General features: G+C 50.0%; 2 protein-coding genes across 2 annotated transcripts; both read left to right on the top strand.

Annotated features, from left to right (window-relative positions):
- The first annotated feature begins 23,405 nt into the window (after positions 1 to 23,405).
- LOC133346682 (ammonium transporter Rh type C-like) lies at positions 23,406 to 44,774 on the top strand. Its single transcript, XM_061558470.1, has 10 exons — positions 23,406 to 24,355; positions 28,328 to 28,517; positions 31,179 to 31,329; positions 32,267 to 32,414; positions 33,386 to 33,552; positions 34,035 to 34,172; positions 34,694 to 34,830; positions 38,569 to 38,684; positions 39,443 to 39,516; positions 40,319 to 44,774. Exons 1-10 carry the CDS (start codon positions 24,169 to 24,171, stop codon positions 40,430 to 40,432), a joined length of 1,422 nt encoding a protein of 473 aa, XP_061414454.1. The 5' UTR covers positions 23,406 to 24,168; the 3' UTR covers positions 40,433 to 44,774.
- Positions 44,775 to 52,592: 7,818 nt separating this feature from the next.
- Positions 52,593 to 71,435, top strand: LOC133346683 (ammonium transporter Rh type C-like). The gene is made up of 10 exons (XM_061558471.1): positions 52,593 to 53,467; positions 58,955 to 59,144; positions 60,623 to 60,773; positions 61,878 to 62,025; positions 64,208 to 64,374; positions 65,137 to 65,274; positions 65,520 to 65,656; positions 66,170 to 66,285; positions 66,502 to 66,575; positions 68,670 to 71,435. Exons 1-10 carry the CDS (start codon positions 53,281 to 53,283, stop codon positions 68,766 to 68,768), a joined length of 1,407 nt encoding a protein of 468 aa, XP_061414455.1. The 5' UTR covers positions 52,593 to 53,280; the 3' UTR covers positions 68,769 to 71,435.
- The last annotated feature ends 654 nt before the right edge of the window (positions 71,436 to 72,089 follow it).

Below are 72,089 nucleotides of genomic sequence, written 5' to 3'. Positions count from 1 at the left end.
TGTTATCTTTCAGATATATAGTGGATCCCTATGTACCCCTACACCCACCCCCTCGTTCGTACGTTATACCCGGGTGGTTTATGCATGTTGAACTCTCTTTCACACCGTACGTAGTCAACCGTGCTAATCCGGGGTGCGGTGTTCAAGTTCACGGCTGCACTGTTAGTTGTAGTTCAAGTTGGGGGTAGCGTGCGTCCCTACGTCCCACTCTCGTTCGTACGTTAAACCGGGGGGGTGGTGTCAAGTTCAAAGGCTGCTCTTTGTGATCTTGATACCGGCGAAAGAACGACAATATAGATAAGCAAACAATACATCTCCTTCACACACATATATATGTCTGTCTCTAAAAGTATGTCTTACACAACCCAATGGGCCTACGGTCTTCCGCGAGGGTATCATTTTATCAGCATTGATTCAGTGCAAGCAAAACACTGCACCGGCTTCAACAGGCGGTCTCTCATCGGCGGAGTCCAGCTCGCTGGAATCGATGCTGGTGAACTGCCCAGATGTTTACGGGCAAAGGCTGTCGTCTCTTTAACACGTGGGGTCAGGGTGCCACTCAAAATGTAACTTACTTTTGTTTTCAAAATAACGCCTGGTTTTATTTTATTTTACGCAGTCGCCCTCCTTCCACCCACCCTCTGAACCTCCTCAAGTCTCTCTCTTCAAGCCTCACCTCTTCTCCAGTGCCCATTCTCATCTGCTTCCGTCCCTTCGCCCTCCACTCCTTCCCGTCCCTCCCCTGTAGCCCTTTCGTGATCCACCAAGTACGCCTCCATCACCCGTCGCTCATTCCTCTGTCCTCGTAGTACGCTCCTGAACATCTAGACAATTCATCTCTGTGGCACCGTTTTGTAAGCGATGTCGAGCGCCTCGTTGCGAAGGCGCTCGACGTAAATACGTCTAAAATTCGATTACATTTGTCCGGTTCCGCTGAAGCAGTGGGAGTTTCAGGACAATCCGCCAACATTTGCCGTGTTGGATCGGCCACTGAACGGCACGGAGGAGCGAGCTCGTCTGGTCTCAGCCTGCGAACGGCGAGGCTCCTCTTCAAGATCGTTGACCCATAATTCCGATAAAATCTCGCCGGGGCACATACTGAGGCATGTTTTTTTTTCTTGCCGCAAAAAGCACCGGACGAGATTAATAAACCTGACAGGCAACTCGAAATATGACTCAAAAATAAAACCCATAAGCATCTCGCCTTATCATCGCGAGCCAGGTTAACGTGACAAACTTTTGAACCGACGATGAACACGACGATAAATGCCAATGGGGGTGTGTGTGTGGGGGGGGGGGTCAGTCTTGGGTCACGACATTCCGGAGAGGCACGGAATTCCGATAAGAGACGAACATTCACGTTGTGTTCTTTTCTCTCCGGCCCCGGCGCACGGGCGCGCAATTCGCCGTTTTCGCCCTCGCAAAAGTTTCCGCAGTCTGGCCCGGCCGCATTCTCGCCACGACCCTGACGCCACCCGCACATTGTCGGCGACTTCGAATGCGCATTAAAACCCAACAGCCACAAAAAAAAAAGAAAATCCACACCTCTCACATTCTGATGACGTTCAAGAATAAAAAAAAACAGAACTGCAGAGAGATGCGCCCGGCGATAGCCCGAGACAGCCTCGTGTCAGGGTCAGGCCGCGTGGTGGAACAACCCCATTGAAGTTCTGCACGCAAGCATCGATCGTTCGTCGGCCAAGGTCTATCCAATGCTGGATGAAGGCTCCCGCCTACCCCCCCCCCGTGCCCCCCCCTCCACCTGCCGCCTTGAACCAAAATAATATATATAAAAAAATTAAATCGGATTCATCTCGTTAGAAACAGAGACTACTCGACGAAAAGTTGGGCCGGATTTGAGATAAGAATTATAATGATTATATTGTGTATTATATAATTATGCGTCGATCCAGGATCCCATATTTTCAAGAGAGGGCCTCCTTTGCCTATAACATCTGTTCAAGTACACCAGCATGCGTTTGAAACAAGTCCGGCTGCTGATGCGACACTTTACGTCGAAATCTGTCCCAGAGTGTTGCTTGTCCTTAATATAAGTTTTTTTTGGGGGGGGGGTTAGATCGCGTAAACCTAAATGTGTCGTTAAACCCACCACCACCCGACGCAGCCACTTAGTGAGGTTTGTCACGTAAACAAAACATGCCAATTAATGTGTACGCGACAAACCTCACTAATTGGCTGTGTCAGGTTGTGGCGGGTTTAGCGATACATTTATATTTACGCGATATAACCCAAAAAAACCCTCTATTATGGAAAATATTTATCGCGAAAACCTACTGGGTGTTACACTGAGTGTTGCTTGTATTGAACCTACTGGGTGTTACACTGAGTGTTGCTTGTATTGAACCAACGCTGCTAAAATTGTCCATGTGGTTGATGGTTAAAGGGAGGTGTAAAAAATGCGTTTATTTAGTTTGTTCATGTTCACCTTTGCGTGAAGGAGATCTATACAATGCCTGCGTATTCATTGCTCCTGATATTATTCAACACAGTCGCACGCGCAACGACTACAGGATAAATTCAAAGATCCCCCGCGTATTTTTATATTTTTTAAAACGGATTGTTGGGGCAAGAGCTCAAAGCGAGCAGCACCTATGAACGCCGGAACGTCACATGACAGGGTGTTGGTGGCCAGCGCCCCTCCCGGCCACCTTTGTTTCCCCAGTGTTGACTTCGACACGTGGCACCAGGTGCAGTGCTCACGTGGCCTCCGGGACAAGTTCGCATCGTTGTCTTTGGGGCCGTCCATAAATGACGTCACGCGATTTCGGACGTTTTTTGACCTCCCCCCCGCCGCCTCGTCACACGGCGTCACAAAAAGTCAGACCCCCCCTCCCCCCCAAAAAAAAATATTAAACATGCTTCAAATCGCTTTAAACTATTGTCATTGTAGTGCATATTTAATGTTGTAGGAGAAAACATGTATTAAAAAGAACGTGTTGTCTATATTTATTTAAAGTTGCGCATTTTGATGTGACGCCACATTTCTCACCCCCCCCCCCCCCCCCTCGTCACACATCGTCGCAAATGTCTAACCTCCCCCTCTACCCTAGGTGCGTGACGTCATTTATGGACGGCCCCTTTCTAGGCACAGTAGGGAGAACACGGTGGGTGTGGCCCGTGACCTCACGCCAACAGCGATTCTTCCACACTTCACGCGGACGACCTCAAAGTGCACCTAGCAGAGGCCCGGGACCGGTTCGGATAACCGCCGCAGGTATTGGCCGTGGGCTGGAATCGATCTCGTTGTCGCCGGGGCTCGTAGCGCTGGCGCGCTAACCGCTGCGCCACCGCTCCCCACGCGCACGCGCGAGTCGCCTGAGTACGGGGAGGGGGGACATCACACGCGGAGCCCCGGGTCTAGGGGAACAAATAATGTTCCACACTCGGCTGTCAGCCTTTGACTCATTCATTCATCATTCACTGTCCGCCAACACGGCTCACGACGAAGCCGTCCGTAGGGTACGGCGAATCGGGGAGACCGCCCCTGGGCCCCGCGATTTGGGTGGGGGGGGGGGTCGCTTTGACGTCACCGTGTTAGATTAATACTTCCTGCTTAGTGTGTAGGGGGGGGGCACAGCTGGGGTTTGCCCCGGACCCCCCCCCCCCCAATGGTCGGCACTGCGCCCCGAACACACAACAAAGACAAATATCCCCCGTATAGCCTTAAGCGACTGTTGGGGCAAGTGCTGTTAGCGAGCACCTATGAAGGCCGGCAGGGCAGACGAGGGGGTGCGTGGACAACACCACGCCTCGTCGCCTTTGTCCCAGTGGCGATGTTTACACATCGCACCAGGCACTCATTTGAGGCCGAGTCGACCTAGGAGAGGCCCAGGATCGGGTCAGATAATCGTCACTGGTGTTGGCCGTGAGCAGGAATCGAACTCGGGTAATCAGGTTCGTAACGCAGCGCTAACCGCTGCGCCACCGCTCCCCACAGACGTGCGCGCACACACACACACACCTCTACACACACCCATACACACAACAACAACAACCGCCATTCGCCACTAAGTGGCGGTGACGTCCCCACGACGCTTGTGCCAGGCCAAGTGCACCTTGAGGCCACGTGAAGTGTCGAACGCCCGCTGGCAGGAGGTCACGGGGCAGACCCAGCAGGTGCCACGGGTCGACTGACCGAGATGACCGAGATGACTGGCTGATGCACCACCTGTGCCCCCTACTGTACCAACTTGCTGTGCTTTAGCTACCCGGCGCTCCGCTCGTTGCTGTGAGCGTCGCTCCTCCGCCCTCCGTTGTTGTTGGAGGGCGACTGCCTCCAACTGCCCAGCGTCCTTCACGAGCCTACTCCACTGAGGGCGATCTTGACACCGCTGGTACCAGTCATCGGCAAGTCCACTCAGCTCCACTTCCTCCTGTACCACATCACTCCATCTCTTCTCTAGACCGTGCCGCGCCCGTTTATCCCCCTCTATCTGGCCGAACAAAAGCTGTTAAGGCATGCGGTGGCTGGGCATGCGGGCTACATGACCCAGCCAACGCAGCCTTGCCTACCGGAGGAGCTCACCGATGGGACTTTGTCCAGATCTTTCAAAGATTTGTGAGCTCCTCACACAATCCAGCCTGGTTAAACCCAGGATGGATCGTAGGCAGGCCAGCCTAAATGTTTCCAACCGGCGAAGATGCTCCATTAGCGGGGTCAATGTTTCGCAAGCGTAGAGAAGGGAGGGAATGACCGTGGCCGAGAAGACTTGAAGCTTCGTGCGGAGCGACAGACCAGGTAGCTTCCACACAGCGTTACGCAACCGATGAAAAGATATTGCCGCTCGGTTGATTCGGAGTGAGACATCTGCTGTTAAACCTACACGCACACACCCCCCCTACACACACCCCTGACGACACATAGGACACACCTCCAACAACCCCCCCCCCAGAAACACTATCTGATCACCGACACAACAACACGGCCGCAACAACATCCCACCCGGTGACACCCTAAAAACACACCACCAACAACAACAACACCCTTCCAAACACACGCAACCCCCCAATAACAGCCTCACGAGACAGCCAGAATAATATGACTGTATAAATCCTGATATGTACACCGCGAAAATCACACACACAACCACCACACTACGCTAATCCACATCAGAACCATCATACTACAGTAACACACACACACCACCACCACAACCACTAACACTGCATTAACACACACACACACCACCACCACTAACACTGCACTAACACACACACACACCACCACTAACACTGGACTTACACACACACACACCAGCACCACCACTAACACTGGACTTACACACACACACCAGCACCACCACTAACACTGGACTTACACACACACACCAGCACCACCACTAACACTGCACTAACACACACACACCAGCACCACCACTAACACTGCACGACCACACACACACACACCACCACCACCACCACTAACACTGCACTAACACACATACACCGGCACCACCACTAACACTGCATTAACACACACAACACACCACCACTAACACTGGACTTACATACACACACCAGCACCACCACTAACACTGCATTAACACACACACACACACCACCACCACTAACACTGCATTAACACACACACACACCACCACCACCACTAACACTGGCACTAACACACATACACCGCACCACCACTAACACTGCATTAACACACACACACCACCACCACCACTAACACTGCACTAACACACACACACACCATACCACCTACCACTAACACTGCATTAACACACACACACACCACCACCACCACTAACACTGCATTAACACACCACACACACCCACCACCACTAACACTGCACTAACACACACACACACACCCACCACCACTAACACTGCACTAACACACACACACCCACCACCACCACTAACACTGCACTAACACACATCACATCACACCCCCACCACCACACACTGCACTAACACACACACACCACCACCACACTAACACTGCACTAACACACACACACACCACCACCACCACTAACACTACATTAACACACACACACACCACCACCACCACTAACACTGCACTAACACACACACACACCCCACACCACTAACACTGCACAACACACACACACCACCACCACCACCTAACACCCACTAACACACACACACACCACCACCACACTAACACTGCATTAACACACACACACACCACCACCACCACTAACACTGCACTAACACACACACCACCACCACCACTAACACTGCACTAACACACACACACCACCACCACCACTAACACTGCACTAACACACACACACCACCCACCACCACCACTAACACTGCACTAACACACCACACACCACCACAACCACTAACCTGCACTAACACACACACACCACACCACCACTAACACTGCACTAAACACACCACACACCACCACCACCACTAAACACTTCACTAACACACACACACACCAGCACCACCACTAACACTGCACTAACATACACACACACCACCACCACCACTAACACTGTCCTAACACACACACACACCACCACAACCACTACACTGCATTACCACACACACCACACCACCACCACTAACACTGCACTAAACAACCACACACACCAGCACCACCACTAAACACTGCCTAACACACACAACACAGACCACCACCACCACTAACACTGCACTAACACACACACACCACCCCCACCACTAAACACTGCATTAACACACAACACACACACCACCACCACTAACCACTGGCATTAACACACACACACACACCACCACCACTAACACTGCACTACACACACACACACCACCACCACCACTACACTGCACTACACACACAACACACACCACCACCACTAACACTGCACTATCACACACACACACACCAGCACCACCACTACACCACTGCACTAACACCACACACCACCAGCACCACCACTAACACTGCACTAACCACACACACACCACCACCACCACTAACCACTGCACTAACACACACACACACACACCAGCACCACCACTAACACTGCACTAACCACACACACACACCAGCACCACCACTAACACTGCACTAACACACACGACAACACAACCCACCACCACCACTAGACACTGCACTAACACACACACACCAGCACCCACCACTAACACATTGCACTAACACACACCACACCAGCACCACTACTAACACTGCACTAACACACACACACACACCACCACCACCACTAACATGCACTAACACACACACACACACCACACCCAGCCACCACTAACCTGCACTAACACACACACACACCAGCACCACCACCACTAACACTGCATTAACACACACACACAACCACCACCACCACTAACACTGCTACTAACACACACACACACCAGCCACCACCACCACTACACTGCACTACACACACACACACCACCACCACCACTAACACTGCACTAACACACACACACCAGCACCACCACTAACACTGCACTAACACACACACACACACACACCACCACCACTAACACTGCAATTAACACACACAACACACCACCACCACCACTAACACTGCACTAACACACACACACACAACCACCAACCACTAACACTGCACTAACACACACACACACCACCACCACCACTAACACTGCACTAACACACACACACCACCACCACCACTAACACTGCATTAACACACACACACCACCACTAACACTGCACTAACACACACACCACCAGCCACCACCACTAACCTGCACTAACACACACACAACCACCACCACCACTAACACTACATTAACACACACACACACCACCACCACACTAACACTGCACTAACACACACACACACCACCACCACCACTAACAACTGCACTAACACCACACACACCACCCCCCCACCACCACCACTAACACTTGCACTAACACCACACACACCACCACCACCACTAACACTGCATTACCACACACACACCAACCACCACCACCACTAACCACTGCACTAACACACACACCCACCACCACCACTAACCACCCCCACCCATAACACTGCCTAACACCACACCACACCACCACCACCACTAACACTGCCCTAACACACACACACCACCACCACCACGCACTAACACTAACACCGTAAGCACTACACACACACACACCACCACAACCACTAACACTGCACTAACACACATCCACACACCAAGCACCACACTAACACTGCACTAACACACACACACACCACCACCACCACTAACACTGCACTAACACACACACACACCAGCACCACCACTAACACTGCACTAACACACACACACACCAACCACCACCACTAACACTGCACTACACACACACACACCACCACAACCACTAACACTGCATTACCACACACACACACACCACCACCACTAACACTGCACTAACACACACACACACCAGCACCACCACTAACACTGCACTAACACACACACACACACCACCACCACAACTAACACTGCACTAACACACACACACCACCACCACCACTAACACTGCATTAACACACACACACACACCACCACCACTAACACTGCATTAACACACACACACACACCACCACCACCACTACACTGCACTAACACACACACACACCACCACCACCACTAACACTGCACTAACACACACACACACCACCACCACCACTAACACTGCACTAACACACACACACACCAGCACCACCACTAACACTGCACTACACACACACACACACCAGCACCACCACTAACACTGCACTAACACACACACACACACCACCACCACTAACACTGCACTAACACACACACACCAGCACCACCACTAACACTGCACTAACACACACACCAGCACCACCACTAACACTGCACTAACACACACACACACACCACCACCACCACTAACACTGCACTAACACACACACACCAGCACCACCACTAACACTGCACTAACACACACACACCAGCACCACTACTAACACTGCACTAACACAACACACACCACCACCACCACTAACACTGCACTAACACACACACACACCACCACCACCACTAACACTGCACTAACACACACCACACCAGCACCACCACCACTAACACTGCATTAACACACACACACCACCACCACCACCACTAACACTGCACTAACACACACACACCAGCACCACCACCACTAACACTGCACTAACACACACACACACCACCACCACCACTAACACTGCACTAACACACACACACCAGCACCACCACTAACACTGCACTAACACACACACACACACCACCACCACTAACACTGCATTAACACACACACACACCACCACCACCACTAACACTGCACTAACACACACACACCACCACAACCACTAACACTGCACTAACACACACACACACCACCACCACCACTAACACTGCACTAACACACACACACCACCACCACCCACTAACACTGCATTAACAACACACACACCACCACCACCACTAACACTGCACTAACACACACACACCAGCACCACCACCAACACTGCACTAACACACACACACACCACCACCACCACTAACACTGCACTAACACACACACACACACACCACCACCACTAACACTGCACTAACACACACACACCAGCACCACCACTAACACTGCACTAACACACACACACACACACCAGCACCACCACTAACACTGCACTAACACACACACACACACCAGCACCACCACTAACACTGCACTAACACACACACACACCAGCACCACCACTAACACTGCACTAACACACACACACCAGCACCACCACTAACACTGCACTAACACACACCAGCACCACCACCACCACTAACACTGCACTAACATACACACACCACCACCACCACTAACACTGCACTAACACACACACACCAGCACCACCACTAACACTGCACTACACACACCACCACCACCACTAACACTGGCACTAACACACACACACCAGCACCACCACTAACACTGCACTAACACACACACACACACACACCAGCACCACCACTAACACTGCACTAACACACCCACACACCAGCACACCACTAACACTGCACTAACAAAACACACACACCACCACTGGGCACTAACACACACCCACACCACCACCACCACTAACACTGCACTAACACACACACACACCACACCACCCACTAACACTGCACTAACACACACACACACCAGCACCACCACTAACACTGCACTAACACACACCAGCACCACCACCACCACTAACACTGCACTAACACACACACACCATCACCACCACTAACACTGCACTAACACACACACACCAGCACCACCACTAACACTGCACTAACACACACCACCACCACCACTAACACTGCACTAACACACACACACAGCACCACCACTAACACTGCACTAACACACACACACACCAGCACCACCACTAACACTGCACTAACACACACACACCAGCACCACCACTAACACTGCACTAACACACACCAGCACCACCACCACCACTAACACTGCACTAACACACACAACACACACCAGCACCACCACTAACACTGCACTAACACACACACACACCACACCACACTAACACTGCACTAACACACACCCACACCAGTACCACCACCACTAACACTGCACTAACACACACACACACACACCAGCACCACCACTAACACTGCACTAACACACACACACCAGCACCACCACACCCAATCGGCACGTGGAAGACATTCACCTCTTGGCAAAAACAGCCGAGACGCGTCGCCGAAGCGATCGGGGGCTCAATGTTGGCTGTGTGTGGATAGGGGAGGGGGGGCAGTGGTGGGGGGTGGGGAGGGGGGGCAGTGGAGGGGCAGTGGGGGGGGGGCAGTGGTGTGGGTGGGAGGGGGGCAGTGGGGGGGCAGTGGTGTGGGTGGGAGAGGGGGGGGGGTAGCATTGGGGGGTGGGTTGGGGGGAGTTTTTAGCGCAGTTTCAAAGCGCGATAAGCCCACTGCAGGTTTCTAAGTCACCGGTGGCGAGCAGAACAGATAAGAGCCGGGCCCGTGGCTGGAATTGAGCGGGGCTGACTTGAGTGCACGTGGGAGTAGACTGGACATCGGGGCTGGAGCGAGGCGACGATTTGGGGGGTTGTGGGTTGGGGGGGGAGAGTTTCTAAGCCGGCAACTCACAGCACGAATTACGATGGCGCACAGCTGATGAAGCAGTGAGTCCCGGTGTCTTTCTGATTCCCGCAGGGGGTCATCGCCACTCGCCTGGGCCGCGTTCGGCGGGGGTTGTGCGGCGTAATGTCAGACATCGTTTTCATCCAGCAGTGGATTTGACAACGGGCTGTGTTCGGATCGGCGCGTGGTGGCTGAACACGGTGTTTATTTGTGCATTCATGGGCGAGAGAAAATTATTTTAGATCATTTATTTTTAAAGGACGAGACGCGTCACATTGAAATTGGTCTTGCGTTGAATTTGACTAAACTCCGGCTTTCACAATGGAATACGTGGATGTGACCTTTCGTGCGGCGAACTGTCCCCTCATATTCGGCAGAGCAGACGAGAAAGTGCTGCCCTCAGCTCTGTGAGCCAGAGGTGCCTTGAAGAAGGAGGTTGGGGGGGGGGGGGGTCTCAGATGTAGCTCTGTGACATCTGCTTCCGCGAGCCGTTCTCGAACACGAGGGGGTTTGCTGACACTCGAGAATTATTTTTTTTGGGTGGGGGGTGCGTTAAATAAAAATGTTAAACTTAAAAATATATATTTAAGTTAAAATAGGGCCCACAAGTGTCTCCTCCATTCTCAAACTACATTTGTAAAAATATAGCTATTTGTTTAAGGCACCAAGTAATGCCCACTAAGCGATGAGCTCTTTTTCAGAGGCGACCTGTCCACAAGCGTGGTGATAGCTTATCTTCGAAGTGGCTGATATCATCATCATCATCACACGTGGTCATTTATAGTGGCAGCCAAATAATCGGGACGCTAGATTATTTCGATTCTAAATGTGAAGTGGGAGGGGGGGCAAATCCGGAGGAACCCGGATAAATAAAAACTCCACGCGACCACCACGGGAATTGGGAGACCACGCGAACTCAAAATATTCACCAATAAAAGGGCATCGTCGTGGTCCGGGATCGAACCCGCGATCTCCTGCTGCACACCAGGCGAGAGCGAGCGAGGGACACACACGCACACACGCACAAACATCTCCTCGGCACGGGCGGCGGCGCTTCAACTTGGCACTTAAACCTCAGGAAAAGCAATGAAAACAACGGCCCCGCTCTGCTCGAGATTACCCGCTTGTTTGTGAACGGGCCACCGAGGCACTCCACTCGTTCAACCGCGCGGGCGATTTACGCGTAAGTGCACAAGCGAACGTAATTAAGTAACGCGAGCACGTGCACACGCTCACATGCCCGCGGTCAGAGCACCCGGATTGCACCGGTTCTTGGCACAGCTCGGAAGCGAAGCATTGCCCAGTGCTTGCATGGGCGATCACAAACAGCCTGTGACAGACCGTCGGGGTCAAAGTTGCCGTTCGCGGCTGCCTCTGTGTCCCGAGTGGCGATGTTTTGCACATCGCACCGGGTTACTCATTTGAGGCTGTAGTCGACCTAAGGGAGGCCCAGGACCGGTTGAGATAATCGTCGCCGGTGTTGGCCGTGGGCGGGAATCGAACTCGGGTCGCCGGCTTCGTAGCGCGAGCGCGGCGCTAACCGCCGCGCTCCCGCTACCACCGCAAATCGACGATTAACAAACGCGCGAATCGTAAAAACAAAAATAACCGCAGGTTCATCGCGAGGGCGCAACTGTGACGTTGGGCCCGTATCGTCGAGTCGCATCACTGCCCGCGTCCTCCTGTTGCTGCTGCTGCCGCTGCTGCCGCTGCTGCTGTAAAACTGCCAAATTCGGTGCCGTGTAACCTCTCCTAGGGTAAAGATTAAATCAACAATAATTGTGCTTATTTATCCACAGAGAGAGCCGCACTAAAGCATCCTGCTGGTGCTGCTGCTGCTGCATCGTTTTTTTTTATTTTGAGATGTTTTCAACTCATTCATTAATTGTGTTTACTATGCAAGCAGTGGGGAGGAGAGCGGGGCACCCGGCGAAAACGCACGCGTGCGAGGGGGCAGCGCTCGATCCCCCGTACAGATTGAAACAGATGGCGACTATTCTACGTGCTGTACCTACTTCTCCCGTCAAGCCAAGGGTTATGTGACTCCTCCTCGACCACCATGGAAAGGGGATCCCGCACATTGCTGTGTGCGGTGATCCACCAATCCCTCGCTGCCTCTGCAGTGCTGGGTTATCTCGTGATGCTATCTCGTTTTATATTCATAGCTTGGAAGCGGTAGCAAAAAATAGAGGGCACGTGGGGGTCACGAACGGGGCAGAGAGAGGGAAAGAGAATGGGTAACGGGGAGGTGGTGCGGCTTTAAGAGGAACGGAATGAGGTGAAGGAGTGGGGGGGGGGGGAGTTTATTTCCGGTGGAAGGGTGCAAAGGGAGGGAGAAAGATCGAAAACGATGCAACGTGCTTGCTCTGCGCGTCCATTAAAAACGAGCCGTCTAAATTGCCGCAACTATTTACACAGATTTGAAGCTTTCGTGACTGCAGGAATCTATACTCTTTGGTTCTTTCGGTAAAGTCACGTAGGTATAAAATAAAATACAATATTTTATACCTACGTGACTTTACCGAAAGAACCAAATAGTATTTACACATATTCAATGGGACAAAGACACGTGTGTATCATCTACCCCCCCCCCCCCCTCATGGCGTAGGCGGCTTGCTGGCACGTGGAGCGCGCGAGCGGAAAGCGGTCGGGAGAAGCGAGTCCGAGACCGGCACTTTCTGCTTCTCAAGCAACCAGTAGCAGGACATCTTAAATAAAAAAAAAAAACGGACACACCAAACACTACATATAGTTTATCTAAAGCAGGCGAGAAGTCGCCGAGACGAAAACATGTTCTTTTTGTTGTTAAGATGATACCTGGCGCACAAAGCAATGCTGCGCAGAGCACACGTGTCGTGTCAACGATTCAGAGGCAGCGTTTCTAGGAGGCACTTTCTTAATTAAAAACTTTCACGGTCTCGTCCGCACAATCTCCACACTAGCTCAGCCCAGCCTAGACACAACACCAGCCGTCTAACACTGACGGCGCTGACTGAGATCGACAACTACTATCCTTGGTAGCGCAATATCTAGCAGAGATGTTTAGCGACGACGGCGACGAGACGACAGCGACGCCGAGGCGAGTCCACTCCCAGAACCGGCAGCCCCGATCCCCCCGCCCCGCTCTCGGCTACTTTTATGCTCCCAGCGCGGCCTGGCTCCACCCTGACCGCGCCTCCCTTCTCGAACCCTTTAGCAGCTTCCAGATGCCTTCAGACGGGGTCCTCTGTGACCCTTGCCCAAGTTCCTCCGCTCTGCCAACACACCCCGTCCTCACGCGCCCTCACCGGCGTGTGCGCCGTCTGTCCACCACAGTTGCCGCTGCTGTCCACCAGGCGGCGCTGTTACACTACACGTGTAGAAACAGCACGGACAACGGGAGTCGAAAGAACATGAACACAATCCTTAAATCGAATTAATTATCAATAACGATAATCATTAGCCATGAGGACAGGCAGAGGAGGACATTACGACATTGCCATCGTATCACGTACTAACCAACGCCGTCATCATTATCATCATCAGCCATGATCGATCCACTGCTGGATGAAGGCTTCCCCAAACCTTCACCATCTCCCCACGGTACGGTTCGGCGATGCCCCTATACCGATTGACCTAGCACCGTTCAGAGTATTTGCCTGCCATAAATGTTCACACGATAACACACCACTCCATTGAGCGATCCATTTTTTTGTCAAGTCGCTTCTGAAAAAAAAAGAGCTATATAGCTCAGTAGGGGATCATACTTTGTAAAATAAACAAAAAATAGTTCATAGTTTAGTGTACCTTGCAAACGAGCTTGATTACATCATCGCCCCGTCGCCTTCCCCGGTGGGTGTCCTCACGCGAGCCGCGTTCCCTGCCTTGGCCGTCACTCTTCTATGACCGTCGAAACTCAACCTCTCGAGCGAAGTGTCCTGGTTCTCGACCGCGCAATGGACAACAACAACAACAACAACATAGCAGATTCATTAATTAGGAATTCGTGTCCAGTATTTAGCGGCGCCAAAGTGCCGCTACGCTTCTTTATAACTGGCATTCAATCCTCTTCCGAATATACCAAGAAACAGATCTGATTGGTCATTTGAACTCAAACGAATCCGGTGACCAGAGTTCGATTCGCACTCACGGTCATGCCAAAGAAGTTGGGAACAGCTCCTCTATTGCCAATTTAAGCTAGTGCGGGGCCTGTAGCAGATGTTATAAATGGAAACAAAAAAACCCACAAACATTCAAACACAATTAATTGTTTAACTTGCACAGTAAAGTAAGTGTATTTTTTTAATTTGCCATACAGCCAGATAATACGACAAATCGCTAACCTTAAACACCCAGTCGTTCATAAAAGCTGAAGGCAGTATAGTACTATAGAGCAAGTGCAGAATCACTGAACCGGAATTGATAGCTTGAAAGCATTTAGCGCTGGGCCCTTTATAGTGCGGGACCCGTAGCCTATGGACAGAGCCGGCCCAGCCACTAAGCGACCCTTGCAATTGCAAAGAGCCCCGTGGCCAGCAGAGGGCCCCCTAGAGTCACTGCTAGCTCGTGGGTGAAAAAAATCATACATCAAAGGGGCCTCCAACCAAATTTTGCTTAGGGCCCCCAAAGGTCGAGGGCCGGTTCTGCCTATGGAGCTACTTTTGCTACGAGGATAATCCGGCACTGCGTTTATCGCCACGAACTATGAATTCATCCTGCATCTGCTACCGCTGCTGTTGCTACGACGACTTTTGCTTGTGCGTGGGTAGTAGGGAGGCTGGCCGGGGGGGGGGGGGGGAGAGGGAGACACTCGATTCAGGATGCAAGCGATTTCTGGTGCCGTCATACGGCCCCAGAGTTTGTCAGCAGCGCCAAGCCGCGTCTCGGCTTAGTCGAGTGCCGATTCTCATGGCACAACCCGCGGATTCCTCACCGTCGCTCACCCCGATTAAACAAAAACATAAAATTATAGATTTGAAGCTTTCGTGACTGCAAGGATTCATATTCTTAGGTTTTTTTCGGTAAAGTCACGTAGGTAAAAAAATTAAAATTAATAAAATAAAAATAAAAATAATTAAATTAATAAAAGTAAAATTAAAAATAAAATAACAAATATTTTATTTTTATTTTACTTTTATTAATTTTTATTTTTTTACCTACGTGACTTTACCGAAAAAACCTAAGAATATAAAAACATAAAATCCCATTCGACTGGTCCGGCCCGCAGGGTCAAGGTGCAGCCCTGCAATTGCTCTACGCATGTACGTTGAACTTTTTTCGCACCGTCCGTGCATGTAGCCAACTGCGTTAATCGGAGGTGCGATGGACATCTGTGATAAAAAAAAAAAATTGCTTCAGAAGGTCATGGGATTCCACCAGTCGTACATAAAAAAAATCCGACTCTGGCTTTAACTCTCACGCCACTTGGATGACAAAATTGAAATATTTTAACCGCTCTTGGGTCTCCCCTAGGCCGACTCAACCTTAAAAGCGTACCCGACGTGATGTCGAAAAACATCGCCACTGCCTGCGGAGACAAAGTTGACGGGTGCGTGGTGGTGAGAGGGGCGTGGTGCTGGCCACCCACCCCCTCGTGTGCCGTGCCGATCCTTCATCGGTGCTACTCGCCATGAGCACTTGCCCATAACATTCTGTTCAAGACTATACGGTGGGATCTTTGTGGTCGTCGTGTAATCGCGCGCGTGCCACTGTGGGGATAATCTCGATTTGAAGTTTTCGTGACTGCACGGATCCATATTCTTTGGATCTTTCGGTAAAGTCACGTAGGTGAAAAATGAAAAAAATTAAATCACGACGTTTCGATCGCAACACAAGCAATCATCATCTGGTTGGAAAACCACAGCAAACCGTTTTCTTACTGTGGGGATACTATCAGTAACAATAAATAAGCAGGCGTCGTATTGTTGTGTTGTGGCCGAAACGTCGTGAGAATTGTATTTTATTATGTTTTATTTTTATGATTTTAGTATTTCCCTTCTACGTGACTTTACCGAAAGAACCACCGATAAATTATAGTATGTATTACACATTCCTCACCGTCAACCACGTGGCAAATTTCAGCGGCACTGGTTCAACATTCTTTTGAAGTCTTTGCGGGAGATCTTTGTCATTGCCAAACCACAGAGAGAGAGACACACACACACTCACGCGGTACGCACGCGTTGACACACGACGCGACATCCGTGCCGTGGCTGCACCTTGCGCGAACCAGGCCAGCCAGCCAGCCAGCCAAGAATGCACCCAATAAATATATTTTTTAAAACAACAAATAAATCTCACGACGTTATTCACTGACACTGCCTCGTAACATATACACACACATATCACGACTCGGGGACTGTCGTGCCACGCGCGTGATGATCGCAGCACGTGGAACGCGCCCGGACTTGTCAGACTTCGATAGCCAAAGCCCCACACTCCCACCATCAACCCTCCCCATTGTGAGCTGGCGTGCACGCGCGCCTAACAGGTGCTATAGGCTACTCCGCCAGCTATGCGGTAGCTTGCCCGTACAGCAGAATCCACAGTCGCACCTTCTGATTTTCAGTTTATATTTAAAATGTCACACAGTGAATGAGGTCCGAATCTAAACTATTTTTTTATTTTACCAGGTAAGGTTCACTGAGCTATATAGCTCTTTTTTAGAACCGACCTGGCCACAAATGATAGCTCAACAAAGTGGCTCATCATCGTGTGGAAATATGTAGCAGTCAAATACTCTGATCCGAAAGAATCCATGCGTGTGCGTGATTTTTCTTCCTTGACATTTCACCACCAGAGACGCAGAAAGGCATTGATGAGTGACCGGGATGAAGCTGCCTGTATCGTCCCCTTTAAAAGTGGCAAGAATCTCGGACCATCACCGATGTCGCGGGAGCTTTGGAAGCCAAAGAAAAGTTGAGCCTGGTCCGTACGGTGATGGATCGGCTCGTGCCCCCGCCATATGAATGTGGAGTTTCCACCGTCGGCTCAGGGTTGTAAACATGAAGTAAGTGAACGGGAGGTTGCCTGAGAGTGGCAGGTCCTTTCGGCTTGGTTTCGGAGGCGACCGGCGTGGTGGAGTTTCCTCCGGGTCCTCCCACGTGACGCCAAACACTTCTTTCGTGCAACTGATTGACCAAAAACATCCCAATTGTCGCGGGACCCTCCTGAACTGAACTGAATTCGGACAGCGAAACGTCGAACATCATTGCGGGGGTGTACGGCGGAGTGTCCCAAAACAAACTTCTCTCCATTCAAACACAAATCAACTCAATCTTGATGTGAAGCTTTCGTGACTGCAGGAATCCATACTCTTTGGTTCTTTCAATAAAGTCACGTAGGTAGAAAATAAATTAATAGATCACGACGTTTCGATTGCAACAACAAGTGACCGTTTTCAGGTGGAACAAAAAAGACGGTCGCTTGTTGTTGCGATCGAAACGTCGTGATCTATTATTTTTTCGACCTACGCGACTTTACCGAAAGAGCCAAAGAGTACGCAAACTCGTTGCGCGGCTGCACGCGGCCGATGATTACTGATTATGTGACGCGAGTCAAACGACCAAGGTATGCGCCGCGCGACGCTCAAATCACGAGCCACCATCGCCCGCACGAGACCCGCGTATGGAGTCGAACTCTGGGCGACCTCTTATCTGTCTCTACACCCCCCACCTCCTCGCGCCCTCCTTCCCCACCCAGCCCCTCCACCCAGCTCCTCCACCCAGCCATCCACCTTCTGATCTCGCGGTTTTCCACATGGGAGGGTAACGCGGAGTTTACGGGCCACGCAAGTGCAGCAGCAGCAGCCGCCGTGAAACCAGCAGATTTATTTATAGTGGAGGAATCCGATGCGATACAAAGTTTTTTTTTTTTACAGATTTTCAGTAGAATGCCTCATCAAGCCGCTAAATTCAACGCTCCATCTCCTCAATGGATCGCCTATCGACCCCGTTCTATCTACCGGCTTCTACTCCGTTACCAATTTTGACCTCGTCAATAGGGAAATAATTATAATAATCGTAATAATTTACATCCATTCGTCAATCCACTGCCGGATTAAGGCCTCTCCGCATGCGCTGTATAGCTCATTTTTCAGAAGCAATCTGGCCACAAACGATTGCTCAAAGAAGGGGCTAATTATCACGTGGAAATGCACAACAGCAAAATACTCTAAACGCCTGACGATGATTCTAAATGTGGAGGGAAAAACGGGAGGACCCAGAGAAAAAAAATCCACGCAACCACGTGGAGAGAGACACGCAAACTTCAAATATACAGGCGGGCAGGGTCGGGATCAAACCCACGATCTCCTGTATACCAGGCGAGGTAGTTAACATCTCTGGCGGTGACGTATGACCCATCTAGCGCACCTGCTGGGAGATGGGGGTTGGTGGACCACGACGAGAGTGGGTGGGGAGACACTCACCTTCACGAATGGTTTAGAGCATGGCAGGGGAATAGTGATTGTGTTAGAGATACTGCGGGCCTGGGTTCGAGTCCGGGTATTCATCCAACTCGAACTTAAGCCGGGTCCTCATTTATAGCGAGTCGATGGCTTTCAGGCTTTCGACCAAGTAACCGATGACGTACACAAAGACGAAGATCCTCCGTATAGCCTTAACAGACTTTCGGGGCAAGTGCTGTTAGCGAGCAGCACCTATGCAGTCCGGCACGGTGGCACACGTGGGATGCGTGGCCAGCGCGCACACAATCTCATGGCATCAAATTTGGTGTTTGTTTCTCTACGAATTGGCTGAACACGCCTGCTCTGAGTGAGGACCGTCACCCGACGAACAACTCAACAGCCGCGCACTTGACCGGCTCAGAGGCAACGCTTGCACAGACCTCATGAGTGGTTCTGTAGTCGTCGTCTTCCGCGGAAGTATTTCTAAAAGAACGCGCCCAACGTGCCGAGATAGATAGCTCAGACGGATGAATGTTGTCCCGTCTCGCGACGCCGATAGCAGTCGTGACGCCGCCGACGACATCGGCACAACTCCAACGATGGAATTTACCCGAGCGAAGGAGGGGAGTGGATAGATGATGGGGTGACGTCAATGTGCGTGCGATAATCCTCTGGGGGTTGGGGGGGGTGCCAGGGCGAGAGAGAGAGACGTCGGCAGAATAATATCAGACTCTGGAAATAGCACGGGACGCATACCCTCATTGCGCAACGCATTTAATAATCTGCACACATTGGGGTCGCGCAAGTTTCACGCGTCTGGCCGAAGACCCCCGGGGCCGGCCCAGGACACGATGGCGGGACGATGTCGCTCAGCTGTTTGTGTAGAGTAGTGTATAGTGTAGTGTATAGTGTGTAGTGTATAGTGTAGTGTATAATGTATAGTAAAGTAGAGCTTGAGTCTGTGTAGTGTATAGTGTAGTGTATAGTGTAGCGCATAGTGTAGTGTGTAGAGTAGTGTATAGTGTAGTGTATAGTGTAGTGTATAGTGTAGTGTATAGTGTAGTGTATAGTAATGTAGAGCTTAAGTCAGTGTAGAGTAGTGTATAGTGTAGTATATAGTGTAGTGTATAGTGTAGTGTATAGTGTAGTGTATAGTGTAGTGTATAGTAATGGAGAGCTTGAGTCTGCGTAGAGTAGTGTATAGAGCAGTGTATAGTGTAGTGTATAGTGTAGTGTATAGTGTGTAGTGTATAGTGTAGTGTATAGTGTATAGTAAAGTAGAGCTTGAGTCTGTGTAGTGTATAGTGTAGTGTATAGTGTAGCGCATAGTGTAGTGTGTAGAGTAGTGTATAGTGTAGTGTATAGTGTAGTGTATAGTGTAGTGTATAGTGTAGTGTATAGTGTAGTGTATAGTAATGTAGAGCTTGAGTCAGTGTAGAGTAGTGTATAGTATAGTGTATAGTGTAGTGTATAGTGTAGTGTATAGTGTAGTGTATAGTAATGGAGAGCTTGAGTCTGCGTAGAGTAGTGTATAGAGCAGTGTATAGTGTAGTGTATAGTGTAGTGTATAGTGTAGTGTATAGTAAAGTAGAGCTTGAGTTTATGTAGAGTAGTGTATAGTGTAGTGTATAGTGTAGTATATAGTGTAGTGTATAGTGTAGTGTACAGTGTAGTGTATAGTGTAGTGTATAGTAAAGTAGAGCTTGAGTCTATGTAGAGTAGTGTATAGTGTAGTGTATAGTGTAGTGTATAGTAATGTAGAGCTTGAGTCTGTGTAGAGTAGTGTATAGTGTAGTGGGAAAAAGATACGAAATAATTTTTCTGCGGTCCCAAACCCAGACGGACGCCGCTGAAAACGGAATCCATTCCGGGTGGCGTCGCTTCTCGTTGCAAAGTCGCGCGCCACATTCGATCCCGCTGTGGCATTGGAAGCGCCGCTAGAACTCCCGCACGCTTGGCCATTCGGGGGTGGCACAGAGGGACTTAACTTCGCAAATATTAGCAAGATTATTTAGTCATTTCGCCCCCCCCCCTCGCCCACCTCCCCCCCCCCAAAAAAAATATCGTTCTCAATAATAATTTTGGCTGCTGGAACTTACCCCGCAGAGGCATTACGCTGTTGCCGACCAAGATATTCTACATTGCTGGTGGCATCATTTATGTGTTGGTGACTTGATTGATGGTGTTGTACTTAATTGCACGGCTATATTAGGATATTAAAGTATGCAAAGTATGATCTGTGTTTTGATTTAGTGCGCTGATCTTAAAGGTGCATTGAAAAATGTTGATACTCCAGCTATGGCTGCAGAGTTTGGTAGTACATGTTGTATACGTCGTTTATTGTGAAAATTCGGTCACAGTTCCTATGACCTGCACTGTTTCATTGCTTTTATGGCTTTATTTTGGTGATTTTCGAAAAGTTTTTTGGTTTGGCCATGTTTGTTTGTTGTAGTACAGAGTTAGACTGATGTCCTTAATCTAAGTTGTCTTGTGGTTGTTGTTTGACTTGCATCCCACTGGGATATGTGCACAGGGTTGGTGTACGGTGCTTTTTCTGCAATATTTTGCTGTTTTTTCTTGGATTTTCTGTTTGCACATAGTCACTTTAAGATGTTTTATTGTTCATGTTTTTGTTTTTTGTTTGTTACGGTTGCACCCGATTCAAGAGCCGAATGGCTCACAGGGCTATACCTCATAAATAAACTTTGAAACTTTGGAAACTTTGAAAACTTTGAGGATTGCTGATGTGCGTGTTGCTTTCTGCATTTCGCCTTGAGTCGTGTCCTCTTCTCACGGTTTCTGAGCACTTCCTCACCCCCCCCCCCCCCCCCCCAGGGCTCATTGCCTGAAACGTCGCCGATTATTTATTACCACATATTTTTTGTACAGTTTGAAGACTAAATTTTGGCGTTTACACCTGTCCGGATTTTCCCAGAATAGTCATCTGTGTGTGTGTGTGTGTAAATATTGAATACATTTTGCAAGCCAACTGTCCATGGCAAACCTGCAAAGTCCCCCCCCGGAATATCACACGTCCCGGTTTATCTATTCATTTACGCTTATATCTATCTGTCCGGCGCGAAATTCTGGAATAAAGCACGACTCAAGACCAGCCATGCCATCCACGCGTGACCGTCTCCTCTCCCCCGGCGTACGGTCATCTTTAATCTTATCCAGAAGTCCCCGTGGTAGCTTTAATTAATTATTTTATACGTAAGAGTTGGCAACACCCCACCGGAGACGATTTCGATTCCGCGATGCGCGCTCACGTGGTTCAAGAGAGGCCACTGAAACTTGCAATTGCATCTCTCCCCTCCTTCCCCCCTCCCCTTCTCCCCTCCTTCCCCCCTCCCCTCCTCCCCTCCTCCCCCCTCCCCTCCTCCCCCCTCCCCCCTCCCCCCCTCCCCTCCTCCCCCCCTCCCCTCCTCCCCCCTCCCCCCTCCCCTCCTCCCCTCCTCCCCCCTCCCCTCCTCCCCTCCTCCCCCCTCCCCTCCTCCCCTCCTCCCCTCCTCCCCCCACAAAGCAAACCTGTTCAACTCGCAACTCCGGGTTCACACCCTCCTCCAGGTGCTCAGCTATTGGCGCATGCCGTACCAGCCCCCCGGTGTGAGTTTGCTTACGTAAATGCGTGCGGGTGAGAGGGGGGAGTGAGGGATATGGGGGAGGGGGGGGGTGTAAGATACGCGGCGTGCAAGTTGGAATGATAGCAATGACATCCAAAGGATTAGTCGAATAAATAATGTAATTGCAGCAACCACTGCGATCGTACTGACGATGGCGATGATGATGATAGCGGCCGAGCTCGCTATAAAACGCAGCAGCGCTGCAGATGAGCGTCGCAGATTCCCCTCCCCCCCCTCACCTGAGCCTCCCCCATCACCGCCGCACCCACGCGCAGACCAATTTGTTAGCCCAATTAGACACCCAACCCCCCCGGCCCGCGGAAGCATCATTCAATCATTGTTTATTATGGGGAGCTGAATCGGGGTTTATAGATACATTTCTCCCTGGCTCGCAACGCGTTACGTTCGCTCGCCCACTCTGTGACCGCCATCAAGTTGAACATCCACGATTGTTTTCTGTCTGTCTGGCTAACGGGGATCATTTTCACGATTGGTTTTTGCACTCTCCCGATAGCCCAGTCACTCATCCATCTCACTGTCTCTCACGGGGCTATCTTTACTCTTTTTTTCTTCTTTAGACGTGACCGATCACATAGGAAAAGTAAAAAAAAAATTCCCACAATTTCCATAAATTCACTCACAATCCCACTCGATTAACTGTTTAGGAACTCGGCGACACACACAGCGTGAATCTCACTCAACTAAAGCGACAACATTTTTTAGACATTCAGAGTTTATCACTTCCAAACAGAGTTACTTTTTAATCACCCTCGAACTCTCACAACCGTCTCACACGCTCATTACATGTCTTGACTCTGTGGCACACACACACACACACTCCAATTAACTGACACACACTCACTTTCTCTGACACATTCCTCACACTCTGTCAATCTCGCTCACTCCACGACACACACCATCCTTCCCATCTGCTCTCATCATAACTCTGACCCTCTCCTCGCTCACACACTCCACCGCTCTGAACATCGTCATCATCCCACGAACGTCATGGCAATCAATCCGACGCGGCTGCGGATCCGGCTGCCGGCGCTTGCGATCTTCCTGCAGATCTCCATGATCATCCTCTTCGGGGTCTTCATCCGCTACGACGAGAACGCCGATCCCATCCTCAGCAACGAGCACAACCTCACCGGAGAACGGACCATCCAGAACGAGTTCTACTTCCGATACCCAAGTGAGTGAGCGAGTGAGCGAGTTGATGAGCGAGAGAGCATACGCGTGAGTGAGCGTACGAGTGAGTGAGCGTGCGAGTGAGTGAGTGAGCGTGCGAGTGAGTGAGTGAGCGTGCGAGTGAGTGAATGAGCGTGCGAGTGAGTGAGTGAGCGTGCGAGTGAGTGAGTGAGCGAGCGAGTGAGTGAGTGAGCGAGCGAACCAGTGGACACTCTACGTGGAGGTGATTGTTTGATTGATCGTTTGAATGATTGTCCGTTCTCTTGATCGATAGTCCGTTTGATTGATTGTACGAATTGTCTGTTTCGGTTGATCGATTGAACGGCTATGTGTTTGATTGTTGATTGCTTGTGTGTTCCGTGTGTTTGAGCGGTAGTGTAGCGGTTAGCGCTGCGCTACGAACCCGGCGACCCGGGTTCGATTCTCGCTCACGGCCAACACCAGTGACGATTATTTGAACCGGTCCTGGGCCTCCCCTAGGTCGACTCAGCCTCAAATGAGTACCTGGTGCGGTGTGTAAACATCGCCACTGGGGAGACAAAGGCGGTCGGGCGTGATGCTGGCCACCCACCCCATCGTGTGCCGTTCCGGCCTTCATAGGTGCTCGCTAACAGCACTTGCCCCTGCAGTCTGTTAAGGCTATACGGGGGATCTTTGTCTTTTGTTATTTGATGCATTGGACGACTGTGATTAATTGCATGTCTCTGTAATGATTCCATGGATCGTGTGTTCGAGTGATTGCTTGAAAAATTATCTGTCTGTGCGATTTGATTATTGCTTAGTCTGAGTGTTAGACTGGTTTACTGATGGATTGTTTGATTGGTTGTGGAATAAATTGTACCTATGCGTGCTGATCTGAATGTTGCATTGTTTGATTGCTAGCTTGTGTGTACTAGCGGGAATGGGGAAAAGGAGGAAACTACAAACTTACATTATTTTTCAAAAATTCCCAGGTTTCAGTTTTCAGTTTTGTTTATTAGGTGTAACCCTGTGAGCCATGCGGCTCTTGACTCGGGTGCAACCGCAACAAACAAAAACATGAACAAGAAACATCTTAAAGTGACTACACGCAACAGAAAAATCCTGGAAAAAAACAGCAAAGTCTTCCAGAAAAGCACCGTATTTCAACGCTGTGTTACAAAAATCCCAATGGGATGCAAGTCAAACAATAACAACCATAAAACAATGTAGATTAAACTTATCAGGCTAACTCTGTACTACAACAAACAAACATGGTTAAACCAAAACGTTTTCAAAATCACCAAAATAAAGCTATAAAAGCAATGTAACAGTGATCATAGGAACTGTGATTCAAATTTAACAATAAACGATATACATAACATGTACGACCAAACTTTGCAGCCATAGCTGGCTGCATGAGTCACTCCATAACAGCAGGAGTATCAGTAGCAGAATCAAAATATTTCAATACACCTTTATAGATCAGCACACTATAATAAAAACTCAAGATCATACTTTGCAGCGGTCATCCGGAATGATACATTTTATTTCAGGCCATTATGAATAGCAGTTGCAGCTAGGGGTGTACAATTCCTTTAGAGCAGTTTTGAGTGAAGATCTCACAGGTAGTGATCCAAGTTGCAGTTTATTGGCGATAGCATTCCAGACCCTGGGGGCATCAAAAGAAAAGGCCCTTCCTCCAGTGTTTGTACGGCAATAAGGAATGTAAAGTTGGTAAATGAGCGAAGACCTTAGGTCACATTTGTTCTTCGAAAAAGTGAGGAGATCCAGCAGGTAGTCTGCTGATTTTTTTGCAAGTACATCGTGAATAAATAAGATATGATGCACAAGCCGTCGATCATTAAGATATTTTAAGTTTGACCCAATGTAGAGACCGCAGTGATGGGTCCTATTTGGGCAGTTCAATGCAAATCTTAAGGCCGAGTGATAAATTGAGTCAAGCTTCTTCAGTAAAGTACTGGGGGCTGATTTATATACGATGTCACAGTAATCAAGTAGAGGCAGTACGGTAGCTTTTATCAATTCCAAGCGGAACATAGGGGGGAAGCAGTGCTTGTGTCGATACACAAAACCAATTTTTAATTTTGTCTTTCTACCAATATAATGAATGTGATCTTGAAAATTCAGGTCCGGCCGACTGAGCTATATAGTTATTTTTCAGAAGCCACAAGGCCAAAAATGATAGTTTAATGAAGTGGCTCATCGTGTGGAAAATTAAAGCAGCCAAAATACTCTATGTGGATGTGTCTATTCTTGGTTCTTTCGGTAAAGTTACGTCGAAGGGAAATAATAACATTTTAGCTAAAATTAGCTAAAAAAAATTTAAAATTAGCAAAAAATTATTGCTGTAGCTTTCACACCTGATGATTGCTTGTGTTGCAATCGAAACGTCGTGAGAATTTTATTATGTTTTATATTTATTATTTCCCTCCTACGTGACTTTACCGAAAGAACCAAAATATGAATCCCTGCAGTCACGAAAGCTTTACATCGAAATTTGGATGTTTCCAAATGTGGAGGGGAAACCCCGAGGACCTGGAGAAAAATCCACAAGACCCCAGGGAGAAAATACAAATTCTAAATGTACAGCAGGCTTCAGGGTTTGGATCGAACCCACGACCTCCTGCATACCAGGAAGAGGAACGGAGAAACGGGAGCAAAGGGTCAGGACCGATGAGGAGGAGATGGAGGAAGAGGCTGCATCAGGGTCTCGACGCTGGTACTGTACGGAGTAGCAGCGTCTGTTTTGACAGGGGGCGGGGAAAGGGGAGGGGTTCAGAATGGGCGTGGTCACTAATAAGTCACGTGGTTTACGGGAGGGCTTTACCTGATTGAAATATATAGCTACGCCACTGACAATAACCGGGACACTTTAAATGCCTCAGGAACGTTTACAGATTTGCCAGGACGGTTGCCTTAATACTAATCATAATATAAAGAGGACGATCCCAGTGAAAAGCAGGAAAGGTGCCAACCCAACCTCCCCCATGCGGAGACGCGAGGAATTCTATAGGACGCTTGAGTTGATTTACATACTGAAATATACCTATTTGATGATTTGCTTGGCCGATTATCCCGATGTTTGATTGCCTGAATTATTTTATTCGGATGTTGTCTGATTGCTCATCGTGAGTTGGATTGCCTCGTTGTGTGCATGTGCTTGTCCGTGCTTAGAGGCTGTTTGGGGTATTTATTTGCTCATTGTTGGAAGGGGGGAGAGAGGGAGAGGAGGAGGGGGAGGGAGGCGGTGGGGGGGGTGACAGTCGGCTCGTAAAGATGTGAATCTGACCCTTCTTGTAAAATCTCACGATCACTCCCCTCACGTTGTGAAGTCGTGTTTTGGCCTCGGGTTGACACTGGCTTTAATCCGGTCCGGAATTTGATTCGTATCAGTAACCGATAGCGCATTGTGCCGAAATCGAACACCAAACATCTCTCCTTATGTGCAATTTAATCCGGTATGGAATTTGATCGTATCAGGCCATTTCATCAAATCGTGTCCTCCTCCCTCGCCCCTCCTCCGGCTCTTCCACCATATCCTCCTCGTCCATCTCCACCTCATCCTTCCTCATCTCATCTCTCGGCCCACCTCCACCTCTTCCACCACCTCCTCCCCCATGACCTCCATCTCCGCGTTCTTCATCCTCCATCTCCACCACCTCCTCGTCCACCTCCTCTTCTTTCATCCCTCCCCCGCTCATCCTCCTCCCTCCACCTCTTCCACCACCTCCGTGACCTCGATCTCTGCCTTCTTATCCATCTCCACCATCTGCTTCTCCATCTCCTCTTACTCCCCCCCCCCCTCGCCTCTCCTCTTCACTCCACTACCTCCTTTTGATTCTCACTGCCTCCTCCTCCGAACTCATCCTCACTCCGTCCTCCACATATCCTCCACCATATCCTCCACCATATCCTCCACCATATCCTCCACCATATCCTCCACCATCTCCTCCTCATTCCTCCCGTTGTCGCCGTCGTCTTCGTGATCCTGCAGGTTTCCAGGACGTGCACGTGATGATCTTCATTGGCTTCGGCTTCCTCATGACCTTCCTCAAGCGCTACGGCTTCAGCAGCGTGGGCTTAAACTTCATGCTCGCCGCCTTCGGCATCCAGTGGGCCACGCTCATGCAGGGCTGGTTCGAGCACCTGGGTCCGGACGGCAAGATCCGAGTCGGAGTCCTCAAGTGAGGGGCTCTGCAAACACACGGACACGCAAGGACACAAAGACAAAGATCCACTCTGCCCCCTTCCGTATAGCCCAGGTGTTCGGCAAGCAATTTAACATCAGGGGGGCATTTCTTTCGAATTCGGTGCAAAAAAACTAAAAGTCAACTTTCAATATTTCAAGACCCTCAATGGATGCGAATAATGTCACGGGGCAGTCTTTGAAAAGCCGCGACCTGCTACTGTGGAGTGAGTGAGTGAGAGGAGTGGTGGCACAGTGGTTAACGTCACGGTGGCGAGACGTTAACTAGCTCGCCTCGTATGCAGGAAGTCGTGGATTCGAGTCTGACCCTTACGCCTGCTATATGTTTAGGGTTTGCGTGTTTCTCCCCGTGGTCGCGTGGATTTTTTATCCGGGTCCTCTAGTTCCTCCGGGTTTTATCAACCACATTTAGAAGCAACATGCGTTTCGCTTGGTTGGCTGCTATAAATTAAAACATGATGAGTCACTTCGTTGAGCCATCATTTGTGGTTAGGTCGCTTCTGAAAAAAAAATCTATATAGCTCAGTGGGGTCTAACCTGGTAAAAAAAATGTTTTATATAGCTTAGCGCTGCAGGGCGCTACGAACCTGGTGAGCCGAGTTCGATTCATGACCCGACAGCGGTGGTGATGATCTGAACCGGTCTGTCCTGGGGCCTCTTCCCCCTCATCAGGTTCGACTCAGCCGTACAATGAGTAATGTTCATTAAGTGTAATCGTTTTGATATTCACGACAACAGCCCCTTGTGTGCGTGCTGTGTGTGTGTCATTTTATTTAATGGCCACGTGTGAGATACCGAGGGTAGCAGCAGGGTCACCTGACCGTGCAAGTGAAGAAGCACGTGACAGATGCGTTTGAATCGTGTGATTGTGTTTTTTTATTTTTAATTAACGACTACACACGCGTGCGACTAATCCCACGCAATCTCACGGTTACTGGGCAATACTAAAAAACCCAAAAAGTGGCCCCCTCCAAAAGTGCCCTCCCCAATGTCACGGAGTTGCCAATTCGTGCCTTGGCTCGTCGACTGTGCGTACGAGAGAGCGAGAGAGAGAGCGAGAGAGCGAACGAGATTAACCGGGTGCGTTGGCGATGACGGTGATGGATTCATTTTGAGGTTTTTTTTGCTTGTTTGCATTACCAGACAGACAGGCAAACTGTGGCGGGGAGTTTGTTCTAAGGCTTTGTTGCACCGATTGCCATTGGCTCCATTGCTGTAATTTGTATTTATTTATTTAACTATTTTGTTTTGCTTTCATCATGTCGGTGACCCAGCCCCCCGTAGTGCAAATCAGACGCATCCTGGCACTCTGGATATCTCAACCGCTAAACCAAAACCACTTGAACCTGTGCTTGAGCCACACGAGGAGTTCGATGTGTGTACGTTGAACTTCTTTCGCACACGCGCACGTCGCCACCGGCGATGATGAGAGGGGTGCATCCGGACACGTGGAGTGCTGCACGCTCCCGGTGCCGCGATTGTGCGCGAAGTCAAATTAGAGACCGCCGAGCAAACTGCTGTAGCGGCTGCCACCGTTTTGCGTCTTCACGCCGAGATGTGGTTGAAGTAGGGGCGGGTGGGGGGCGGGTGGGGGGCGGGTGGGGGGCGGGTGGGGGGCGGGTGGGGGGCGGGTGGGGGGCGGGTGGGGGGCGGGTGGGGGGCGGGTGGGGGGCGGGTGGGGGGCGGGTGGGGGCCGGGTGGGGGCCGGGTGGGGGGCGGGTGGGGGGCGGGTGGGGGGCGGGGGGGAGGAGGGGGCAGACCAGGGGGGTATTGATGGGGTTGGCGGGGGGGGGCATTGTACCGACGTTCGAATGACAAATACCACGGGGATCACGTGAGTGGAGTCGCGATGGCGTCACAGTCGTGCGCGTCATCCGGGGATCTCGCAGCCACTCGAGGAGCTACATTTCACACCGATTGATCGATATTGGCTCGTGATGATGACTATGGGGACGATGAGGATGATGATGATTGTGCTGCTGTTGATGATGATGGTAATGATGATATTGAAGGTGGTGATGGCGTTGTTGATAATGACGATGATTGACGGCGATGATGATGATGTTGATGCTGCTTCAACGATGATCGTGACATTGGCGGTCACAAAGATCACAGTGAATGATGATTATGACGATGTTCATGTTGACGACGTGTTTCTCGTTTCCACTGAGCACGATTAACGCTTATGATGATCATGATGTTGATTGATGACGATGATGTTGATTGATGACGATGGCGTGTCTCTGATGACGGTAGACTGACGATGACGACATTGATTACAGCAATTATGCTGATAACGTTGTATGAACGTTAAACTTCTTTCGCACTGCACATCGCCAAACGCGCTAATCGGAGGTGCGGGGGAAGGACAACAAACTAATCGCAAGAAGCAGATCTAAAATAAATGAGTTTGTCAATCTGGATTCAAAAGTGCACAGCTCCCAGTGGCTTCCATATACTGGAAGGAAGAGCGTTCCAGACGGCCACAGAAGCGCATCTGAAAGCGCGCGATGCAGTGACCGTCTCTGTTCAACGGTTGACCAAAAGCCGCTGCTGTGAGGATGATTGGAGTTCGCTTGACGATTTATGATGATGATGACGACGATGATGATGACGATGGTGCCGGCTTTCCACTCAGCATGATCAACGCGGACTTCTGCACGGCGTCCGTGCTGATCGCGTTCGGGGCCGTGCTGGGTAAGACCACCCCGGTGCAGATGCTCTTCATGGCCATCTTCCAAGTCACCCTTTTCGCCGTCAACGAGTTCATCATCCTGCACCCGCTCCACGTGAGTCTCTGACGGCCCCAGTCCTCGCTTCCAGTCCGTTACTCAATTGTGTGTGTATTTATATCAGCGCAAGCCTCCGGTAGAATCACGTGACTCACGAGTGCTCACCCCCACCCTGGAACCCCTCCCCCTCTTCCCCACCAAATGTGACAACAGGCGCTGCTCCGTGCGGCTCACTCCTGCTTGCTCCTTCCTTCTGTCTCTCTCTCCATCTCCCCCCTCCGTCATCATCATCATCACATCCTCTCTCATCATCATTTGGGGTGTAATTGTTCACACTTGGAAAGATTTTGGACTCTGACTCCAGCGCACGATTGTCCAAGTCTCGGCGAATGAAGTCACAGGGAATTTGAACATCCACCGTGAACGGTGCATTATCATGTTTCACGGTTCTCATGCACTCATGATATTGACCGGGGCAGCCGCTGGGTTTCGAACCGCGAACCTCTGCAAAACAAGCCGGGAGGGGGCGAATGCGCTCGCACCGGGCCACGTCACCACGCGATGACATCGCCGCTATTATTGTTGTTGCTATAAAGTGACGCTATTGGCTGGGCACTGCGGTGGCAAGATGTTAATTACCTCGCCTGGTATACAGGAGGTCGTGGATTCGATCTTGACCCTGACGCCTGTAGAGTTTGGAGTTTGCGTGTCTCGCTCACCCCGTGGTGGTGTGGATTTTTCTCCGGGTCCTCCGGTCTTTCCCTCCCCATTTAAAATAAACATAATTTGACTGTTACACATTTCCACATTATAACCAACTCTGTTGAGCTATTATTTGCGGCCAGGCTGCTTCTGAAACAAAGCTACACAACTGAGTGGGACCTACCTGCTAAAATAAAACAACAGCTGAGAGTTCAAGTAGTTTATAGTATCATGGTGCGTTGTTGTTGTTGTTGTAGCTGTTGTCATCGCTGTTGTTGTTGTTGTGGTGCAGTGCAACGATGCCGGCGGCTCGATGACGATCCACACGTTCGGCTGCTACTTCGGACTCGCCGTGTCGCGCGTGCTCTACCGCCCGGGACTCAAGGATGGGCACCCCAAGAACGGCTCCGTCTACCACTCGGACCTCTTCGCGATGATCGGTGCGCTTTTGCCAGGACGACCAACACTCCATCCCAGACAGGGCAGAAACAGTTGAGAGTCTTGCTCGACGCCCATGAGCGGTGATTTCACAAACCCTCAATTTGTATGTTGCAGTGATTTCACAAACCCTCAATTCCGCCTCCACGGTGGTCGATTACTTACTGGCTGCCACGTGCGGCAGCAAAGCCACAACCACCGTCACCGCCCTGGCAAAACGATGATAATGATATCTTTTCGCCGCCAAAAAAAAAGACAAAGATCTCCCCGCGTGTAGCATTAACAGACTGTTGGGGAAAGTGCTGTTAGCGAACACCTTTTGAAGACTGGCACAGCCCACGAGGGGGTGAGTGGCCAGCACCACGCTCGGCCGCCTTTGTCTCCCCAGTGCTAGCGATATTTACACACCGCACCAGGTACTCATTTGAGGCTGATGTCGACCTAGGGGAGGCCCAGGACCGGTTCATATAATTGTCACTGGTGTTGGCCGTGAGCGGGAATCGAACTCGGATCGCTGGGTTCATAGCTCTGCTACACTACCGCTCACCACCACCACCACCATCATCTAGCACCACTCATCTCCACCACTACCCCGTATATCCGGGGTAGCACAGTTTGCTACTTACGGTGTGAAAAAGTTCAACACACATTTACATACATGTTGAACTTCTTTCGCACCGTACGTAGCCAACCATGCTAATGAGTCCCAATTCTGTAGTCCTTCCCTCCCTCTCATCCCAGCTGACCTGTGTGACTCCACCGCCACCACCCTCATCTACCACCACCACCACCACCACATCCACCACTACCTGCAACCTCCCTTCCTCGTTCACTCTCATCCCAGCTGACCTGTGTGACTCCACCACCACCACCCTCATCTACCACCACCACCACCACATCCACCACTACCCGCGACCTCCCTTCCTCGCTCCCTCTCATCCCAGCTCACGTGTGCGACTCCACCGCCCAACAGGCACTCTCTACCTGTGGATGTACTGGCCGAGCTTCAACTCGGCGATCTCGGTGACGGGTGCCGACCAGCACCGCGCGGCCATCAACACCTACTACGCACTGACGGCGTGCGTCCTGGCCACCGTGGCCATGTCGAGCCTCCTGGACAAGCGCGGGCGGCTCGACATGGTTAGTCGCGAACCCCTGGGCGGTGGGGGGGGGATGGAGAGATGTGGCAGACAGGGCTAAAATGAAAACGATGTTTAAATTTGTTTTATCTTAATGTTTACTTCTTTTTTATATTTGTATTTATATTATATATTACCAGTTAAGGCCCATGGAGTTATATATATATATGTAGTTTAGCTCCTTTTCAGAAGCGAGCTGGCTATCGCGAATGATAGCTCAACTGAATTGGCTGACACATTATGCGGAAAGTTATGGAAGCCATTAGGAAACCACTCAGCAGCGACTGTGAGATGGAAAATTTGTTTCCGTAGAGCTGCTCTTTGTATTTGGTTTGTCGCCGTTTCCCCGCACCTCCAATTAGCACGGGTGTCTACGTATGGCGCGAAAGAAGTCCAACATGCATATTTACGGACAGCTGAAATAACCCGAGTCTATGTCTCTACGTACCTTGATGTAACGGGGCATTTCCGTTTCCATGCAAGGTCCACATCCAGAACGCGACGCTGGCGGGGGGAGTGGCGATGGGCACGGCCGGGGAAATGATGATCACGGCATACGGAGCTCTAATCGTGGGCTTCGTCACCGGCATCGTCTCCACGTTGGGCTACAAGTATCTCACTGTGAGTTATCATCAGCACCTCCAGCATCATCATCGTTCTCAGCAGCAGTAGCAGCAGCATTGCTAATAGCAGCGGCATCATCATTACTATCGACATTAGCATCATTATCACTGTCATCATCACTATCAGCAACACCATCATCACTATCAGCAGCAGCAGTAAACTTTTCACTGTCAGCAACATCATCACTATCAGCAGCAGCATCACTATCAGCAGCATCATCATCACTATGAGCAGCAGCAGTATCGTCATCATCACAATCGTTAACAGCATCATCTTCATCACCAGCAACATCATCATTGTTAGTAGCATCATAATAAAGTTACAAGTGGTATGAACAACAAATCGATACATTTATTTCACATTTATGTAATTTTGATGCTTTAACGTTAATCGTTAAATCAACATCTTATATTGTCCCTCACTTCATCTATCCACCTACTCCTCCTTCATCTACTCCTTCCTAATCCATGTCTCCATCCTCTCCACCCCCTCCTCCTCTGCCCTTTATAACCCGGCAGCCCTTCATGGCCTCGAAGCTGAAGATACAGGACACGTGCGGGATCCACAACCTGCACGGCATGCCGGGGATCATCGGGGGTATCACCGGAGCCATCACCGCCGCCACCGCGCCGACCAGCGGCACCTATGGCGAGCGGTGAGAGCCTTTGCGATTTCCCCCCCACCCCCCAATCATCCGGTGCACGAGTGTGATAAGACAATAACAACAAGTGCTCAAGTGTTGTTTTTCTACTGATTTCTGTTTGGTTTTTGCCGTACATTGTTTTTATTATGGTACTTTGTCTTCGCTTTTGTCACTTGTGTGACCCAGGTCACTGTAAAACTAAACTATGAACTATTTGTTTATTTGATCAGATTAGGCACCACTTGGCTACATAGCTGAGCAGCCAAATGCTCTGAACGCATGATTCTAAAATGGAGAGGGAAATTCCAGAAGACCCAGATAAAAATCCACTCGGCCACGGGCAGAACATGCAAACTCCGTATGTACAGGCATCAGGGTCGAGATAGAACTCACGACCTCCTGTATACCAGGCAAGGTAGTTAACATCTCGTCATTCTTGCACATGAGACTCCTACTCTGGTCTCTTGAGTTCCTTTCAGCTGGTTACAACAAAATAAACTTGATATTTGAGCTCTCTCACTCATTCACTAATTTATTTACTAACTCATGCAAATGAGATTTGGACTTTAGCAGGCCCCCTGTGTGTAAATCGGACGGCCATCTTACCTGGGGGGTCTGGGCTACGGTAATTAATGGATCAATAGAAATAGGATTCGAGATAGAGAGATTAGTTCAGTAAACTTATTAATACTGTTACGTACAGATTCACAACACTTGAATATATACGTTAAAAGTATGATTTTATATTTTCAATACAAAAATAATATATAGGTTTTGAAATAGTATTTATTTCATATGTAACTTCGACTAAACATAACTCCCTCCCCAGGCAAGATGGCGTTCTTATTTGCATAACAAAATGGCGTCCTACCCTTATCTATTCCATTCTAGCTCCTGCTCGCCCTCACTCCCGTATGCACCCGCAGTGTGGAGAGCCACTTGTTGTTGCTGCTGATGGTGCTGCTGATGGTTCTGCCACTGATGCCACTGCTGATGCTGTTGTTGTTGGCAATTGTGGTGTGTGGGGGTGGTAAAACGTCAAGTCACAAAGGCACCTTGTGCGATATGCAGGTTGAGTGATTCTGTGAGCCGTCGATTAGCTTGCCAGGTAAACAACAGGGTGCCACGGAGAGGTCACTGAGAAGTCATCACGGACCGGCAGCTTCTTGATATCAAAACAGTATTTCCCTTGTTTGGAGTTCGAGTTCAAAATTCTGGTTGGTGGTTGACGCAGCTCACCAGTAACCAACTTTGTGGGGAAGTCAGCAGTTGTCGTCGTCCTATGGGTAAGAGACTCGCCCCCGCCGTAAGGATGTGGATTGTCACCACTGGCTCAGGCGGGGCTCTAGACATGAGATGAGCAACAACACATAAATGGTCATTTGGAGCAGGGAATCGCTTAAACTTATCTCTCAGGCGTGTTGGAGTTCGTCGATTGGAATGTCCCCGTGTGGTGGGCTAAAGCGTGGGTCTGGCCAGCATGAAAGAGACCTTTCAGGCAGCAGTGGCGTGAGCCTAGTTCTGTCAGAATCAGAATCGGAATATTTATTTGAACTGGAAGAATCCAAAGAGCCAAGGCCGTAGTCATGGAGTCAACATTGGGGGGGACCAAATCTTCCAGGGGGTCTGGGGTCCCCCCCCCCCCCCCCCAGAAAAAAAAAATCTAGATTTTACAACTAATTTCATGCCATTTCCTGCCTAAAATATAAAAAAATTCACTAACACATAGGATGGACTTTTTTTTTTACAATAATGTCTAATAGTATATTTTATTACATTGCTCTGTTTTTTTTCTTTTTAAACCTTTTCTTGTTTCATTGTATGCAATGGCAGAGATTAGGGATTAATAAAGTACAAACATAACCACAATCATATAAATAGAAATCTATTTTATAGCAATATATTGGGGGGGACATTTTGAGCATATTTGAATATTGGGGGGGGGGGGATGTGTCCCCCCCCCCCCCCCCAATATATATTATAATTACGACCTTGCAATGGGCTATGAAGCTCCTTTTCAGGTATGTCCAGCAGGGGTAAGAATGTTACAACATGTCAGGGCGGCTCCTTTACCTTCATCTTTAGCCAAGTCCCTCCCAAAAGCCTCCGCGTGTCCCCCACATTTTAAACCTTTTTTGTTAGAAATTAAAAGGCGAATTCTTTAACCCTCGAAACGAGAAAGAGGGGTTTATTCACGTTTAAATTCACATGAGAGTACCAGGGTAAATGTCTTTAACTGCTGAGGGTCGGGGTGGGGGGGTTGGTGTGACCTAGGTCACAAGTCATGAGTTGCAAACAGCTCGTCATCAATTCCATAGGTCTTTGGTGCCCTCCGGTCAGAATAAGCCCTTCACTCAGTGAGATGAGATTGATTAAAATAAGTGACATTCCTCATTCAATTTCGTTTTAAAGCTTTCGTGACTGCAGGGATTCATATTCTTGGTTCTTTCGGTAAAGTCACGTAGAAGGGAAATAATAAAATAATACAAATCAAACATAATACAATTCTCACGATGTTTCAGCCACAACACAAGCAGCCGTCCTCGGGTGAAGAAATAGAGCTGTCGGAAAGACAGCGTCCTAATGAACACTGCTAAGCTTGGCAGCGTATTTTCCGACAGCTCTGTTTCTTCACCTGAGGACGGCTGCTTGTGTTGTGGCCGAAACGTCGTGATAATTTTATTTCATTATGCTTTATTTGTATTATCTTATTATTTCCCTTCTATGTGACTTTACCGAAAGAACCAAGAATATGCCTCATTCACACACAAAGATAAATTCTTGGAGCAAGTGCTGTTAGCGAGCACCTATGAAGGCCGAAACGGCACACGAGGGGATGAGTGGCCAGCAACCACGCCGGACCGCCTTTGTCTCCCCGGTGGTGACCTTAACAGACCGCAACAGGTACTAATTTGAAGGCTGAGTCGACCTAGGGGAGGTCCAGGACGGATTCAGATAATCGTCACTGGAGTTGGCCGTGAGCGGGAATCAAACTGGGTCTCCGGATTAGTAGCATAGCGTGCTAACCGTTGCACTACCACAAACACACACTCACAGACGAACAGATAATATCAGTAATAATAAGTGTATTCATAAAGTACCTGATTGGAAGGATTTCAAAGCACTGTACAATACACAGCGGCAGACATCAGAACGATACCTCATGAAACGAATGAATGGAAAATTTAATTAACTAAATGCTGAATTCCATCTAGTAAATTAATTAAAAGTCGGATAAAGCTGAAGTGTCTTGTGATGTCAGGTTTCACGCTTAATTTGGTGTAACCAGGTGAGACCTCAAAAAGACTGGGACAGAGTCTCATGTGCATGAGTTAGTGAATGAGTGAGTGGGTGAGTGAATGAACGAGTGAATGAGTTCAAGTGGATTTTGGTGTAACCAGGTGAAAACTTCAAGAGACCTGCACACAGTCTCCTGTGGATGATTTAGTGAATGAGTGAGGTGGGTTAATGAATGAGTTGAATTTTGATTTAAAGCTTTCGTGACTGCAGGGATTCATATTCTTGGTTCTCTCGGTAAAGTCACGTGACTTTTATAACAGGCGCATTCTCTGTTAGAACGGGGTGCAGCGGTTCGCTTCTGCGCGCGCGCGCGCAAAAAGTAGTCCTGCGTTGCATTGCGAACACCGTAATGCGCCGTTCGCTATGCAGCACGAGACTACTTTTTGGCCTTTTTTTTTCTTCTTCTTTATTTTGATTTATTTTAACCGCCCCGCGTTGTTTGCGTCGCAGGCTCACGGATACGTTTTCCGTCCTGACCAATCATCCCGAGAGGCTGTTGGGGGGCTTCCAAATGGCCGGCACCCTCGTGGCCATCGCGATGGGGATCGTGGGTGGAACAATCGTGGGTGAGTTTTGGTGTCGAGCACCAGGAACCCCCACCCCGTGCCCATCAATGAGTGTGCGACGTCGACCGAAAGTAGTCCCAACACCGCAGTATAACGTTGCACGCTCACTTATTTTTTGAAAATAATTTTTTTCGATCAGATTTTTCTTTCTGCGTGCGTTTCGTTTGTTGTTTTCCCCCCGCGCGTCCGATGAGCGCGATTGGCTACGTACGGTGGTGCGAAAGAAGTTCAACGTACACACATTGTACACACGTCAGAAGCGGAAGAAGGCAAACGGCATCGAAGCATTCCACAATTGCGGACTTAAAACGAACAAAGAAACTTAACAATGCAACTGTGTGGCAAAATTACATTCAACACTTAAACTCTCGCGACTGTGATCGGAGAGTCAATTCAAATGAAGACAGAGGAGGCAGGATTGGAGAGATGCTACAAGACGAGATGTTGGTGGTTCCAAACACTTTGGGGCATATGCGTGAAAGAAAAAAAACTTCTTGATCCAATCTTGATTTGAAGCTTTCGTGACTGCAGGAATCCATATTCCTTGGTTCTTTCGGTAAAGTCACGTAGGTAGAAATGAAATAAAATAGAACATCTCACGACGTTTCGATCGCAACACAAGCGGTCGTCATCAGGCATCCAAATTGTGTCGACGCGTTACGCATAAGCATCGTCGTCATCATAATCATCGTCGTGGTCAGCCATGGTCAATCCACTGCCGGATGAAGGTGGAATCTGTGCCCGTTGTGATCGCGCAGGGTTCATCCTGAAGCTGCCGATCTGGGACTACCCAGAGGACGAGGAGTGCTATGAGGACGAGCACTACTGGGAGGTGGGCTCCCCACACGCACAGAACGCGTCAACCGATGGCGCGTGTGTAAAACACGTGGCCGCGTGTGTGCGCGCACTTGCCGGCCGGTTAGATTTTGAGCGAGGCGGCCCGAGTTCGATTCTCGCTCACGACCAACACCGGTGACGATTATCTGAACCGGTCCTGGGCCTCCCCTGGGTCGACTCGGCTTCAAATGAGTACCTGGTGCGATGTGTAAACATTGTCACTGGGGAGACAAATGCGGTCGGGCGTGGTGTTGGCCACCCACCCCTTTGTTGTGTGCCGTGCTGGCATTCATAGGTGCTCGCTAGCAGCACTTGCCCCTCCAGTCTGTTAAGGCTATACGGGGAGTCTTTGTCTTTGTACTTGCTGGTTAGCGCGCTGCGCCACTAATCCGCCGGCCCGAGTTCGATTCCCGCTCACGGCCAACACCAGTGATGATTATCTGAACCAGTCCTGGGCCTCCCCTAGTTCGACTCGGCTTCAAATGAGTACCCGGTGCGATGTGTAAACACCGTCACTGGGGAGACAAAGGCGGCCGGGCATGGTTGCTGGCCACCCACCCCCCCGTGTGCCGTGCCGGCTTTCATAGGTGCTCGCTGATGGCACTTGCCCCAACAGTCTGTTTAGGCTATACGAGGGATATTTGTCTTTGTGCGTTCATACGTGTGTGCACTCGCCGTCTCAAAGTCTGTGATAAGCTGTGCGGTCGATCTTTGCTGTTGTGTGCACACTTGCCCCAAACAGTCTGTTTACGCCATACGGGGGGGGGGGGAACCTTTGCCTTTATGCCACTTTCCAGGTGCCAGAGAGCGACGAGGAGTCGACGCCCGCGGTGTCGCCGCAGCCGCCACCCAAACACAACAACGAGCAGGACTTCAACATGACCATCGAGAACGCCAAGGCGGCCGCATAGTGTGTGGTGGGAAGGGGGCGGGCGGGCGGGCGGCGGGGGTGGTGTAGACGCTGTTCAACAACCCCGGGGTGGCCCTCCACCGACACAGATCGCCACCCACCACCTCCTCCTCCTCCACCACCACCGCGCACGTGCCGCACTGTCATGGCGCAGTGCATCACCCGCGAGCACGGCCTTGGCACGTGTCGCTCAACACTTCTCGGCTCCACGGTAAAGACTCGAGAAGGGTGGCACGTGATCTGCTAAAACCGAGACTGGAGGTCTTCTTCTTCATCATCATCACAATTCTGGCGAATCGCCCGATGAAGTCGGCTGTCGGTGTTGTAATCACGAGCGAAGCGTCACAGTTCTCGAAATGTGAATGTGGTGGGTTTACTCTGCCAACGCGCCGGTGTGCTGAACTAGTAACTCGTTGACCACGTTCTGTTTACGTGACAAACCTTACTAGTTGGCTGTGTCGGGTGGTGGCAGGTTTAACGACACATTTATATTTCCTGATGATGCTATTTGTAATTATTGGCGACACGTCGTACTCGAATTGTAAAATGCAGTGGGTTTACTCTCCAACACAACCGGTGTGCTGTACTAGTAACGAATTGGCCACGTTCTGTTTACGTGACAAACCTTACTAGTTGGCTGTGCCGGGTGGTGGCGGGTTTAACGACGCATCTATAATTACGAGATATAACCCCCAAAAAATTACTTTATTATGGATAATATTGGTCGCGAAAGCCTACGTATATAACTGACTGGTAGTAGTTGCAATGGTAGTGACGGTGGTGGTGGAGGCTATGCTGCTGCTTGCTGCGCGTGGCTGCCTGAGATCCGGCTCTCTGAAGGCAGCAGCGAGGGGTCGGTGGGTCACCGCACACACCAATGTTGTCAAACTCCCTTGCCGTGGGTGTCAAGGAGGAGCCTGCCTTACAGCGAATTAAATACTTCAACTGTGTGGGATAGAGCGTTGTCCCCTCACAGGCGTGGGATTTACTCCGGGGTGCTGCGGTTTCCTGCCACGTGTAAGGCCTCCATTTTAATTGACAAACACCTTAATGTGTTTAGGATCGCAGAGCTTTATGGGAAATTACACCTCACGCGCCTGTAGCTTGCTCGCAGTCACGTGCCATCTATATGCTGCAGTCTTAAAAGACTAAAGTAATTTTTATGCTCCGTGGAATAATCGTGCGCGCTATGAATTGCATTGTAATTATGATTATTATTATTTTTAACTATCACGTGGCGAGTGGGTGAGATGGGAGAGAGACGATCATTTTTTCCGGGTCCCAAGCCCAAGACGGACGCGGCTGAAAACGAATTCCTTCGCGGAACCCATTGCCAGTGGCATCGCTTCTCTTCGTAAAGTCTGTGTATCATACAACAACAACAACAACCACAACAGCTCAATCTCAACACGTTCCTCAATAACACCGCATGGCCTTAAAAGGGAACTAAAATGTATAATGGGCGACGCTGAGGGCAGTGGTCCATCACAAGGCAATGCCGTATCAGCGAATAATTTGTGTAAAAACACAAGGTCAGTTTTAGACTTCGTGTGAGTGAGTGAGTGGCATTGACCACTTGCCCCAACAGTCTGTAACAGGCTATACGAAGGCATTTTGTCTTTGTGTGTATGGAGGGGGGGGTGCCGTGGTTAGCGCGCTACGCAACGAACCCGGCGACACGAGTTCGATTCCCGCTCATGGTCTTGGGCCTCTGCTAGGTGAAGATGAGAGGGGGAGAGGTAGGAGAGTGCGTGCAGGGGAGTAGAGTGAGATGAGAGGGGAGTAGAGTGAGATGGGACGGGGGAGATAGGAGAGTTACTGGAAGATCGTGAAGACGTTGAGAGTGAAATTGATGCAGGACCGGATTGGGAGCCAGTGGAGGGACACCCCCCCCCCCGCCCCCTCCCCAGACAGAGATCTCCAAACTCGACTTCAGAGCGCTTCGGGTCCCAAAGCCATGAGCAGTCGTCGCGAGGTCGGAGCATAAATCTTCCTTCAGCAGGGATCGAACCGGGAACTTCCCCGCTCGTGGTTACTGCCAGAAGCCCCAAGGGCGCGGCAGGTGACGACCTCGGGGCAGGAACAAAATGTACTTTTTTTTTTGACGTCCGGAGTTGTTTTGATGTGCCGAGATGTATTGCCTTGTTGATGTTTTATTTGGTTTGTCTTCGTTTCTCAACATCCGCGGAACTAACAAGCCGCGAGACGACGCGACACGCGTCGCTCCGTGCACCACAATAAACACATTGTCCTGCGGAGGGAGCTGGTAGGAACGTTGGGTTGCTCGGTCAATGGCCAGGGTCAACGGCGGCGTGGTGTATTCCGTAAATATAGCCGACTGAGGGCGGGCACAAGCCGGCGTGAGTAGGTTAAACGTTGAGTTTTATTAGGGCACCACGGGGTGACCAGCCCCTCCCCACCCAACTCCACCCCCCAACCCCTTCCCACCCTCCCCACCCAGCCCCTCCCTGCACGACGGACAGACACAATAATCCCCTGTGGGCTAGTGTAACCAGGAGGTTCCTACCAGTATAATATTAATATATATATTATTAATACTGTTATACTTACTTTGCACTTCATTATATTACTTAATATTATTAAGTATTAAATTATACTCATATATTCCACGCATACAAAAACATTATACTTAATATTATTATACCTACTATAATCACCCAGGAATGTCCTTAACGCTCGTGACGTCACTACACATTGACCAGCCCCCCTCATTAATATTCATGAGCAGGTGACGTCACTCCAGATCGAACAGCTCCCTTCATCTATATAAAAGGGAAATTTGTGATTGTGTGTGTCTGTTCAAAATGTTTTAGCGTTATTCCCGACATGCAACAAACTTGAAATTTGCCATGTGGGTACTTTCCAGACTGTACACCATGCAATAATTATAAAAATACACTTTTGTATTTTTTGGGGGGGGGGGGGGAGGGGGGGGGCGCAATAATGCATATATTTTGCACGGCAAGTGAGCTGTGACGTCACATCTGTGATGTCACCCGCATGCGGAAGCGTAACGCAGTGTGCCTGCTGACGTCACGCACCCCCCCCCCCCCCACAAACCCTCCACGAGTAAAGTGTCATACAAATGTGTTGCAGGTCTAAGGCGTTCTTTGCGCAGCATTCGTTTATTATTTGAGTCGTTTACTGCCGTACGCAACCTGAAAGTTGTATGAGTCTGCTGCAAGCGCGTGTATGTGTACCTATGGATGCGCGTGTGTATGTGTGTGTGTGGGGAGCGGTGGTGTAGTGGTTAGCGCGCTGCGCTAAGAACCCGGCGACCCGAGTTCGATTCCCCCTCACGGCCACCACCGGTGACGATTATTTTAAGCGCTCCGTGGGCCTCCCCTAGGTCGACTGGTTAATATATATTTTAATACTTTGTGTATACCACCAAGGTAAATTTTAGACGTTGTCTTTTATTAAGTAATATTAGTATCATATTAATATATTCATTCTAATAAATAATTAAGTATAATTAATCGATGCATTGCACTTCAGTTGAGGGCATTCCACGCACACGCTCCAGCAAAAACCAGCCGCAACAAACATTTTCACTTTCATCCACCCATATCGATCGCTCCTCTGTGGACAGCAAGGCCGTAATTATAATATATATTGAGGGGGGGGGGGAACACATCCCCCCTCAATATATATTCAAATATGCTCAAAATGTCCCCTCCAATATATTGATATATGTAAATAAAAGAAACGATTTGCTAAACCTTGGTCACAATATCTGGACTTGTCTTCATATAAATCAATGCATATATTTATGTTAATATGATTGTGGTTATGGTTGTACTTTATTATGGTTGTACTTTATTAATCCCTAATCTCTGCCATTACATACAATGAAACAAGAAATGGTAAAAAGTAAAAACAGAGCAATATAATACAATACACTATTAGACATTATTGTAAAAAATTTAATAAAAAGTCCATCCCATGTGTTAGAAAATGTTTCAATATTTTAGGCAGGAAATTAGCTTTCAAATTTAGATATTTTTTCTGGGTTGGGACCCCCAGACACCCTGGAAGATTTGGTCCACCCCAATGTTGACTCCATGGCTACGGACTTAGTGCACGGTGGTTTTGTAAATTCTGTATTCGAGTGCGTGAACCTCTGGGGTGACTTCTCCCTCTTCGCTGGCCTCATCGGAGGCGGCCATCTCGCGTGACAAACCAGCGTTGCTTGTTTACCAGATGTTGTTGGTGCGAGATCGCCCCCCCCCTCCGCCTCAACTCCCCCTTCTCTCTCTCTGTCTTTCTGCTCTGAACGACCGAGTCCCTGTCGGACGCGAAGAAGCACCGGCGTTGAATTAAAGCCGCATTGTGATTGATGAACCGCTGTTGGGCGTTCTGTTTCCTGTTGTGTGTGCAACAACAACAACAATAATCGTCCATCATAATGAGGCGCACATCCGGTCTATATGAAGATAAAAGCGCAGTCCTGCGTTTGCTTGCTTGCGCCACTGCTGATCGAAGGGCCTCTACGAAACGAGGCTCGCGGTGGCTAGGAGATGTTAACTACCTCGCCTGGTAGACAGGAGATCGTGGGTTCGATCCCGACCCTGACAACCTGCTGTAGATTTGGAGTTTGCGTGTCTCTCTCTCATCATCATCGCGGTGGCTAGGAGATGTTGACTACCTCGCCTGGTCGACAGGAGATCATGGGTTCGATCCCGACCCTGACACCTGCTGCATATTTGGAGTTTGTGTGTCTCTTTCTCTCATCATCATCATCACCACCACGGTGGCTAGGAGATGTTCACTACCTCGCCTGGTCGACAGGAGATCATGAGTTCGATCCCGACCCTGACGCCTGCTTCATATTTGGAGTTTGTGTGTGTCTCTCTCTCATCATCATCACCACGGTGGCTAGGAGATGTTAACTACCTCGCCTGGTCGACAGGAGACCGTGGGTTCGATCCCGATCCTGACGTCTGCTGCTCTATATTTGAAGTTTGTGTGTCTCTCTCTCTGTGGGCGCATGTATTTTTCTACGGGTCCTCCGGTTTTTACCTTCAAGTTTCGAATCAACATCACGCGTTCATAGTATTTGGCTACTGCCATAAATGTCCACGTGATCATGAAGCCGCCACGTTGAGCCATCATTTATGATGGCCAGGTCGCTTCTGACAAAGAGCTATATGTAGCTCAGTGGGCCTGAGTTGGTCAAATCAAAAACATGTTTTAACAACCTACCTAAGTCCCCCCCCCTCTTCCCCTACCCCCCGCCACCACGAATCTACAGGGCTGCCCCACGCCCAGAGCCACCCAGCCACCTTACACTCGACAATCCTCTCTCTCTCTCCTCTCTCTCCTTCCCTGCCCGAGGGGGTCTGAACACATCGGCTCAGAATACGCAGCGCTCCCCGTGGGGGAATGCGTAAGACGCTGCCACGCTCCGCGCTGCTTGACCTCGCGTGTTTGTGTGACAGCGCAGAGCCGCGTGACAACGCCACCCTCGTTTGGGGTGGGGTGGGGCGGAGCTCCTCATCCCTCCAGACACAGCTAGGCAGCCCACGTGGCCGGGAGTTCGTGGTGGTGGTGGTGTTGTGGCTAGGAGATGTTAACTCACGTCGCCTGGTATACAGGAGGTCGTGGGTTCGATCCCGACCCTGACGCCCGCTGTATATTTGGAGTTTGCGTGTATCTCTCTCTCATCATCATCACGGTGGCTAGGAGATAACTACCTCGCCTGGTATACAGAAGGTCGTGGGTTCGATCCCGACCTTGACGCCTGCTGTATGTTTGTAGTTTGCGTGTCTCTCTCTCTCATCATCATCACGGTGGCTAGGAGATGTTAACTACCTCGCCTGGTATACAGGAGGTCGTGGGTTCGATCCCGACCCTGACGCCTGATGTATATTTGAGTTTGCGTGTCTCTCTCTCATCATAAACACGATGGCTAGGACATGTTAACTAACCTCACCTGGTATACAGGAGGTCGTGGGTTCGATCCCGACCCTGACCCCTGCTGTGTTTATGGAGTTTGCGTGTCTCTCTCTCTCATCATCATCACGGTGGCTAGGAGATGTTAACTACCTCGCGTGGTACACAGGAGCTCGTGGGTTCGATCCCGACCCTGACGCCTGCTGCTGTATATTTGTAGTTTGCGTGTCTCTCTCATCATCATCACGGTGGCTAGGAGATGTTAACTAGCCTCGCCTAGTATACAGAAAGTCGTCGGTTCGATCCCGACCTTGACGCCTGCTGTATGTTTGGAGTTTGCGTGTCTTTCTCTCTCATCATCATCACGGTGGCTAGGAGATGTTAACTACCTCGCCTGGTACACAGGAGGTCGTGGGTTCGATCCCGACCTTGACGCCCGCTGTATGTTTGGAGTTTGCGTGTCTTTCTCTCTCATCATCATCACGGTGGCTAGGAGATGTCAACTACCTCGCCTGGTACACAGGAGGTCCTGGGTTCGATCCCGACCCTGACGTCTGCTGCTCTATATTTGTAGTTTTCGTGTCTCTCTCTCTCTCCCCATCGTCACGTGGATTTGTCTCCGGGTCCACCGGTGTTTCTCTCCACGTTTAAAAACATGCGTTTAAAGTATTTGGCTGCTGCTTCGTTGAGCTATCAATTGTGGCCAGGTTGTTTCTGAAAAAGAACTAAATAGCTCAGTGGGCCTCACGTGGTAAAATTAAAAAACATGGTTCAGTTTTAAGTTTGTTGTTGTTGTTGTCGTTGCTGCTGTTGTTGTATAAAGTGCATACTTGCAGCCACGGCGACGGCGATAACACTGATAGTGAAGCGTGAGACGATGCATGGATTTGCAATCGATGCGAATCGCGCAGATTCACGTTTGTGCAATATTTCTGATGACTCGTGTGACGCAATTGTAGTTGTTTTTCACGAGCATATTTCTGTTTGCTTCATTGCCCCGTAACCTAATTTGAGATTCGCTTTTTCACTTCCTCCCTTGAAATGTCTTGTGACCCGGGTCACTCTTGCACGTGAGACTCATTCAGCCTGTCCTCATTGTGAATTGTCGTTTGGTTTAAACGAAATAACCTCGAACTATATATGTATATATATCGAACGAAAATCATGATCGTTGTTAACTTTGCGTATCTTCCGCATACAGGTCGGACCGTACTGCTTCTTGTCGTGTCCGTCCACCAAATTCAAAAGTCCTCCCAAGTGGGCGCCGTGGTGGCGATGAGATGTTAACTCCCTCGCCTGGTATGCAAGAGGTTGTGGGTTCGATCCCGACCTTGACGCCTGCTGTATACAGGTAGTCCTCTACTTACGATGGAGATGCGTTACGACGACCCCATCGTATGTCGAAAATATCGTAAGTCGAAGATGGCCTAGCCTACCCAGGAGTCTTCAAGAATGGTGATAATTTAGCAAAACAGAGCAATTTACAGAACCGTACTGTATAAACTATATAATGTATGTATTTATTAATTACAATACTGTATTGTACAGTAAAATATAAAGTAAAAAAACAAGGTAAATTCTTAGCCTACCTATATGAACTGCAATTTAATAGAAAGTTTTTTTCAGGAAACAATCCTATGTGCTATAAAAAAAAACTTTTAACATGCATTTTTCGATTTAAAGCTTTCGTGACTGCAGAGATTCATCTTCTTGGTTCTTTCGGTAAAGTCACGTAGACTTTACCGAAAGAACCAAGAAGATTTTAACATGCATTTTGTCGTATCACCATCGTAAGATCGAAATATCGTAAGTCGGACCATCGTAACTCGGGGACTACCTGTAGTTGCAGTTTGCATGTTCTCCGGTCCTCTGGGGGTTTCCTGCCACATTTAGAAACATGCGTTTAGATTATTGCGATTATTTGGCTGCTATATATTTTCACGTGGTGAGCCACTTTGTTGAGCTATCATTTTGTGGCTTGTAAAAATAGCGAGTGGGCTTTACCTGGTTAAACAAAAAACAAGCTTTGTTGATATTCTTGGTTCTTTAGGTAAAGTCACGTAGAAGGGAAATAATAAAATTATAAAAATTAAACAATACAATTAAATTCTCACGACGTTTCGGCCACAACGCAAGCAGCCGTCCTCAAGTGAAGAAACAGAGCTGTCGGAAAGTTGCTAACCTTGGCAGCGTATTTTAAGCTGGGTGGGAGGAGGAGAGAGCCTTGACAAAGGAGTTTACATATCAACAGAGACATTTTGCATATTGATGAGAAATGCAGACATGGGTTTAGTCACTCCTTGCGGAATGTGTAGACAGTGGGGAGTCTCAAAGTCATGTTATAATAGTGTATTATGTAGGATTAGCAGTGATAAAGGGAGGGAAATTTTAATAATAAAGAACTGCAGCAGCCAAACCACCGCGTATCAAGCTAGTGCATGATGTGGAAAACTTAAAAGAAGTTTCTAAAGAACTACAAATACCCTACTACCATACAATAAACCGATGGAAAAAACTAAATATAAACTACATCAATATGATCAATGTACTTAATAAACTCTCCAATAAGCTGAGCTATTAACATTAAGTAACTGGGTATACACGACACTATATAATGACTACCATATAGTAAACTGATAAAAAAAACTAAAAATATAAACTACATCAATATAATCAATAAACTCAATATACTCTCCAATCAGCTGAGCTACTAACAATGAGTCACTATACATTACAAGTGACGGTTTCTTTTATTATTATTATTCTTTGATTTTTTCCCTTCTACGTGACTTTACCGAAAGAACCAAGAATCCTACTCGCTAACAGCACTTGCCCGAACCGGTTGTGAAGGCTATGCGGGGGGGGGATCTTTGTCTTTGGTGTTGCTAAGGGCCTGTGGTGGCGGTGTCGTTGAGGATGCTCCCAAATCGAAATTTAGGCTTTGTTGAGTTAAGCTCAGGGTTTCGCAGGTCGTCTGCTCCAATATCTTGCGCACTTAACTTTATACAAAGATCCCTGCCGTTTAGCCTTAAGGATCATTCCTCGGGCAGACGAAGAGGTGTCTGTGTCTCTCTCCCCGAGTCGCAGCAGCAGTAGCAGCTCGCCATGTGACCGAGTTGAACCTTGACTTGCCGACTTGGGTGCGGCAGGAGTCGATTCAGTGTTCCACGTGGGTCCGGTGGTGGTGGTGGTGGGGGGTGGTGGTGGTGGTGGCGGTGGTGGTGGTGGGTGGTGGCGGTGGGGGGTGGTGGTGGTGGGGGGTGGTGGTGGTGGTGGCGGTGGTGGAGGGTGGCGGTGGTGGTGGGGGGTGGTGGCGGTGGTGGTGGGAGGTGGTGGTGGTGGCGGTGGGGGGTGGTGGCGGTGGGGGGTGGTGGTGGTGGTGGGGAGTGGTGGTGGTGGTGGCGGTGGGGGGTGGTGGCGGTGGTGGTGATGGTGGGGGGGTGGCGGTGGTGGTGGCGGTGGGGGGTGGTGGTGGTGGTGGCGGTGGGGGGTGGTGGGGGGTGGTGGTGGTGGCGGTGGTCGTGGTGGCGGTGGGGGATGGAGTTGTTCACACGCTTGAACGATGCTGGTGGCGATCTCAACACCAAAGGCGTCCGAGTCAATACTCTTTGGTTCTTTCGGTAAAGTCACGTGACTTTACCGAAAGAACCAAAGAGTATAGATTCCTGCTGTCACGAAAGCTTCAAATCAAGATTGCGTCCGAGTCAATACTCTTTGGTTCTTTCGGTAAAGTCACGTGACTTTACCGAAAGAACCAAAGAGTATGGATTCCCTGCTGTCACGAAAGCTTCAAATCAAGAATTGCGTCCGAGTCGCTCCCACCACGTCGACCTCGCGGTGTTGTTATGGGGAGCGGCGAGCCGAGTTCGATTCGCGTTCACGGCCGCCTACTGACGGTTATCTGAACCGCTCCCGGGCCTCCCCCAGGTCCACTCGGCCTCAAATGAGTACCTTGTACGATGAATACACTTCGACACTGGGGAGACAAATGCGGTCGGGCGTGCTGCTGGCCACCCATTCCCTCGTGTTCCGTAGCGGCCTTCATAGGTCCTACTCACTAATAGCACTTGCCCCAACCGGCTGTGAAGGCTATGCGGGGCGGGGGGGATCTTTGTCTTTGGTGTTGCTAAGTGCCTGTGGTGGCGGTGTCGTTGAGGATGCTCCCACGTGACCTCGAGGCGTTTGACCGCAGCTGCGTTGGCTGTGTCAGAGGCTCCGTCTCGTGTCAGAGGGTCCGTCTCGTGTCTTCGGTGTCTCTTTCGTCGTGGTCGCAGCCTCTCCGCTCGACTCGACGCGGCCCTCTCTCTCCGAGGGTGTCCGGTGACGCTGTGCGGATTGTTGGAGGCGGCCTGGAAAGATTCGCGCCTCGGTCGGCCGCGTACGGCGCGAAAAAAGTTCAACGCACAGCACGTGCGTACGTGCGACAGGTGTCGTTGAGTGGAGCGTCGATTTTGTTGCTGTTGTTGTTGTTATCATTTGCCTTTTGCTTTGGCCCCAATCGATCCCAGACTGGGCAGTCGCTCTCTAGCGCAGGAGTAGCGCAATGCTCTCTCCTCTGACGCCTGGACTGTGGCCGGGTTTCCTCCCCCCGTGGAGAGCGTGGCAGCTTGCGGATGGTGATGAAGATGATGATATTGCGGGAGCTGACATTTCCTCTCCTCGGCGTAGACCAGGGGATCGGCAAACGAAATAACAAGACGAGCCAAAAAAAAAATTCGAATTTGATTTAAAAAAGTGTATTTATATATATCCAGAGCTGCGTTGAGTGTGACTACGAGACGGCATGGGTCCTTGATAATTAACGGGCACGAAGCAGCCCTGAAAGAGCCGCATGCGGCTCAGGAAACCGCAAGGTGCCGACCCCCCTGGTCTAGAATGAGAGCGTGCGGTCAGGATCGCTGCAAGGTGTCGAGACGCAGCTGGTGCAGCCACGGCACTCCCCACTGCCATCTCCTCGGCCGCTCATCCTCGCCGCCTGGCGTTTGACGGTGGTGGCGAAGCCGGCAAGAAAATAAATAGAGCCGGCTGCTCCTATTCCATGCGCTCGTCTCCCAGCTACAACCTGGCCTAACTCAACCCCCTATCACTACTCCTATCAGGACTCCTATCACTAGCTCCATCACTACCCCTATCACTACCCCTATCACTACCCCTATCAGTAGCCCCATCACTAGCCCCATCACTACCCCTAGCACTACCACTACTCTTCCTGAACCACTCCTGTCGGTTCTCCTGTCACCATAACTACACCACCACCACTTGTAATAACAACCCCACTTCTCTTTATTATCCCAACCACCACCATTGTACGTACGATTGTTTAATTTACGTAAATCGCCTGGGAATGATGCGCTATTCTAAATCTAGATAAGAAAATATATTATAAATTGCAGCCAGCACGTTCTTTGCACGTGACTGTCGGTCTCCAGCCAGCAAAACTTTTTTGTTGTTAAAATATAGTTTAAGGAATGATAATCACCTGCACGAAATAGAATTGACTCACCCTCGCCACAAGAATGTGAATCGCCACCCGCTGGCTTGAGAGGCCACAACATAAACAGGAGACGAACACCCTGCCTCGCATTTGAAAGAGGAAGGTGACGGAATGACTAAACCACGTTTGTTTTTAATGGACCTATGGGGCCCACGCCTCGCTGTAGGCACAAAGACAAAGATCCCCCGTATAGCCTTAACAGATTGTTGGGGCATGCGTGCACACAAAGATCAACACACAAAGATCTCCCATATAGCCTTAACAGACTGTTGGGGCAAATGCTGTTTGCGAGCAACTATGAGGGCCGGAATGGTTCACGAGGGGGTGGGTGGCCAGCACCACGCCCGACCGCCTTTGTCTTCCCAGTGGCGATGTTTACACCGCACCAGGTACTCATTTGCGGCCGAGTCGACCTAGGGGAGGCCCAGGACCGGTTCAGATAATCGTAACCGTTATTGAACCGTGAGCGGGAATCGAACCCCGGGTCGCCGCATTCATAGCGCAGCGCGCTAACCGCTCCCCACCGCTCCCCACCCAGCGAAGACACACAACAACACAACAACACACAACAATATACCCCGCCACTCGGACCGGTCAGACGGAGATAAATCCACGCGATGCGGGCTGGGACGTGAGCCGAATGAGCGCGGGTGATGCAGATGTTGTGGATATCGTTTTGAAGAAGAAGAATAAGAAGCCAGCCAGACTGGTTTTCGAGTACTCGGTTTCCTATATAAGGGGGCACACGCGAACACAGGGCAATGCGAGTGAGGGCGATCGTGCAGACCGCACGCATGATCGACAGCGAGTGCGCGCGTGTGGGTGTGTGTGTGTGGGTGTGTGCCTTCGTTGGTGCTCGCTGCGTAACAGCACGTGCCCCGACAGTCTGTTAAAGGCTGCGTGTGTGAAAATATATATCTGATATAACAAATTGTGCTCATCAAAGTTGCGTTGTAATTGAGTCTTAAAATTGAAGTGGGATCGTCCGTTTATCTTTGTTTTTACAAAAACAGCATAACTACGCAGAAACATACAGAGCCGCGTTCGTTACGCACACGTACACAGCCACACTATACACTCAGACACATATGTAAATATACATACACCAACACACCCACAGACAGAATATACATATTCGCATATGCAGTCACAAGCACACACGTATATGCAAACGCATAGGGACGCGTACCCACTCACACATAAAGCACACACATTTACGCACCTTCAAATCCACGCGCGTTGTGAGACCATCGCTGTGAGAAGTTGCAAATCACAGCCGCACAATCACAGGCGGCCACACAAGCAATTACACAGCCACTCAATCACACACAGCCACTCAACCACACTCAACCACACGCAACCACGCAGAGCCGGACAGCCACAAGGCAGCGTAACCGCACGCAAATCGCGACCGCGCGCGACCGCACGCGATCCGAATCATGGGGATTAATCCGACGATGTATAGGATCCGCTTGCCGGCGCTCGCGATCTTCTTCCAGTTCAGCATGATCGTGCTCTTTGGGGTGTTCGTGCGATACGACGACTTCTCGGACCCCATTCTGTCTTACGAGAAGAACCTGACGGGAGAAGCAGTCGCCAAGAACGAATTCTACTTCAGATACCCAAGTAAGCCTCGTCCTCAACTCGGTGGTGGGCGGAGGAGGGGGGGGGTCATCGTCCCATCCGATGTAGAAGTTTGCAGTCTTACGACTCTTGTCGTCCGCTCCATCGTCTCTGGCGTCTCCATATTGGGCTGCTATGAAGGAGGGCCTTGCCCCGAACCGTCGGATACTTTTCTTACACGCAGATAGATTCTGTGTTCATCGTCTTAGTTCTTTCGGTAAAGTCACGTAGAAGGGAAATAATAAAATAATAAAAATTAAACATAATAAAATAATTCTCACGACGTTTCGGCCACAACGCAAGCAGCCGTCCTCAGGTGAAGAACAGGTCTGTCGGAAAGACAGCGTCGTGAGAATTGTATTTTATAATGTTTTACTTTTATTATTTCATTATTTCCCTTCTACGTGACTTTACCGAAAGAACCAAGAAGATGAATCCCTGCAGTCACGAAAGCTCTAAATCGAAAGATTATTAGTTATGAAGGGCCATTGACTGAAACGTCGCCTATTGAGATCCGGGAAAGCATCTATGTCACGGAGGTTCATTGCCTGAAACGTCGCGTATTAAAAGCCAGACAGCTTATGTGCTATGAAGAAGGGCCATTGCTCGAACCGTCGATTCTATTATTAATATAGTTTATACTTTTAAGGACCGTGTCATTGAGCAGCGTGTTCTAGCTGCTACCGTCTGTGTTTGGTCACCAGTGCTAGGCGGAATATCACGATGTTGGTTTAAACTATTCTTAAACTAAGTTTAGCACGTAGGCTCTCGCGACCAGTATTATTCATATTAATGGTTTTTGGGGTTTGATCGCGCAAGTATAAATGTGTCGCAACCCTCCACCACCCGACACTGCCAATCAGTAAAAAGTGTGTCACGTTAACAAAACGCCAATTAGTTACTTCTTCAGCTCACCGGTGTGTTTGAAGAGTGAATCCACAACATTTACAATTTGAGTAGTACGACGTTTCGCTGGTAATTACATCCAGCATCTTCGGGCGATTTGCCAGAATAGTGAAGCCATCCACCTGCTTCCGGTCTTAAATAGTGCAGCAGGACGACCTCATCATCGTTGAACCCCATCAGGTTTCGAGATCAGAGGCGGAGGTGGGGGGGGGTATTGTAATTATATAAAAGATTAGTAATCAGTTACTTAGTATGGGATTCCTCTATGAGGAATTGTAATAGGTGTTGTGTATTTACTTAATAATACGCTTCCAGGCTGCGCTAAGCATGGGTAGAAAAAACCCGATTTTTCCAGCGGCAGGCATCGGGTTTTTTTCTTTAATAAACCCGATTTCGGGGAATTAAAACCTGGTTTAATGAATACGAAACTCTGATAGGCTTAGGCTGCTTCCTCGTCAGTGCTGCTATCGTACTCGTGGCCGTCGGGCACGGGGTAGTCTTAGAATGCGGCGGGCAGGTTGGTCTTGATGAACACGAGCTTCTCCTCCACAATCGTGGGCGCCAGTGAGTTCCTTAGCTTGGAATGGATGAAGCCCATCGTTGAGAAGTTGGCGAAGTGCGGTTCTGCAATTAGAACCAATTAAACCGTATTTCTCCCAATCTCAGATGATCGGGTTTAATATAAAAAGACAATTAAACCCGATTGTAAAAAACCCGACTGTGCCATCCTTGGCGCTAAGTCTGTAGCTATCGGAACGGTTAAATTTATTTGTATTTCTCTTAATTTCGATGGGTTCTCTAATTAGTCTTGGCCAGAAATAATTAATTTTGCATAACACTTCAACGTTATCAAAATCAATTGAGTGTCCTTGTTGGCAAGCATGTTCTGCCACTGCCGACAGTTGTGTTTGAGATAATTTAATGTTCCTGTGGTGTTCTATTAGTCTGACGCTAATGTTACGTCCCGTCTGTCCAATATAGCATTAACCGCATAAGCAATTGATCCGATATACACCCTCTGTTGATAACTTAGGTAAATCATCTTTAGTACAAGACACTGGTTCACATCTCCTAGCCACCGTGGTGGTGATTAAAAGAAACACGCAAACTCCAAAAATACAGCAGGCGTCAGGGTCGGGATCGAACCCACGACCTCCTGCATACCAGGCGAGGTGGTTAACATCTCCTAGCCTCTGTGGTTTGCATGATGAGTACAGACGATCGCGGGACAGAGTGAGTGCTGCCGGTTCCAACGAGGCTCTTCGTGGTGGGCGACAGAGTTGGAATTCTCGAGGCACAGACGTGATAGTGGGGTCACGTAGTTAAAAAAATAATTAAAATTAATAAAAGTAAAATAAAAATAAAATAAAAATCACGACGTTTCTTTATTTTTATTTATTTTTTAAATTTTACTTTTATTCATTTTAATTAACCTACGTGACTTTACAGAAAAAACCTAAGAATATGAATACTTGCAGTCACGAAAGCTTCAAATCTAGAAGAAGTGATAGTGGGGGTCGAGCGTGATCGCTCGGGACAATCTGGATGTTAAGGGTGAACGTCGGTCTCACCCAAACGTGCAGCACTTTTGTGAAGTTTCCGCTGTCGAAATTGTAATTGTGACGTTTAAGCGATTCACACGCGCAATTTTTTTGGCATGCATATAACATTTTCACGATTTCATATGTTTGCTAAGCAAACTATATGTATGTATATATTTAAAAAACATATGTTTCCGGAAAACTGCCTTGTAACAAAACAGAAAAAAAGACAGAAAGACAAGTAGAGTGGGGTTTTTAAAATATATTTTTAGCTCTGAACTTAGAGGAAGTGTAATCGAGGTGAAATTTTGTCACATTGACATTTTTTTCTTTAAAAAGTGACCACCAAACGCGGCCGATGTTTTCCACATCGGCAACCCCCCACCCCCCCAATGTTTCAAGAGCCGCAATGCACAATGTGGTGAATGCGAGACGGTGGGGACCTTTAATACATAGTCACTAAGCAGTCCTTCATGAGCCAATCCCTGCCGATGGTGAACTGGACTCCCATGGTGAACTGGACTCCCAATGTAAGCTGGACTCGCATGGTAAACTGGACTCCCATGGTGAACTGGACTCCCATGGTGAACTGGACCCCCATGGCGAACTGGACTTTCATGGTGAACTGGACTCCCATGGTGAACTAGACTCCCATGGTAAACTGGACTCCCATGATGAATTGGACTCCCATGATGAATTGGACTCCCATGGTGAACTGGACTCACATGGTGAACTGGACTCCCATGGTGAACTGGACTTCCATGGTAAACTGGATTTTCATGGTGAACTGGACTCCCATGGTGAACTGGACTTCCATGGTAAACTGGACTCACATGGTGAACTGGACTCCCATGGTCAGGGGTCGCCAACCAAAATAACAAGAAGAGCCATTTCCTTTTCTATCAAGAGCCGCGCAGCAGCCCTTAAAGAGCCACACGCGGCTTGGGAGCCGCAGGATGCCGACTCCTGCACGAGTCGAAGCTGATCAAGTGTCTCCAGTTGTGCAATAGTGTCTGCTGCTGTGGGTGCTGTTGTTTCCACTGCTGCTGCTGTTGCTACTGCTGTTGCTCCTGCTGCTAGTGTTGCTACTGCCGTTGCTGCTGCTGCTGTTGCTACTGCTGTTGCTACTGCTGCTAGTGTTGCTCCTGCTGCTAGTGTTGCTACTGCTGATAGTGTTGCTACTGTTGTTGCTACTGCTGGTGTTGCTACTGCTGGTGTTGCTACTGCTGCTGGTGTTGCTTCTGCTGCTAGTGTTGCTACTGCCGTTGCTGCTGCTGCTGTTGCTACTTCTGCTGCTGTTGCAACTGTTGCTACTTCTGCTACTACCTTTGCTGCTGCTGTTCTTGCTACTTCTGCTGCTGTTGCTACTGATGTTGCTACTGCTGCTAGTGTTGCTACCGCTGTTGGTGTTACTACTGCCGTTGCTGCTGCTGCTGTTGCTACTGCTGTTGATACTGCTGTTGCTACTGCTGCTGTTGCTGCTGCTGCCTTTTGCTACTGCTGCTTTCTCTGTCGACTCTTGCAGGACTCCTCTCGTGAAAATACATTTTAAAGAGGCTGCTTCGTCAGACGTTGTATTTTTGTTCCTCTTTAAGTATTTCGCTGCTCGTTTTTTTTCATTTGTTAGCGACGTTCATCGTCTCGCTATCCGGCAAATAACCACGTGCACTGCCCGCGCAGATGTTTGCGGTGACGTCACCACCGCGCGTCATCATAGCCAGGCAGCCAGCCAGCCTGTAAAACTTTAATATTTTGTTGCTGTTGTACTAGTGCGGTACGATAAGCAAGGGCAGGGGTGCAATGGCGCGCAAGCACACACCCAGCACAGAGCACCAACACGAGACGCACCGCCCCGTGCAGAACGCGCACGCTGTTGTTGAGAACGCGTGACCATGAAGAGCGCCCAGAGACGTTTGAGTGACGTTTTGTTCGTGATGCTGCGTTGGCAAATCGGTCCACAGAGCACCGCTGCCAACCGCAGAGACCCCCTGCGCAGCATTCGTCCGTTAATAGCAACGCTGCTCCACGAGGAAAAAAACGGGCGACGTTTCGGGCAATGACCCTTCTTCATATGCAAGAGAGATGCTCGTGTTATTTGTTGTTGTTGTTGTTGTTATTGACGAACATTGGAGTGACCCAGCAACGCTCGGTGGGAGCTTCGTTTTAGGTCCGTGCACAGCTCTGCCACTACCGCTTTAGAGGCCACGGTCAACATCCACTGCTGGATGAAGGCCTCCGCTGCGCCGTGTTCCGTAGCGGGAGCTGTTTGACCGACCGACCTTCGCCGCCCACTCTACTCGGTGCGGCTTGGGGGAGCGAGGCGCAGGTCTCGAGGCAGGATGAGGAGGAGGGGAGGAGGTGTTTGTTGGTTTCGCGCGAATCGCTTATGCCCACTGATGTTATCCGTGGCCCGTGAACGGAAGCCACTGGAGGGCGGGCGAGTTCGTAGCGCACGAGTGCCAACCACTGCGTCACCCATTCACCACGTGCCTCCCCTCCGAAGTCAGACGTGTCAGAATCAGAAGTCGATTATTATTGTTGTTTCCGAGTAAATTACCCCCATTGAAGCTTGCAGCTCTCTTTCAATGATGGCTCTGCCGGCAGACAAACACGGCAGCGAGAGTTAATGGACACGGCATGAACACGAAATCTGAATCAGCATTTTTTTATTTATAGTGGAGGAATCCGATGAGCCGTGAAGCTCTTTGTCCATTAGGGATGGATCAGAGCGTTACAAACAACAACCCATACGAATGTTTATTTAAAGCTTTCGTGACTGCAGGGATTCATATTCTTGAACCAAGAATTCTTGAACCAAGAATATGAACCCATATGAAATGAACAGGATAGGAGTGCAAAGTATAAGAAATGTAAACAAATCGCTTAAAATATACGCCTGGTTGACCCCGTTCGCATAAACGCGTCTTTGTGTCTCTTCCTCCTCCCTCCTCCACCACCTCCTTCTGATTCCCACTGACGCCTCCTCCCTCCCTCCTCCTCCTCCTCCTCCCCCAACACCTTCGTCGCCGTGAACCCACCGCAGGTTTCCAGGACGTGCACGTGATGATCTTCATTGGCTTCGGCTTCCTCATGACCTTCCTCAAGCGCTACGGCTTCACGAGCGTGGGAGCCACTTTCTTCCTCGCCGCCTTCGGCATCCAGTGGGCCACGCTCATGCAGGGCTGGTTCTGGCACCTGGGTCCGGACGGCAAGATCCGAGTCGGAGTCATCAAGTGAGGGGGCACTGCAAACAAGAAACAAAGACAACGATCCCCCCCCCCCGTATAGCCTTAACAGACTGTAGGGGCAAGTGCTGTTACAATTTATTCCACAACCAATCAAACAATCCATCAGTAAACCAGTCTAACGCTCAGACAAGCAATAATCAAATCGCACAGACAGATAATTTTTCAAGCAATCACTCGAACACACGATCCATGGAATCATTACAGAGACATACAATTAATCACAGTCGTGCAATGCATCAAATAGCAAAAGACAAAGATCCCTCGTATAGCCTTAACAGACTGCTGGGGCAAGTGCTGTTAGCGAGTAGCACCTATGAAGGCCAGAACGGCACACGAGGGGGTGGGTGGCCAGCACCACGCCCAGCCGCCTTTGTCTCCCCACACACCGCACCAGGTAACTAATTAAGGCTGAGTCGACCTAGCGGAGGCCCAGGAGCACACACATCGGGGTAGGTCGCCTCCGCCACCCCTGCACTGATCACCATGAAGTATGGTCCAACACCCCCCCCCCCAACCTACAATCGTCTCGGCTCGTTCCTTGCACGTGACGTAAGCGGCACGGCTCGGCTTGTGAAGTGGAAACAAAACAACAACCCACGATGGCCTCTCGTGAGCCGGGGTGCCGGGCTGGCTCGGTTGTGCGGTGGCGAAGGAGATGTGTGTCTGTGTGTGTGTCTGTGTGTGTGTGTCTGTGTGTGTGTCTGTGTGTGTGTGTGTGTCTGTGTGTGTGTGTCTGTGTGTGTGTGTTTGTGTGTGTGTGTCTGTGTGTGTGTCTGTGTGTGTGTCTGTGTGTGTGTCTGTGTTTGTGTATGTGTGTGTGTCTGTGTGTGTGTGTCTGTGTTTGTGTCTGTGTGTGTGTATGTGTGTGTGTCTGTGTGTATGTGTCTATGTGTGTCTGTGTGTGTCTGTGTGTGTGTCTGTGTGTGTGTCTGTCTGTGTGAGTGTGTCTGTGTGTGTGCGTCTGTCTGTGTGTGTCTGTGTGTGTCTGTCTGTGTGTGTCTGTGTGTGTGTCTGTGTGTGTGTCCCGTGACCTCCTCGCCAGCGAGCCTTCGACGGCACCCCCGCGTGGCCTCCAAGTGCACATAACCTGGCACAAGTGGCGAGTTGTTGTTGGTCTGCTGTTGTTGTTGTTGTGTGTGAATTCTGGTCAAACTCGCAGCAGCAGCGGCTTTGGGCTGCTCGGCCATCAAACAGAGATGGCGGTCACCCCATCGCGCGCTCTCAGAGATGCGCTTCTGCGGCCGTCTGGAACGTTCTCCCTTCCGATATGAGGATGCCACTGGAGCTATGCGCTCTTAAATCATCTAGATTGACAAACTCATTTCCTTAGAACTCCTTTTGGTGTTTAGTTTGTTGTCCTTCCCCCTACACCTCCGTTCAGCATGGTTGGCTACGTACGGTGCGAAAGAAGTTCAACATACGTACATATGCAATGCGTATGTGTGTCTCCCGTGTACGCTCAGCATGATCAACGCCGACTTCTGCGTGGGCTCCGTGCTCATCGCGTTCGGCGCCCTGCTGGGCAAGACCACCCCGGTGCAGCTTCTCTTCATGGCCCTGCCGCAGATCACTCTGTACGCGGTCAACGAGTACATCGTCCTGCACCTCCTCAGGGTGCGAGCTCATCCCACCCTCCTCGCCCTCAACTCTCCTCGTTCGCACTCGCTCGCTCGCTCTTATCACCGTCATCATCGGCATTATCACTCACCCTCCTCATCCCTCCTCCTCGTTTTCACTCGCTCACTCACTCTTATCACCGTCATCATCATCACCACCATCCTCACTCACTCACCCTCCCCTTATTGACCCATCTTCGTTCTCACTCGCACTTGTTTATATATAGATACCTAAGAGGCTGCAACCGTAAGAGGCGGGTAGGCATTCATCCAGCAGCCGTTTGACGGAGGTCAGTCGAGTTATAGGATTACTCGCGGTCCGTACGGTTGCTTTGCATTGCGTTGCGGTTCAGCATCACAGTTCGTCAATGTAACACGCGCCCGGCCGCGCCATCGTTGTTTAGATGAAGCAGCGGTGAAGCGCCGCCGTTGATGCCTCATCTTGAAAGTGCGCATTGTCCCAGGAGGCCGCCGTAGATGGAGAGTTTGTCACTCTCGGACGCGAATCGCTTGACCCCATTGGCTCTCAGCCTACAGGTATTGTGGCCGCCCACTCTTGCACAGCCGGTCAACCACGTGCAACTCTTCTTGTTGTTGTTGCGACTCTTTTCCAAGAGGGTGTAGGAATGTCAGAATTGCTATAGCCACACGTTTGCTGCTGCTGCTGCTGTTGCCATTCATTGTATGGACGGACGCCAATAATCTCGTGTTGTTGTTATTGTAGTTGTTATTGTTGCAGTCATTCAGTTGTGCAATGACGCTGGTGGTGAAGCGGTGGTGCATCGGTTAGCGCGCCGCACCACGAACCTCCCGTGGACGTGGCCAGGAGAAGGCAGTACAGCAAATGCGTATTGCATTTGCTCCATCTGTATGGGATAGAGCGTTGCCCCCTCGCGTGCGTGGGTTTTCTGTGGGTGCTCCGGTTTCCTGCCCGATGTCACCTGACTATAACACAAAGGAGCGCCGCAGAGCTTGAGGCAATTCTAGATTTGAAGCTTTCGTGACTGCAAGGATTCATATTCTTAGGTTTTTTCGGTAAAGTCACGTAGGCAATTGTTGACGCCACGTGGCCGCTGTTGTCATCGCCGTTGTTGTGGTGCAGTGCAACGATGCCGGCGGCTCCATGACGATCCACACGTTCGGCGCGTACTTCGGACTCGCCGTGTCGCGCGTGCTCTACCGCCCGGGACTCAAGAACGGGCACTCCAAGAACGGCTCCGTCTACCACTCGGACGTCTTCGCGATGATCGGTGCGTGCGCTCACTTCTTCTCACTCGCGGCAAAGGGGTTCAGTCTCGTTCCTGCGCAGGATCAGAGCTGTCCCTAGGGTACAGCGATGTTTTACGCACCGCGCCAGGTACTCGTGTGTATGTACGCGGGTTGAACTGCTAATCGCACCCCCCCCCCCCCCATGTAGTTAACCGTTGCTCATTGGAGTTGCAGGGGGGGGGGGGTGAAGGACAAAAAAACAAGACACGAGTCGACCTAGGGTAGGCCCAAGACCGGTGCAGATAATCGCCACTCGGTGTTGATGGCCGTGAGCGGGAAAATCGAACTCGGGTCGCCGGGTTCGTAGCGCAGCAGCCAGCCAGCAAGTGCAAAGACAAAGATCAGGGGTAGCAGCCCAGACAAAGGTCTCCCGTATAGCCTTAATAGACTGTTGGGGCAAAGTGCTGTTAGCGAGCACTTTGGTGTTGGCCGTGGGCGAGGATCGAAACGCGGGTGGCCAGGTTCGATGAGCGTCGCGCGCTAACCACTGCACCCACCGCTCCGCGCGCTGCAGCCTACGCACGCGCGCGTGCGTGCTCGCACACACGCACGCACGCGCGTAGGCCACCGCTAATATGTGGGCGGCAAATCCCCCACCGGCTGTTTACGTTCCGTCTCGAAGATAAATCCCGTCTGCAAACACGGCGCTCGTGCACGCGCGCGACGTGCCGGAGAAGTGTCGCCTCTCCGTTGGGACGCATTGGCCCTGTTTGCTACGGATGCATACGACTCACTCGCTGTGATGACGTCCTCCTGCTGCTGCTGCTCTATTTAAGACTTGGAACCAGGTGGATTGCTTCACTATTCTGGCAAATCGCCCGATGATGCTGGATGTAATGACCAGCGAAACTTCGTACTCAAATTGTAAATGTTGTGGATTTGCTCTCCAACATACCGGTGGGCTGAAGTAGTAACCAATTGGCGTTTTGTTTACTCGACAAATCCCTTACTAATTGGCTGTGTCGGGTGGTGGAGAGTTACGACACATTTATACTTACGCGATATAACCCTTTATTATAAACTAGCGGGAAGTACCCGCCGTTACCCGGGTCTTAAAAATATTTCAAAACTTCTCTTAAACATCTAACAGTAGTGCGTACTGACTGTGGTGGTACCTGCTATGATTAAAGCAGTGCATACCGACTGTAAACCCCACCGTTGGAGAGGCAAATTGTTCGCAAGCACGCGAACACACACAAACCCACAAACAGACAATTTTTTACTTTTATATATATAGAAATATTGGTCGCGAAAGCATAAGTGTTAAACTCACTCGCTGTGTATCTACAAAAAAACCCCAACTATACTCATTTAAGGCCTACCACTGAGCTATATATATTTTTAGAAGCGACCTGGTCATCACAAATGATAGCCCAACGAAGTGGCTCATTGCGTTGCAATGTATCGCAGATAAATACTCTAAACCTATGAAGAGGTGGCTTACAGTTCCGTGCTTTGAGTCGGCACTGCTGAGAGCGATTGGGTTCCAATCTGGGCGTGTGGCCTTCCGTGATTAACCGGCGTTCAAAAAAGCGCAGTGAGTCGGAGGTCTCGCCTCGGTTCCCAACGACTGCCGCGTAAATTTTCGCTCTCACTTAATTGGCCAGAATTCAATGATGACGACGATGATTTGATTTCAATGAAGATGGTGAGAATGGTAATGACGACAATGCTGCTGCTGCTGCTGATGATGATATTTGATGACATGATAATGATGATGATAGCTGCTATTTGTGGATTTGCCTCAATCCACATCAAAGGCAAAAATCCCCCGTGTAGCCTTAATAGAATTTTGGAGCAAGTGCTGTTAGCGAGCACCCATGAAGGCCGGCACGACACACGAGGGGATGGGTGGCCAACACCACGCCCGGCCGCCTTTGCCTCCCCAGCAGCCATGTTTACACACCGCACCGGGTATTCATTTAAGGCTGAGTCGACCTAGGGGAGGCCCAGGACCGGTTCAGGTAACCGTCACCCGGTGTTGAGCGGGAATTGAACTCGGGTGGCTGGGTTCGTAGCGCAGCGCAGCGCTGCCGCTACACTACCGCTCCCCGCTCCATGTCCCCCCCCCCATCTTCGCACCCGCCCCCCCCCAACACTTCCACCCCGTGACCCGCCCCCCTCCTGCCCGCCTGACGACCCCGACGGCTGTCCCGCACGCAGGGACCATTTTCCTCTTCCTCTTCTGGCCGAGCTTCAACTCGGCGATTTCGGCAGCGGGCGCTGACCAGCACCGGGCCTCCATCAACACCTACTACTCGCTCATGGCCTCCGTGGTCATGACCTACGCGATATCCAGCCTCACCGACAAGCACGGCAAACTCGACATGGTGAGTCGACCCGTGTATGAGTCGACCCGTGTATGAGTCGACCTGTGTATGAGTCTACCTGTGTATGAGTCTACCTGTGTATGAGTCTACCTGTGTATAAGTCTACCTGTGTATGAGTCAACCCGTGTATGAGTCGACCCGTGTATTAGTCTACCTGTGTATGAGTCGACCTGTGCATGAGTCTACCTGTGTATGAGTCTACCTGTGTACGAGTATACCTGTGTATGAGTCGACCTGTGTATGAGTCTACCTGTGTATGAGTCGACCCGTGTATGAGTCTACCTGTGTATGAGTCGACCTGTGTATGTCTACCTGTGTATATGTCTACCTGTGTATGAGTCGACCTGTGTATGAGTGGCTACGGTGGCGAGATGTTAACGACCTCGCCTGGTATGCAGGAGGTTGTAGGTTTGATGCCGACCCCGACGCCTGCTGTATATTTGGAGTTTGTATGTCTCTCTCCATGCGGTCACGCGGATTTGTATCCCAGCCCTCTGCTTTTTCCCTCCACATTTAGACTCAACATCCACGCGTTGAGAGTATTTTGGCTGCGATACATTTCTCCGTGATAAGCCACTTGGTCGAGCCAGAGTTTGTGGCCACGTTGCTTCAGAAAAAGAGCTGTACAGCTCAGTGGGCAGTTCACATCTCACCACCGCTGAACCCTCAGTGCCCCCATGTCGCTGTGCTCCCGTGTCTCCACGTGTCCTACTCGTGTTGTCCTCCCCCCCCCCCTCCCCACCCCCTCCCGGTGTGTCTCAGGTCCACATCCAGAACGCGACGCTGGCGGGGGGGGTTGCGATGGGCACGGCCGGGGAGATGATGGTGACGCCGTACGGTTCGCTCATCGTGGGCTTCATCGCCGGAACCATCTCCACGTTGGGCTTCAAGTATCTCTCTGTGAGTCGTCATCGTCATCAGCATGAGCAGCAGCAGCAATATCATCAGCAGCAGCATTATCATCTGACTAGATGCCATGATCACCATCAGCAACATTATCATCATTAATTGCAATTCGTTCAAGCTTCATATATTTACGCGTTACACCTACGGGCCAATGACCCCCGGAATCGTGACGATTATATATTATATAAATAAAATAAAACTTCCTAACGTTGGACCCCCGGCTCTCCACCACGTGACAGCCCCTGCTGGACTCCAAGCTCAAGATCCAGGACACGTGCGGCATCCACAACCTGCACGCCATGCCGGGCTTCATCGGTGGCATCGTGGGGGCCGTCACAGCCGCCACCGCCACCAACAGCGGCACCTACGGCCTCGGGTGAGCGCGCCTCCACTCCCCCAGTGTACACCCAGAGTACACACAGAGCCCACCCAGAGTTCAACAAAATAACTCAATTGGGATTACACACAGCGGCAATCATCGCCCCCTCCCGGCAGATGAATGCCCGCACGCAGGACGGGGACTGAGGCACCTTGTGCTGCACAGAGACGGCAGCCACTGGGGGGGCCCTTTTAAATGTTGTATGCGAGATGCGATGGAAGCCACTTATTGCGTGCAAAGTGCTCTGAGATGCACCAGCGTGAAGGGCAAATCGTCACCATCATCAACAGGAGTATAGCCAGAGACGAATAAAGCTACACATCCATCAGGTAGGTGAGGATGGGTGAGGGTCGGCGAGTGTTGGGTGAAGCGGTGGGTGGGTGAGTGAGCGTAGGAACAGGTGGAGGGATGAGTGAGTGAGAGTGAGTGTGAGTGAGGTGACGTCACGGCGAGTTAAGTTCAGGTTTAGTAACGGTGAGATTGACGTTCGTTGTTGTTTGCCGTTTACAGGCTCACCGAAACCTTCCCTGTCCTCAAGGAATATCCGGACAGGCGAATCGGCGGGTACCAGATGGCTGGCACCATGGTCTCCATGGCGATGGGTCTTGTGGGTGGGACCATCGTAGGTGGGTCACGTGGGCCCTCGGTATTCGCGGGGCACTGATCCGACAGGCGGCGCGAATATCGAATCCGCGAATATCGAATCGGCGAATATTGATAGCATCGAGTGTGGAGGGACGTGGGTGGCTTGCGTCGTGCCAATCAACAGCCGTGCGTGCTTGAGAGCCGTCGCAGCGACAGCTGCGCCTGACGCTGCCTCGCGTTGCTGCTGTCTCTGAAAGGCTTCCTGCTGAAGCTGCCGATCTGGGACTTCCCTGAAGACGAGGAGTGCTTTCAGGACGAGTCGTACTGGGAGGTGAGCGCCACCAGGGTCGCCGCCAGGGTCGCCTCGGCCAACGTCGCTCACGCACTCCCACGCGAGTCGCTCGAACCTCGCGCCAATATTCTTTCGGTAAAGTCACGGAGGTTGGTTCAAAGAAAATAACAACACAAATGAAATAACAACAACAAAAACTACGACGTTTCGTCCACAACACAAGTGATCGTCTGTCATGCCTCCCTGATGACGATCGCTTGTGTTGTCATCTAATCGTCGTAGTTTTTGGTTTGTTATCTTTTGGTTATTTTCTTTGAACTTATCTACGTGACTTTACCGAAAGACCCAAAGAATATGAATTCCTGCAGTCACGGAAGCTTTAAGTCATCATGGAAATGTTTTCTCAACCACCCCTCCCCCCCATCGTAATGGTGCTCACCCCCCTTCCCCTCCCCTCCCCCACAAACAAGACCATTGATCGCCCTCCTGTCCTACTCACCACCATGTTACTCAGGCCACAATACACAGGGAGATCGCACGTCTACTGCTGTTCGTAGGGCATGTACAGTACGTACCGCAGTCTCCTCAACGCGTGTCACTTTCAAGGCCGAATCTTACGGAGTGAGGAGGCTGCCGTCTCTCTAGGGTCACGGCGATTCAGGGCGACCGCCCCGGGCCCCACGCTTTGGGGGGCCCCACAGGCTTTGACGTTGCGGTGTCAGATGCAATATTTCCGGTTTATTTGGAAAACGTCGGGGGGGGGGGGAGCGGGGGGGGGGCACACAGTGCGTGATATGCCCCGGCAGCCCGATCACCATTACCCCTGGCCACAGGGGTGATGGTGGTCGTATTATGTATGTTGAACATTACTTTCGCACCGAACATAGCCAACCGTAATAATCGGAGGTGCGAGGGCACTTGGCTCGCAGTCTAGAGGGTTCGAGTCCCGTCTCCCGGCTGGGCAGTTGAAACATTGGGGGGCGAATTTTTCGTTTAATGGTTGTCCCATACCGCCTTCTGCCCAACCCGGCAGCAGCGTTAATGGGTTCACCGGTTAGTCGGCGATCGTCAGGGCTCGCGTGCGGTGGAGTAAACTGTGGGTGCGTATTCCAACGTGACCTGGTCAGTTGTGGTGGAGTAGACAAAACGCCCGCTATAATGGAGGCCCCTCTCCGCCAGCAGTGGGGTGAGCATGTAATTTGTTGACGATTTTAAATTTTAGCAGATAAGACCTACTGAGCTATGTATACTAGACACAACTCGTCGTGAATTGGCTGAAAACGTCTTTAAATAAATGTGCAATGTCGCAGCAGTGGGAACCTCCTGAAAGAGAGAGAGTCCCACAGGTCAGCGTGGCTTTCCTGGATAACGACGTAAACACAGTAATTTAAATTTATATTCTTAGGTTTTTTCGGTAAAGTCACGTAGGTAAAAACATTTAAAAGTAAAATAAAATAAAAATCACGACGTTTCGGAGGCAACACAAGCTTCCGTCTTCAGGTGGTACCGTCACAGCCACGACAGCTGTATCAAGTAAATGAGAGATTGCAGGAGCTACCACTCCGTTTATATAATGGTTGGAGAAGGTCGTGGGGCAAGGGCCGCATACTTATTATTAATATGGTAAGGTGAGGCTTGAGACTAAGAATAGACTGCCTAACAAAAAAAAAAACAGTAATTTAAACTAAACTAGTTATTTTTTTATACCGGGCAAGGCACACTAAGCTATATATATAGAGCTCTTTATCAGAATCGACCTGTCCATCACAAATGATGGTGGCTTATCATCACGTGGACATTTGTAGCAGCTAAATTCTCGAAACCAATGTTCTTCACTTATTTTCAGAGGGCGGGGGGGGGGGGGGCACTTTCGCCGTTAAGACAACATCGGCGTGAGGGCCGCCACACCGCCTGCAAGGGCGTGTTTCCACATCTTGTGTATTGCCGGGGGATGGGGGGGGGACGCACTCAAGGCCATCAGGGGCCGCCAACGGCCCACGGGCCTTGCAACAAAGACCACCGCTCTGAACGCGTGTTCGCTTAATATTTACAGCGGCCGCACCTGCGCCTGTGTTGTGTCGGGGGCGAGTCAGCCCCAGTGTTGCCCGCCTCACCTCGTCCTCCACTCTGCAGGTGCCCGGGAGCGACGAGGAGGATCACAGTCCGGCGCCTAAAGACCGCAACAACCAGGACTTCCAGATGACGATCGAGAACTCCAAGGTTGATTCTTAGTGCCAGCGAGAAGCGAGGTGTGGTGCTTGCGTGTGTGTGTTTGTACGTGTGTGTGTGCGTGTTGGGGGAGCGGTGGTGCAGCGGTTAGCGCGCTGCGCTACGAACCCGGCTACCCGGGTTCGATTCCCGCTCACGGCATAACACCAGTGACGATTATCTGAACCGGTCGTGGGCCTCCCCTAGGTCGACTCAGCCTAAAATGAGTACCTGGTGCGGTGGTGTGTAAACATCGCCACTGGGGAGACAAAGGCGGCTGGGCGTGGTGTTGTCCACCCACTCCCTCGTGTGCCGTGCCAGCCTTCATAAGTGCTCGCTAACAGCATTTGCCCCAGAAGTCTGATAAGGCTATACGGGACATCTTTGTCTGTGTTTTGTTACGTGTACGTGTGTGTGTGCGCGCGCATCGGACTTCATAGGTGCTCGCTATCAGCACTTGCCCCAACAGTCTGTTTAAGGCTATACTGGGGATCTTTGTCTCGGTCTTTGTGTGCGTCGACTCAGTCTTAAATGAGTAGGTGGCGCTGGTATGTAACCATCAGCAACTAGGGAGACAAAGACGGTCGGGCGTGGTGCTGGCAACTCCCCCCTCCCCCCCATCTCGTGTGCTGTACCGGCTGTCATAGGGTGGTCAAAGTTCCCGTGATCTCATTCGCAAGTGTTGCCCGTTTGCCTTCCAGCATCGCGGTCTAAGTGTCCACATTTTTTGTTGTTTTACCTCTCCAATTACTTTTCTAACTCAATCGGGATTGTGCTGACAGCAATCATCGCCCGCCCTACTGCAAACAAAACAATAATTGGAAGGACCCTCGGTGAGGAGTTCCTGGGTAAACAGGTGGAATTATAACAATGATTATATAGTCATAATTAACGATTAAATAATATTCATTCAAGGGTTCCCCCAAATTGTGCTCTGCACCACCCACCACTGCACTTCTTCACAAGTTGACCACAGTTCCCTGTTCAACGTGAAAAAAACGTCAGTCGTTGCACGCCTGCACCCGCCTGATGTTTCGTACAAATGTGAAGCTTAAAATAAACCAAAGAGAAACAAATGATGGTGAAAGGATAAAAAAATGCGTATACATATCTGTTTAAAGATTGACAATTATATTAACGTTGTTTTTTCACGAGTGGTATTGCCCACTTGACTTGCTTCCTGTGTGTGATCGATCGGATATCGTTTCTTATCAGCCGGTAAATGTGATGTCCACGTTGAAGCGGTGGTGGCAATGCTGCACGTGGCCTGTAATCCAGCACCGTGGATGTTAGGGTTGATGGATCACCGCACACTCAGATGTTGTGAAACTCCCTCCCCGCGGGCATCGAGGGGGTGCCTATCTACCCCTGGCTCGCCAGGACAAAGCAGTGCTGAGCAAGTGGACTAATCGCCATCTGTTTCCATCTGTACGGGGGATTGAGCGTTGCCCCCTCGCAACGCGTGGGTTTTCTCCGGGCCCTCCGCATTCCTCCCCACTGCTCGTTTACTAAACACAACTCGTCGTGAATTGGCTGAAAACGTCTTTAAATAAAGATGCAATGTCGCTTGAGTGGGAACCTCCTGAAAGAGAGCGTCAGACAGCTCAACGTGGCTTTCCTGGATAACGAAGTAAATAAAGTAATTTAAACTAAATTAGTTTTTTTATTATTTTACCAGGCAAGGCCCACAGAGCTCTATGGAGCTCTTTTTCAGAATCGACCTGGCCACAAATGCGAGCTCAGCGACGTGGCTTATCATCGTGTGGAAATGTATAACGATTCTAAATGCGGAGGGAAAAATCGGAGGACCCGGAGAAAATTCCACGTGACCACGGAGAGAGAGAGAGACACGCAAACTCCAAATATACAGCAGCAGGCGTCAGAGTTGGGCTCGAACCCAGGGCCTCCTGTATACCAGGCGAGGTAGTTAACATCTCCTAGCCACCTTGATGATGATGAGAGAGAGAGAGAGAAAGACGCAAACTCCAAATATACAGCAGCAGGTGTCAAGGGTCGGGCTCGAACCCACGACCTCCTGTATACCAGGCGAGGTAGTTAACATTTCCTAGCCACCGTATAATACTGTGCAGTCACGGCTATCATCAGTGGCTAGTAATGATACCTGAACCCGTTCTGGCTCCTTTCCTCGCCCTCACCAATGCACACTCAGCAGTGTGTATTTATGTATTTAACTTGCATCAAGATTTCTGACTAACAGCCCCCCCTCCCAAAACGACAGGCGGTCAGCAACAAGCAGCACTTTTAAAGTTGTAGTAGATTACGAGTTGAACACGTTTTGTTGACTCGGGCGATTTGGGAGGGAGTTCCATTGCGTGTTGTAATCGCGGTGCAGTATGGGAATCGAATGGTTAATTGGTCGGATCGCCGCGCTCTCTACTAAACATATCTTTTAACAAACACATATATATATTTTATTGAGATAAAACTGAAATAACGGCAGGAAGGGGATACTTATGGGAGCGTTTCTCGCGGAAATTGGAATGTACTGAGAAAGCATATGATTGTTGTAATATTGATGATAATAATTATTATATTGCAAGTGTTTCAGCATCTGTTTAAATGTTTCGGATGTAGTGAATATTGCCTGCGATAATACAGGCGAGCGTGCGCTCAGATTAAGAATCGCTTTTTTGTTGTACGTGGGTGTTGATATAAAGCAGTCATTTTCAACGCCTGTGCTTCGACTCTCTTTACTGTGCCCTGCTAACGGTGGCTGTGTCGAGCCAAGGTAAAAAAGAAAACGCCAAAGCGAATTGCTGCTCAATTCAGCAGTGGGATGAAACGGGAACACCCGAAGAAAACCTCGCGCGTGCGAGGGGGAAACGCTATATCCCCGTGCAGCCTTGCAGAGTCCGTTGTAGAAATTCCACGTTCTTATGGCCTGGCGCGGGACCCAAGATGAATACAAGGTCTGTGGTTTATAATTATTATTCTTCTTCTTGGTTCTTTCGGTAAAGTCACGTAGAATGGAAATAATAATATGACTTTAAATCCCCCGCCCACCTCCTACGCATTTCACAAGTAGTACTAATCGCATATCTGGATTTCCCATAAATATGCTAAATTCCTCTTGATATGCAAATTATTTTGTCAAGGCGCTCTTCCCCCTCCAACCCAGCTTAAATAGACGCTCCAAGCCTGGGGTGTGTCATTCAGACTCTGTCTTCTCGACAGACCTGTTCTTCAACTGAGGACGGCTGCTTGCGTTGTGGCCGAAACGTCGTGAGAATGATTTTATTTAGTTTTATTTTTATTATTTTATTATTTCCATTCTACGTGACGTTACCGAAAGAACCAAGAAGATGAATCCCTGCAGTCACGAAA

This window comes from Lethenteron reissneri, chromosome 24 (genome assembly GCF_015708825.2).
Source record: "Lethenteron reissneri isolate LAM-NWPU_2019-01 chromosome 24, ASM1570882v1, whole genome shotgun sequence".
Lineage (NCBI taxonomy): Eukaryota > Metazoa > Chordata > Hyperoartia > Petromyzontiformes > Petromyzontidae > Lethenteron > Lethenteron reissneri.
This window is presented reverse-complemented; position numbering and strand designations above follow the sequence as displayed.

Coding starts and splice junctions, on each gene's coding strand:
- LOC133346682 (XM_061558470.1), top strand. CDS start 24,169: ATGGCAATCAATCCGACGCGGCTGCGGATCCGGCTGCCGGCGCTTGCG. Junction 24,356..28,327: donor GTTCTACTTCCGATACCCAA/GTGAGTGAGCGA, acceptor GTGATCCTGCAG/GTTTCCAGGACGTGCACGTG. Junction 33,553..34,034: donor AGCGCGGGCGGCTCGACATG/GTTAGTCGCGAA, acceptor TTTCCATGCAAG/GTCCACATCCAGAACGCGAC.
- LOC133346683 (XM_061558471.1), top strand. CDS start 53,281: ATGGGGATTAATCCGACGATGTATAGGATCCGCTTGCCGGCGCTCGCG. Junction 60,774..61,877: donor TCGTCCTGCACCTCCTCAGG/GTGCGAGCTCAT, acceptor GTTGTGGTGCAG/TGCAACGATGCCGGCGGCTC. Junction 66,576..68,669: donor AGGACGAGTCGTACTGGGAG/GTGAGCGCCACC, acceptor TCCACTCTGCAG/GTGCCCGGGAGCGACGAGGA.